This window comes from Drosophila busckii, chromosome X (assembly GCF_011750605.1).
Source record: "Drosophila busckii strain San Diego stock center, stock number 13000-0081.31 chromosome X, ASM1175060v1, whole genome shotgun sequence".
NCBI classification, from domain to species: Eukaryota; Metazoa; Arthropoda; class Insecta; order Diptera; family Drosophilidae; genus Drosophila; species Drosophila busckii.
Window position 1 is genome coordinate 21385571 of NC_046608.1, and position 72089 is coordinate 21457659.

At 35.5% G+C, this 72089-nt stretch overlaps 3 protein-coding genes across 3 annotated transcripts; 2 read left to right on the top strand and 1 right to left on the bottom strand.

Moving 5' to 3' along the window:
• Window positions 1–24742: 24742 nt before the first annotated feature.
• LOC108605088 (ADP-ribosylation factor-like protein 13B) lies at window positions 24743–28683 on the bottom strand. The gene is made up of 4 exons (XM_033294525.1): window positions 28627–28683; window positions 25036–25587; window positions 24897–24983; window positions 24743–24842 (listed from the first exon to the last, which is right to left on the bottom strand). Exons 1-4 carry the CDS (start codon window positions 28681–28683, stop codon window positions 24753–24755), a joined length of 786 nt encoding a protein of 261 aa, XP_033150416.1. The 3' UTR covers window positions 24743–24752.
• A 5343-nt stretch (window positions 28684–34026) lies between these two features.
• LOC108605087 lies at window positions 34027–40087 on the top strand. Its single transcript, XM_017994654.2, has 3 exons — window positions 34027–34226; window positions 34279–34679; window positions 35384–40087. The coding sequence occupies exons 1-3, from the start codon at window positions 34115–34117 to the stop codon at window positions 39938–39940; spliced, it is 5070 nt and encodes a 1689-aa protein (XP_017850143.2). The 5' UTR covers window positions 34027–34114; the 3' UTR covers window positions 39941–40087.
• Window positions 40088–45846: 5759 nt separating this feature from the next.
• Window positions 45847–46485, top strand: LOC108606161. The gene is made up of 2 exons (XM_017996013.1): window positions 45847–46108; window positions 46179–46485. The coding sequence occupies exons 1-2, from the start codon at window positions 45995–45997 to the stop codon at window positions 46386–46388; spliced, it is 324 nt and encodes a 107-aa protein (XP_017851502.1). The 5' UTR covers window positions 45847–45994; the 3' UTR covers window positions 46389–46485.
• Window positions 46486–72089: the final 25604 nt, after the last annotated feature.

The following is a 72089-nucleotide window of genomic DNA, read 5'->3' on the forward strand; positions in this document are numbered from 1 at the left end:
AAAATATATATATAAACAATGTAAGCGCTCAGAAAATTTATAAAAAATATCAATACATTTTATATAATTAAATTGCATTTTTTGTATATAAATTAAAGCACAAAATTATATAAATTTATAAACAAATTTTAATTGAAAAAGCACGCAGAAAATTTATTAAAAAAAATTTGTATACATAAGCTACTTCTAAGCTAAATTAAATTGCATTTTTTGTTTATAAATTAAAGCACAACATTAAATAATATATTATAGTAAACAAATTTTAGTTGAAAAAGTGCTCAGAAAATATTTTAAAAAAAATCAAAACATTTTATATTTGTAAGCTAAATTAAATTGCATTCTTTGTTTATTAATTTATAAAACACAAAACTAAAAAATGTATTTATAAACAATGTTTAGTTAAAAGAGCACGCAGCAAATTTATAAAAAATTTCTATACAAATATTTTAAGCAAAATTAAATTGCATTTTTGGTATATAAATTAAAGCACAAAACAAAATAAGAATTCAAGTTAACATATAGCATAAAATCATCAAAATATTAATTTAATACATAATTTAATGTGCTAATTCATTTAATTTGCTTATACTTCAGCTTTGGCAAATCAAGTATATATTTTATTTATTTATTTTTAATTGTAACTTGAGGACTTCAGGCTGCTATTAAATCAAGAATATATAACTAACAAGTTGAGCAAATGTGCAGACTTGCAATAAGCTAAAACTAACTTGCAAGCTAATTTAATAGATTAAGCAATAAATGTAGCTTAAAATAAAATAGAAATCTTAAACTACATGCAGACGAATTTAAATAGAAAGTCACTCAAAAACTACAGTGAGACCTAACTAAACATATTCACATTCAATAGAATTAGTATAGAACTTGTGGCTTAATTAGTAGCGCATTTGCTTAGTCGTTGTGACTTGGCTGCTGCCTAAACGGACGGGACTGGCAAAATGTTGCTCATTTGTTGGTTTTTTTTTTTCTTGTGCATTGTTGTTGTTGTTGCTGTGTGCTTTGTATTTTCTTTTTTGTTAGTGCCTGTTGTGGCAGCAACGATTGCTGCGGTTGCGGGGCAGGGGTGGCAACACACACATAAGGGGTGCAATGTTTTGTCAGTGTATGCAGCCGCGCTGATGCTCTGAATGCTGTGGTCAGTGCGCAGTCAAACCCAAGCCCCCAACACGATTGGAACCAACCAACAGCGCATATGTATGTGTCTCTATCTATGTGTGTGTGTGCAAAAATATGGAAACATTTGGCACTAATTGCATGTGCTCAGCAGCAGCAGCGGCAGCAGAACAAGTGAAAGAGGCGACAGTTATGACAGCAGCGCCGCAGCCGCTCGCAGCACAAAGCACAAAAGAAATTGCGCAAAAATTGTTGTAACAAAAGAAGAATGCACACACACATAGACACACACACACACACACGCATACGTAGTGTATAGCGTTGTTAAAAGGGACAATTGCAGGACATCATAAACGTTGGCGAAAAACATGGCATAAGGCATAAGACACACACACACGCACATGAACACATGTGTGTGTGTGTAGCAACTTGAAAAGTCAAGCAAAGGACAACGTTATGACTGAAGCAGTCAAATCCTGTTGCTCCTGCTGCTGCTGCTGTTGCTGCCTCTGCTCTTTTCTAATAGTTGCCACAGACACCGCACAAAACGCACATAAAACGACACTGAGAGCTTAACAACAACAACAACAACAGCAGCAGCAGCAGCAGCTGTAGCAACAACAGCAACAATGTTGCCAATGATAATACAAAGGGAAGCCCGCGACATATGTATACGACCATATCTTTATACATTCGACTACAAGCATGGGCTTATTACGTTTTTCAATAAAAGCCACACACACACACTCGCACACACACGTATATTACGTATACGCATATTGTTACTCGCCTGTCTCTCTCACTCTTGCCCAGTTGAAGTTTTGTTAAATTGGCTGCCATTGCATACAAAGGGCCATTGGCTGTCTGCTCAATTGAAGCTTATTAGCTACTACTACTACTACTACTACTACTATTATTGCTTTATAAGCTGCCAACAATAAGTTTAATGAGTTGAAATCTACCTTTGTTTAATGCTTTGTAGACTGCATTAAGCTATTCAATTAATTTTCAAACTAAAACCAGCAAATTAAACAACACAATAGCAGGCAGAATATAATATAAATATTATAATAATATTAGCTTTTTGTTTAGTTTAGCAGCAACAAATTCAATAGCAACAAAATCCTAACAGTTTTTAGTTACAGCTTGTCACAAATATTAAACAATAACTAAGCCATGTTTATACAACAATTGCAAGCGCAAGAATATTTTGCAAAAATTTGTTATTAATAATATGCATTGTTTGCTATATATAATTAAAATCCAACTTGATTGCAGTTAGCACTTAAATTGAGCATTTCGTAGATTTGTTGCTGCAACAAGTTAAATTAATAAACAAATGACTGCAGTTTATAAAAGAAATGCAACAATGCATTGAAAGAGTTTGTCTTTGATTTATACGTTAATTAATTGTTATTAATTTTTATAATTATTTTTTTTTATAATTTTTTGTATTTTTTGTTATTAAATTTACAATTTTTATGAATTATATGCGTATTTTATTAAATATGTAATGGGTGCTATGGGCGTAACCACGCCTATTTTGCTAAAATTAGTTTTATTTTATTGTTTTAAGCTTGCAGTTTAAATTATAGACCAGAAAGACACGCATAACTATTTTTGTGGACCACTGTGCAATGTTTAAATTTAGTAGCTCGTATAATAAATTATATAAATATGTTCTGAATCAAACTTTAGCTATTATCTATTGTAAACCTTCGCTCTTCTGTTTATAAAAACGTACGATTAATTTTAAGCTATATAAATGTAGTGAATCAAACTTTAGCTATTATCTAAACAGTTATAGAAACGTATAAATATAATAAATACTTATATTATATTGCCATAGCTCGTATATTTGATTATAATTATAATAAAATAATTTTCACTTTCAGCAAATGTTGCGCTAATTTAAGCAAAAAATAATTTTGTTAACTATTTCGTAGATTTCAGCAGCAATAATAATAAATAAATAAGCTTCAATGATTTGTTAACTATTTTGTGGATTTCAGAGCAGCAATATTAATTATAAGCTATAATAACTACAATAATAAATATAATGCTATAATAATTTGTTGACTATTTCTTAGATTTCAGCTACAATAATATTTAGAAGCTATAATAATTTGTAAACTATTTCTTAGAGAAATCTAACATCTAAATCTAAATCTGAAAAGCAGCAATAATAAATATAATGCTATAATAATTTGTTGGCTATTTTATTAGTTTCAGCTACAATAATAATTTGCTAACACTTCAAGCTAAGGCTAAAGCCCAAAGCCTGCCTTGATTGCTCTCTCGCCTTAGTCTGCAGTTGATTGATAAATGTTGTGAATGTGAACAAACAAATAACAAACAAAAATTGTTGTCAAATAATTTTGCATAGCTTTTAGTGAGTTTCGAGTGAGTTGTTGCCTTTGTAATTTATATTTATTTTTTTAATTAAAACTTGACAGCATAACTTTTTTTTTTTTCCAGATTTTCGTTTGCATTTGGCAGCTTAGTTTTATTTCAAGCTTGAGCGATTTTATGGCAACGCCACCAAAGTGTTGCAACATATGTGGACAGGTGGCAATTTGAATGCAGACTGTACGGGTTGTAACTGCTAATGTTGCCGTTGCCGTTGCAGTACGTTAAATTTGATTGGCTGACAGGCACTTTGAGCGTTGAGAACGTATCCGAAACTAAACTGGGAGCAACTTTGCACAAATGGCCGTAAAGTTGACAAAAAAAAACGAAGATTTAGGCGCTAAAATTTATTGAAGAGCAAACTCATTTGACTATAACTTATGATTGGATTATCGGTTTAGTATGGCATTTGACAGCAGACACTAAGCGCTATCGCAGTGGTGTGTGTGTGTGTGTGATAAGACATATGGCTATGCGCCTATATGCAGACTATAGTTGCACACACAGACGCTTTAGTCTGTCTTGCTGTCTGTGTATGGTGGAAGTCATAAATGCGCCGCAGACAAGCGGAAAGACACATCCAAAAGATGCTGGCTGCCAGTTGACTACGACTATCAGCACTGCCGGCTGCTGCTGCTGCGCTGCTGCTGCTCTGCTGCTCTTTTTGGCTCACTGTCTGGCTAGGGCAGACTGAGCTGAAGCTTCTGCTGCTGGTCTGGATTCGGGGCTCGTTTGGTTGCTTCATTTGGCTGGCGGCATGCAAACAGCCAGTCAGCCAGCCAACGCGATTGCTTTATGTCTATTTCGCTCTCGCTCACTTTAAATATATATACATGTATATGTGCATGTGTGTGTTAGCCTGTTAGGGTCTGTTTTATTGCGCCATAAACACGCACTTAAGCACACAGTGCTACACATACTATTTATATACAGCAGCCAGTCTCAGTTCTCAGTTCTCAGTTCTCAGTTCCATACGCAGCTTTTAGAAATGTGCAGTCGAGCGTAAAATTTTGATTTTTCACACACACACATAGATACAAATCATAGCTTGCATACAATTAGCTTTAATATTTTAGCGCGTTTCTTTTTTTTTTTGGCTTAACGTAACATCGTTACGTAACGTAAGCGCACACAATGCAACTGGCTCTTAATTTATGTCTGTGCACATAACTTTACAATTATGTTGCCTAATAAATTGTTCAACTTTTAGTTTATATCGAAAAAAGTGTAAAACTAAAAGCATTTAATTCGATTTAAAGTCTTGTAATTTAGCTTTAATGCTAAGCTACTATAATAAGTATTGGACGAGATTAGATTAGCATAAGCATCTACAAAAATAATTTATTTTAATTTGATTGAAAACTCTTAATAGTTTCAATAACAATAATAATAGAGTAATAACATTTTGAGAACATTTTATATATACAGAAATATTAATAAAAGTTTAGCAGACTCAATAATTTATGATGTGTTAGATTAGATTAGCATCTGCAGATATATATTTTTTTTAATTTGATTAAAAACTATTTTGAGCAACAGTTTCTATAGAGTAATAATATTTTGAGAATATTTTGTATATTCAGAAATATTATTAAAATTTCAACAGACTCAATAAAATTATGAGCTTTCTATAAAAAGAAGAATTAGATTAGAATAAGAATCTGCAGAAATTATTAATTTAAATTTGATTGAAAACTTAATAGTTTCAATATCAATAATAATAGAGTAATAATATATTGTATATTCAGAAATATTATTAAAAATTCAACAGACTCAATAATTTATGATGTGTTAGATTAGATTAGAATAGGAATCTCCAGAAATAATTTATATTAATTTGATTGAAAACTATTTTAAGCGACATTTTCTATATATTAATAGTTTTAATATTTTCTATATTTTGAGAATATTATGTTCAGAAATATTATTAAAAGTTCAGCAGACTCAATAATTTATGAGCTAAGCTAAGCTAGAATAGTATAAAAATAAGAATTGTATTAGATTAGCATAAGAATCTGCAGCAATAATTTATTTTAATTTGATTGAAAACTATTTTAAAAGTTCAGCAGACTCAATAATTTATGATTATATAAAAATAGATAAAATTATAAAAAGAATCTGCAGCAATAATTTATTTTAGTTTGATTGAAAACTATTTTGAGCAACAGTTTCGAGTAAATTTCATTAATAGCTGCAATAACAAATCAATTCAATTATTAAAAGTTCAGCAGACTTAATAATTAAGTAAATATTTATAATAATAGAATATAATACTTGCAATTATTATTGCAATGCTGGCTAAAAACGCACATTATACGTTTTTAATTCATTCACTTAAGTTGCTTTGGCTACATTATAAAGCTTAAGATTTAATGCTAAGCTTACTGCTCACTAGCGTAGATAACTTAATGTCATAATGTATAACATTTATATAGCCAATTAATAGTAATGCTTTATTAGAAGAGCTAAGTTTTGTTTACGCTTTTCAATTCCCAAGTCTTGGCTACCCCCAAGGTTTGCTATTCATTTTTTGTAGCATACTTATCAGCGCGTATATATTCAACAAGTTTGCCCCCAGCCCCAATGTCTAAGCAAAACAAGCAAACAATTTTTTTGTTTGTAGCGCTAATCAAGTGTGTGCGTGTCTGTGCGTGTGTGTGTGTGTGTGTGTGGCAAATCGATTTTTAACGTTTTGTTTCAATAAGCACGCTTTGCTTTTTGGGCAATTTGCAGCAGCAGCAGCGGCGACGACGACGACGCCGCCTTGTCAGTTATTGGTTATCTTTAGCGCTAGTCACACACACACACACAGTCACACACACACATACATGAGTATAAAAGTTATGTAATATCCTTGCTGTTAGCCTTACAAGCGGCTGTTAACTTAACAGTTACAGCTACTGAGCATTAACAGTCTCTCTCTTCTACACTCGCTCTTTGCATTTTATGCTCTCTTTGGCTCTCTTTGCTGTAAGCCACTTGCTTGTATAACAGTTTATTACTTATTTTATTTTATTATTATTATTTTATTTTTTTTATTTTTATGCAATTTTACTTGTTTGCTTTTTAAACTCTGTTTAATATATTTTGATTTTCTAGCTTTTTGCATTTGCTATTTTGCTTTTTCTGCTTTATCCTTTTGCTTGCTTGTTAGCCAAGTCGCAAACCATTTATAAGAGTTGCCAGCCATAAATCACATTGGCATTTGATTAGCGTCACTTCGCTGTAACTTTACAATCAATTTCAATTTACAGTGCCCAAGCAACTGCCATTGCCTGCGCTCTTTTACATTTTGCGCCTGCGCACAGCTAAAAACTGTTAACTGGACATGCAAAGAGAGTTTTATGGCAAGTCCTAGCTGCATAAAGTAACTGGCTAAATATTACTGTTAAATGGCAAAGCAATAATAAATAATCTAAAAAAAAAGTGAGCTCCCTTTTGAAATTTCTTATTAAAATTTAATAGCAAATAATTCATATTTAAAATTCAGACAGCATATTATTAAATATGTTGTTTTATATTAAAAATAAATAAACAATATTTTTATACTTACAGTTTTGTTTATTTAGCTGCCATTTTTAGTAATTTATCGCCAACTGCAAAAAAAGAGTAAAGCAAAAATTAGAAATAAAATATTTAAATAAAAATAAAGTGCTAAATTTAAGCAGCACAAAATATTCTTTTTAATTTATTCAAATTTTAGTTGCTATTGCTTAAAGATTTAGCTTACATATTTAATTCATTGACTAAAAACTCAATGGCAATTTTTATAAAATCAAGCAATAAAAATATGAGCGAAATAAACAATTTTTTATTATTTGCATATAAAGAAAATTTAAATAATATTTATAAAATATACATTGCCCTGTAAATAAAAAAATATGTATATTGTAGGCAATAAGATATGTAAATAATAGTAGGAAATGTAAACAAAATTTAAATAATTAAAAAATAAAATACAATGCCGTATAAATAAAAAAATATTTAATAAATATGAAAATTGTATTTAAATACTTTAAAAAAAAATACATTGCTTACAAATAAAAAAAAATCACATTGTAAATTATACAATGAAGCAATATTTAAATACTTTTTAAAAAAATATAATGCCCTATAAATAAAAAAATATGTTAGTTGTAATTATAATGAAATGTAAGCAATAAAAATGTGAACAAAATTTAAAAAATTAAAAAAAATATATATATATTTATAGGAAATGTAAATAATAATTTCTTATTAATAATTTCTTATTATTATTTACATTTCCTATAAATATATATTTATATTTATATATATATATGTAAGCAAAATTTAAATAATTTTTATAAAAAATACAAGGCTTTGCAAATAAAAAAAAATTGTATACTGTATATTATATTATATAAAATTTGTATATTGTATGCATATAAACGATCTTGAGCGCGCTTGTGGCATGGCTGAGGCTGCGACTGAGACTGAGTCTCTGGGAACTGCTTGCGGTTGCTAGTTACGTGCCCATTAAGTTGGGATCTCAGTGGTTGGTGCTGCTCGCTGCTCAGTGCGTTTGTAATTTGTATGCCAAATGGTATAGAAAATGAAATTATGAAGCACAGAGACGTGGATTCAATTACAAGGCGGCGCACACACTTTGGACAACACTGCAAGGGGCCAAAGACTGTGCGGGAGGGAAGGGGGCTGGAGTTGGAGTTGGCGCCAGTGCAATGGGCTTGGGTTATCTAAGCGCTAACTTATGCAACAAATACAAATGCATAAATTGCTCTTGCGATTTACATAACTGCAGAGAGTGTGCATGTGTGTGTGTGTGTGTGACATTTGCTTACGAAATGAACAGCATTATCGAGATACAAAGCACACACACACAGACAGACACACATACAGACACGCATATTTATATGTATAAAGCAGCACTTAACGGCAAGTTCTGCTGTTTGGTTAATTAGTCGTGCACACACATACACCTGTTATGTGTGTGTGTGTGTATGTGTGTGTGTCTCTGTGTGGTTGGCACTCGCTTTGTCTCGTAACATAATTGGCCTGTATACAATTGTAATTATAAACCACTAATAAGATTCGAACACGAAACGATTTTCAAACAGCCATCAACTCCTGTGTTGACCCCCCCCCCTCACACACACACACCCCCCACAAACTCTTAACCACAGCTAAAATGACCCCCCCCCAATACGTTGGCTTGGATTGTTTCGCATCGTCACATCAACAAGTTAATTTTGCATTTGTGTTTGCATGCATATGTGCAATTCTCTCTCTCTCGCTCTCTCTCTCTCTCTCTCTCTCTATGTGATTTCGAGTTACTGTTGCTGCTGCTGCTGCTGCATTTAATGCGATTAAAATGGCAAAGAGCAGCGATTCAACGTTGATAATTACAGCATAAACAGCTCTATTTGCCTCAAAAGCGCCATAACTTAAGCAGAGCTAAGTACATTGCATAAGTTCCTTGCTACCTGCATCAATATTTCAATGGCTTCACACACACACACACACTTGTAATTAACATTTATTGGTAAGTCAACTTGCTAATTAAAAGCAGCGTCCCCAGCTCAAGCTCAAGCTCAAAGTTTTGATTTAGTCTAAGGCTTCAATGGAAGCAGCACAACGCGCTCTAGCTGAATAATAATTGTAGCTTGGCCAACATTTTTGCCATATAAACTGTTGGCTCTGACTGTATGAACGCCAAGATTTTGGTAACCTGCAGCGTTAGCAACATTTAAACTTTGCTATGTTAAGCGTCTGCAGCTGTCGCTTGTCATTAATACAATACAATTCATAGCTAAATTTCTTCATGATAAGAGTCTGATAAACAAACTATAATTAAAACATGAACATCTGTAAATAATAAACATAGAACTACTACCTGATACTATAGCCCAACCAATATTATATAAGATTACTAGAAACAGCATGTCAACACATCTTATAAGAAAATGTTAGCTTAGCCCCGTAGTATAGCTGAAATAATCTGGCTCCGATTACAATTTTATATTGTTTATATATTATTATAAGCAAAATCTCATTGCTAATCACTGTCAAAGTTGCAGTTTTGTTATTTAGTTGCTACTGCTTAACGCTTAATATTTAATTTGACTACTGGATTAAGTCATAAGCTAATTATATTATAGTTCAAAATATTGCTAGCACTAAATAAATAAAATATACAAAAAAAATAAAAATATATAAAATTTCGTATGCAGAATATTATGACAAAAAATTATTATTAATTTTTTTACTTTTAGTTTTGACGATTGCACTAAATAAATAAAATATGCAAAAAAAAAAAATATATATATATATATATAATATTTCGTATACAGCATATTATGACAAGCTGTTGTAGCTTAGTATAAAAATTTTTTTTTTCTTTTAGTTTTGACTATTTTTTGTTATAGAAAATCAATGTTTTTTATATTATATATGATATATAATTTTTTGCGCATGTACTGGGTCGCATAATGTCGTTGCAGCCTAACTCTGAGATTTTTTTTTTGAGATTTATTAACACTAAATAACTTGATGTTTGTATAATTGATATTAATAAATATAAATTAATTTTTATTAAGATTTATTAACACTAAATAACGTGATGTTTGTATAAATTGTAATTGATAAATATAAAAACCATTCAAAATCATTTGCTTTGCTTTTACTTTTTAAATATTTAGTTTCAAATAAGCTGCATGAGTCATAAATAAATTCATAAAACAAATGCTCTTTGGCTCTACATTGATTGTGAGCAGATTTGATTTAAATATCTGTATCCAATATTAAGTCACTTTGCTTATGCTAGCGCAAGTGCAAGCTCTGATCAGTTAATGCATAGAAAGCTGCACAGCGTGGATTGTGTTGATAGTCGCCAATGCGCTGCATTTGGCAAAAACGCATAAAAAACAAGAGAGAGAGAGAGAGAGAGGGCGAGAGCGAGTTGAAGCAATGCAGAAGACAACGTAAAATGTAAATTGACAAGTGACCAGCAGCGGCAGCAGCTCAGTCCGACGACGACGACGACGCTGACGACAAACCACCAAGAAAAACGCATTCATATGTGAAATGGAAAAAATTATAATCCAAATAAGAGAATGCAAACGTAGGACAAGCCAGCGCACAGATAACGTTGACTGGGGGCCACGGACATGGACACGGTCCATACGCCGTACGCGGCGGCGGCGACGACTAAAAGGAAAATCAATGACGAATATGTGTTGATAGCCAAGTCGCCGTCGCCGTCGCCGTCGCTGGCCAGCTGCTGGCAATGGAAATTGGCACTGGGATTGCTATTGGCCAAAACTGACGCTCATGTCTGGCTTGGGCTACTTTTGTAACAATTTCTGTAGCACTTCTTTTTTTTTTTGGAAAATTTCTTAAAATTCAATAAATATTTATGAGTTGATAATGCCACACACACACGCACACACACACACATACGTATAGTACGTAGTGCAAAGTCGTCTGCTTGGCTGAATTAAATAGATTACGGTATGCGAAAGTTGATGCTGCTACGACTAAAGCCAAGTTAGTGCAACAGCAAGAGAGAGAGCGACAGAGAGAGCAACAAATAAGCTTGCTTGTAAACGTGTATAGATGGATTTACTAAAGTTATTATGTGTGTGTGTGTGTGTACTCAAAGTAAAACATACACTCAACTCAAGTAATGCGCATAATTCATATTTATTTGTAGCACATTTCTTGATAATCAGGTGAAGGACACACGCTAAGTTTATAAGCAAACACACACACACACATGCACACTCATGCACTTGATAGTTGGTTGCACAAACACTTCAAATGCAGCTGCTGCTTGCTTTGGCCAGCAGCTGATCAATAAAATATAATAAATTACAAAAAAAAATAATAATAAAAATATAAATACACATGCATATGCTTAATTAATATAAACAAAAATAATTATAGCAATAATAGTCTTTAATATTAATATAAAATGCCATTAAAATATAGTAAAAATATTTATAAATTACAAAAAAATAATAATAGAGTTATAAAAATAATAATGATAAAATGCATATAAAATTTATAATTAATATAAACATATTAGCTTAACAAAAATAATTATACTAATAATAAAATGTCATTAAAATGTATTAAATGTATTAAAAAATAATAAAAGAGTACTAAAAGTCAAAATAAAAAATATATTATAATTATTAAAAATGTTATTTTAAATTAAAATAATATTAGTACACAAAGTATAATTAAAGTAATAATACCTAATATATAGTCCAAAATATTTTTAAATTACATTAAATAATAATAAGTATAATATTATAAAATAGTAATAATATAAATTACTATATATTTCATTCAGATATAGTCAAAATATTTATAATAAAATTACTTACGCATTTATATTTTGCTCAACAACTTTAAATCCCCAGAGCCAACACTAAAAATAAACAATAAAATAAAAGTACATTAGTTGGCTATAGCTTTATATATATAGAAAATGCGTAAACTTGCATAGAATATTAATATTGATATTGATACAATGTTAGCATTTTTTTTTAATGACAAAAGCCAAAGCAGCGACAGAGCAGCGCAGTGAAAAAAAAAAACAAAGCAGGAAATTCATCAAACGAATTATTAGAAAAGTTTTCTAGTAATGCCAAAGACGTTTTCACACAACTATGAGGCGGCAACGCCAAGCTGCATAGACATAGACATAGACATAGACATAGACATATATATATATATATATATAAGGTGGAGCACGTCAAACGCGACGAAATAGATGAACAAACTTTGGCAAACAACAAACAAGCTAACAAACAAACAAACAAACAGGCTGACGTTGAAGAGTTGTGGCTGACTGGAGTGGAGGGGAGTGGAGTGGAGTGAACTAGCGTCGAGTGGTGTGTATTGAGAGCTAGCTTAAGGTGACTGCGTGCAAGCGAGACAGCGAACAAGCGAACTTATTTATAAAAACGAGCGACGTAATGAAATTCTGTGCATATTCTAAGGCACGCACACACACACACACATACGCTTGACTATTTGTGCATAACTGTAAGCTCGTTTTTGTACAATTGTCTTGGCTCTTGTAGCAAACCAGTATTGGTGAATAGTTTGTCCGTAGCAAAGAAAAAACGAAGCTATAGCGCGTACGTGATGTTCATATTTTCATAGATTCAATAATTTATAAATTTTATGCTCACACACACACACACACGTGCTCGCTGTCTGTCTGTGATTTGGCAGCCTTGCTATATATATGTATATATATCTATATAGTGTTGCCGTGTCGACAAGTTTTATTGAGATTCCTTTGAGCAGCACCTAGACTCGTTGCTGCTGCTGCCCCTTTTTTTGTTCTTTTTGTTGCACGCAGCAGCTGCTGCTCAACTTTGCTTGCCCCCAGGCCAATGACTTTTGGCCATCAATGCCAAAGAAAATCTCAGACTTATGATGTGCATGTGTGTGTGTGTGTGTAACATGTGAATTAAGCTCTTCAGCCATTAAGTAAAATTTTGCTGGCTGCAGCAAAAAAGTATGCTACGTATTTTTCATTTAAAAACGCGTTCCCTGCTAATTTAGTTAATAATTTTATGCTTGGCTTGCAAGCAGCTGCAAAAAAATTTATATATATATATATACGTTAACTGCACAGTGGTGTGCGTCGACACTTTCAGTTTTTTAACTCAATTTTTCTATAAAAACAGCACACAAAACTTTCTTTTGCTATTTTGTTGTTGTTGTTGTTTTGTATTTTTGTTTTAGCTTTTTTTTGGCTAGTGCTTTTGTTTATATTTGTTTTGTTGCTATGTGTTGTTAACTTAATTTCGCTTGCTGGCGCTTGTTCGCAGCTTGCAGCTTGTTGCTAAAAGCATTTCATTGTTGTCCAACTCTTTTTGCTGTGTGTGTGTGAGTTGCAAGTGTGTGGGCGTGGCAGCAACAAGCCGAGCCGAGCAACGGCATTTTACACGCACTGTAAGATTTCACTTACAGTCCACACACACATTTTGGCTGTCTGCGTGTGTGTGTGTGTGTGTGTGTCCTGGTTAGCCTTGGCTGCAGCTTCACAAAGCGTCTACTAAATGCAGTTAGTGTCAAATTTGCACGAGTTGCAGCTACACACACACACACACACATGCACACAAATATGAGCAAAGGCATCTAAGAAATTTAACAACATTTTAGTTTAAGGCGCAAAGCAAATTGCATAAGCTACAAAGCTTTTCATATGGTTCTAAGCAATGTTTTCTATTTTCAAGCATAAATATTAACTTTACATTAAATATTATAAAATTCATATTAGTTTTCATTCAACACAATTTCTAACTTTTATTGGCATAACTATTTTTTTAATATTATTTCTATTGTTTTTTTAACTGTTCCAAGTTCTAATATTTCTTTTTTTTTGTTTAAAGTTTGTAATAATAAACTTTGTAATAATAAAACTTGCCTGTAAAACTTTTGGCTATTTATTTATTTTCATATTTAAAGTTATTGAATTTAAGGCTGGAATCAACTTGGAATTGTAGCAAGAGCTTGAAGTCTACCGCATTTACTTTTTTTCTAAGATTAAAAATATATTTATTTAAATTTATTTAAAATAGTGAACTGTGTTTTATGGATTATTTAATAAATTTATAATCAAAATCTCAATGCATTACTTATGTAAATAATAAATTAATAGTTTTTATAAACAAAATCTCAATGCATTTTTAAATAAAAAATAAGTTAATAATTTTTATAACCAAAATCTCAATGCATTACTTAGATAAATAAATAAAAAATCGTTTTTTAATGCAAATAAAATACAAAAATTTAAGTATTTTACTATTTTTTGAGCTTATACTTTTTTAAATTAAGGCAAAAATATTTATTTTTAATTTGTATATATTTTAATTAAAATTGTTAGGTTAGTACAGCAGCTTGCCTCACATTTTTTCTAGCTTGTTGCCTATTAATGTCAATAAAAAAGAAACACACACACACACATTAGCATAACTAGAATGCAATTATATTTTGGCTTGTCAGACTTGGTCACTAATCACTCTCTATTGGTATAACAGGCTATTGCCGCCGCCGCCGCCGCCGCCGCTGGCTGCGTCATAATAAAAATAATGATGTGTTATAAAAGCGTAGGAAAAAAAAGTATAGCATAGAATAAAATAAAATATGAGGCAGCTAGCTTCAAACTTCAAACGTACATATAGACGCTGCTGGTTGTTGTTGTTGTTGTTGTTGCTGTTGTTATTGTTGTCATAAATCTTTCATTGATTGCAAACGAAGACATCGAAGACAACATTGACAACGACCAAAGCCTGAGCCGCTTGTGGCGCTGCAGCGGGCAGCGTATTGTAATGTAGTGAGGGGGGTGGGGTGTGTGACTACTTCACTGTTTTACTCGACTGCTACCCTTATGGGCAAGTCAATGTGCCCCCAAAAGAGCAGCGCGACAAAAGCTGAAATAGATATAAATATATCAGTTGTTGTCGTCGCGTTAGCAACGCTGTTGCTTATGACTGCCCTAACAAGTGTAGAGCATATGCAATTTGTTGTGCTTTTGGTTAGTAGTTGGAAAATTGAGCAACACTCTAGTAATTTGTTTATGGCAGCAGCAGTTTAAACAGCAAAGCAGTTTGTAGCTCAAGCAATTGTAACGATAACTAAATATTTGCATTAAAATAAATATTACACATTTTTTTTAAAGGAAAATTATTTTTACAAAAATTTGCAAATAAATAATACTCAACATTTTTTATTACTTAACTGAAATATTTGTTCAATCACATAAAAAAATACAATAAAATTTTATTTATTTAAATAACTGTTAAAACTTAAGCTTCAGCTAAGGCAGCCTTAGCTACTGTGTCTTTCGGCTACTTAAATGAAACTAAATAGTTAATTTATATAGAAAAACAGCCTAAAGGCCTCAGCTACATTATTGTTATTATTACATAAATTCTAAATAATCGTGTAATGTTGAAAAGCAATTTTGAAATATAGCAAAAGCTTTAATAATTACAGCGAGTTTTATTTTGAGCGAAAATTTATAAAAATCATAAATAATCATTATTATTGATTTTTTTTTCTCAAAAATTACTCAAAATTAATTATTATTGTTGAGGAAAATTATAAGAAAAAATATATAATCAGTATAACGTAAGTTTTTAAATGAAACTTAATCATTACGCTCCCTGAATTTTTTTCTTAATCAAGCAATCAAAACCAAATCAAAGAACGCTTAAGATTTTTTCTTGGTGTCAAAGTTATAAGCTATACTCAGTTTATTTTAAGCAAAAAAAATTATATACTAATTTTTAAAGAAAAACAACGTTACTTTGCTTACTTAAAGATTATTAAAGTTTGCACAATAAAAATTTTAAATATTTTGCAACACTTTGAAATTAATTTAGCTATTTCAATATTAAACAAAAACTCAAGCAGTGTTAATCGCAACTTTGTTTTGAGAGCATTGCAAATGCTTCTTGTTGTCTATTGTATAAATCAATGCATATATGCCGTTATGCAGGCACACACACACAAACACACATACACAGCATATACATCTTATTTATTTATTTTGTTGCTCGCTACGTTCTTTCTTTTATTTTTATTTTTACTTTATTTTTTGTGTGTTCGTTCGTTTATCTTGTTTATCATGGATTTCATTATGGCTGTGGTTGCGTGTCTTTTGCTTTTGCGGTGGCTTATGTCGCCATTCGATTTTGAAAATGTAAATCTCTTGTGCTCATCGCAGTTGTTCTTGTTGCTCTCGTTGGCTGGTGGCGTTGGTAGCGTTGGTAGCGTCGTTTGTCAACATGTCGGCTGCGCTGATTGGTGATTTCGATCTGAATTATTAAGTTGCTTTTAATGCGTTTGCTTTTGGGTTTGTGCGGCGCCTTCGCCTTTCGCACGTTGTTCGATTTCGCTGGCTCACTCACTTTTTATGTGTGTCTGTGTGTGTGTGTGTGTGGCATACTTTTCGGCGCCCACGCCACGCCAATAAGCAGAACAAACTACAATGTTAGTAGCAAGTGGATCACTTGGCTTCGCCTTCGTTTCGTAATTGGTTCTCTGCATTATTTAGTAACTTTTGACGTGGATGCAAAGTATTTTTGGATTGCCTTCGTGTTAAGCCCAAAGCCTGAGCTCTCTACACAACGTTAAGCTCTGTGTCAAATGCAACAACAGCAGCAGCATCAGCAGCAGCAGCAGCAGTCAAGACAAAGCTTAAATTATGCTTAGCACATCAGGCGAAAGTCCGTGTGTACTACTAACGAAAGTTTGCTTTGAAATGCAGATTTTTCAAATATCAATGCATATATACATATACACGCATACGCTTTTAGATTCAGATAGCTCCTATATATGTAATACGTTGCAGTTTGTTAGGCGCTTCTTGTTTTTTGCATACACTTGCGACAATTAATAGCAAGCAAGGGTATATTATACTATAGGAACATTTTGACTTTTTCTAAGCAATTCACAATTAATTATTAAAAAATTGTAAAACACTGTACTGTTATTGGGCACAATATATAAATTTTTGTAAATTTTTCAAGCATTTGTGCTGTCTAAGTAAAATAATTAATTACTTGCTGCTAAGTCTTTAATATTAAAATAGCATAATTAATATGCTTAAATTTATTTTTAGCATAAATATGAATTTTTAAAATTTTCTAAGCCACTTTCGAATGTATACAATTAGAATTTTGAATTTTTCATTATTCCTGCATGTTTAATACACTTTGCCAATCAAGCGCTTGCATAAAGTGTATATTGTAGTTGTGCAGCGCTTGTAAATTTAGCTAGAGCCGCAACAAAGCTGCAGCTTAACTTTTAACAAAGTGTATGCTATAGCTGGTTAACGCTTACATTTGACACTATCACTTGATATACTTTTTTCTTTTTTGTGTACAAACACTAATCAAATTTCACTCACTATGCCTGATTCATTCAAATTTTGCCTGCTTGATTTTGTATGCAAAAAAATAATAAGAAAAAAAATGTAAATAAAGCAACACAGAGAGACAGAGAGAGAGAAAAATAACAGGAAGCAAGCTTTATGTGTCCAATGTTCGTTACACTAAGTGTGTGTTGGTGTGTGTGTGTGTGTGTGTCGAGAGGGTGTCTGTGTCCTTTCAATGCCCGCTGTGTTGACTTCATAAATATGCCAAACGGACTCTATGAAAATACTCGACAGGCCTTAGCTCTATGGCTGGCAGCAAAAGCGCCGTTAGTTGAACATAAACTAAGCGAGTAAATTGAGACACGACGGACACGTGAGTTTGATAGATTGAAGTATATATGGGTAGCGTACACAGAGAGAGTGTGAGAGAGAGAGAGAGAGAGAGAGCTAGTTGCCTTCATCTACTGTTGGCATGTGCTTACTTGAGTTTTTGTTTGCTTGTGTGCGTATTTCATTAACGTCGCCTTTGAAAATCCATTCATTTATCAAAAGCAAACTTCAAACACGCACTACGTATGTCTGTGTCTGTGTGTGTGCGCACAGATACAACTTAGCTAGCGCATATGTGTGCGTGTGTTAGTCGTAAAACCGTTGCGGCCAAAAGGGATCAATGAAGTATGCCTAAGAATCTGTCATTTATGACATATGACATACTTTACGAGTCCCTGGCACAGACTCCAGAAATTTGGATTGCCGCGTCGACGCGCGTCGAGCGATAATAAAGATAAGCTATGCGCGCCCCGCACCCCCACCCGAATTGCAATTGAAAGTTTTGCCTGCCAGGCTCAAAGCTTAAGCAGCTCACATTAGTTATACTAGTCTGGCTGACTAACTCTTAAAATCTGCACGTAAATCTTTGAGCTATGCGATGTGTTGGATTGCCAATATATATATATATATATAATATATATAGCAATGTTTACTAAACTAGCAAAAATTTCTTTTAAAAAAAATTTAAAAAAATATTTAATTAATGTGCATGGCTTATAAATAATGCAATTAACTTTAATGTAAGTTAATGAAATTAGTCATTTGTTTTAATATAAATATGCAAAAGTTATTAAAAACATTTTAATTAAAGTAAATTAGATTCATTTAATTATTTATATAACATTTTAACTGCTTATTTATATTTATATGTAAAATATTCAAATTAAATTAAGCCTAATTATATAATTTTCATAGCCTTATATATATTTGTTGCAAGCTCATGAAACTTAATGAATTTAATTAATTTTCTTAGCGCTTAATTTGCGAATATATTGAAATTAAATAAAACTTAATGCAGTATATTAAATTTATTTAATTACATGCCATAGTGCATTAGTTAAAAATTCCCTTATTAATTTTTGCTATTTATTGTTAAAAGCTGCACATATTGCAAAATTTTGTATTGCAGTAATTTCAATTCAACAACTTTAATTGAATTAGAGCGAGTTGTGAATATTTTTATAGCCTTTAGCGCATTATTAACATATGCATGTTTTTTTAATTTAATTACAGCTAGCAAAGTAAAAATTGCTTTAATTGTTGCTGCGGAAAATAAGTTGCTAATATTTATTGCAAGTTCAAAATCAAAGAAAGTGCACACAGCTTGATTTAATTATTTGCCAAAGTGCAGTAAATATTTGTAATTACTTCAAACAGCAGCCAGGCATATGGCATTTAATTTAATTACGACGGTAATTGAATCAAAGTGTAAAATGCCTTGAAAAACTTAAATTGCATTTGTGCTTAATTAAGTTAAATTAAAATATTTGTAAAGCTGCACAAATTTAAATTGCAACAAAATACTAACAATAAATATATAAATTGTAATTAACTTGAGGCGTAAATTTGCATGCGCTGGGAACTGGCAGAGGCCGTGCCACATGTGGCTGCGGCCCACACTACGGCTGCGCATTATGAATTGAGCTGAGGCGCAACGTTGATTGCAATTGCAAACTACTGAAGCATTTAATATTTTGAGTGCATTTTCGCGTAATGCGGCAAACAACAATCCATGGTCAACAATTAAAACAAGACAAAAAACAAAGCTAATTCGAGAAATGCAGGCGAAAAGCGAAAGTCATACATACAAATATATATATATATAGAAACACAAGTTTGGCCGGCCGGAAAGTTAATAAAACGCCCTGCAGGCGATAAACAATTTGCGAAACGAGCCAAGACCTGTGTGCGTGTGTGTGTGTGTGTGTGTGACGCGTCAGATTGGGTTGCCCGGGTGGCGCCCAAGGCGTCAGGAGCTACGGCTCAACGGGCTGCGAACTTGAAATTCTAATTGGCATTTTATGCCGGACCATGCCCACAACACAATCCAAAAGAGAAGACTACGCCAGGGCTGGAGCTGGAGCTGGGACTGAGTCTGGGGTGTTGTGTGGTGAGAACGTAAAACAGACACATGGCCATGGCCATGGCCGTTCTCTTCGTACGGGAACAGGTGTGAAATCGTTGACGAATTCTCACGAATACGTTTAATCCGCTTTCTGATTTTTGCAGTCGCTGGACACAATGCTGTCCAGTGTGCGCAAGAGTGGGTGGCAGCAGCCCCAACAGACAGAGCTCTGTAGCTCACTCGCAGTTTGCATTTTGCGTTTGGCCATATCATGTTGGATTAAAAGCGCGACGTCGTGGCCGCCGCCACCATCATCAGCAGCAGCAGCAGCAACATCATCGCACTGTTTGGCCGTTCGTTGTAAATTAATTTCGTGTACATGCCCAGCAGCCCTTTGCAAGTTTGTTGCCGCCAAACGCCGCCACATGAAACCTCATGGTTGATGCTGCATGTGCCCCATGTGCATATCGAGTTACCTGTCCAACTGTTTTTTTGCCCCAACTCTTATATTTTTGTTCTTTTATTTTTGGTATTTTTCGTTGGCCATTTTGCTGGCTGCCTGCCTGCCTGACCAACGACCGCAAATGTTAAAGTGGCATGACTTACCTCAACTTCAACGCTCGCTCGCTCGCTCTCTCACTCTCTCGCTCTCGCTCTCGGTCTCTCTGTGGGTTTCAGTTGTTTTTAGATCCGCTGGAAATTATACAAAAACAGTAGATCCTTTTAGCATAACACGATTGTTGTCTAAATTGAAATTAAAACCCTACTTTTTGCTACACTTTGGCACCACAATATGCCAAAGGGTATGCGCGGCTTATAAAATAAATAATTTATAAACAAAATCTTATTATATTTAAATTCAGCATTTGAGTTTAATTATTCAAAAAAATTGCTAGTAATGGTTTTGGAACCTAAATAGACCCCAAACTATTTTTCATTGCTCATTATAATTCAGAATTGTTATGCAAGGCTCTGAACTCTGTATCAGAATTATTCTGATTTTGCTATAATAATAATTTGAATTCATCAAAGCATTATTTCAGCTTAAAATCATTTGATTTTTTTTAATATTAGTTTTATGCACCTCAAAGTGTATTTCTCAGTGAGGAGTGCATGTGACTTTTCGCCTTGTCTCGCTTGTTTGCCTTTGGTTTATTGTGTTGTGCGCTCAAAAGTTCTACAAATCATTTTAATTGTGTTTTGCATGCTCGTTGTCATAGCATCGTTAAATCTATATGCTATGTGTATAGTATTAGTTGCTTAGACACTCTAACTATGTGGTGTGATGGCCCTAGGGACAGTTGCAAACCGAGTAGAATTCAAATTAATGCGGTTTGTTTGTGTGCACAGCGACTGTCGAGAGCTTAATGGGAATTGACTTGAGCAGGCAAAGAGCAATGCTTTGAACTTCAATTTTATGTTTGCGTTACGCAATTAAAACTAAGTTACTTAATATTTAAGCATAAGCTATAAGCTACATAAATAAATAAATTATTATAGCACCAAAGCTACAGATTTAACATTCAATCAAAGCTGCTAGCAAAATAATTAACACGCTAACAAAAGCTGCTTAATATAAAACTCAAACCGCTGCGCTGAGCGCTCAAAAACGAAATACTTGAAGCACAGTTAGTTGCGCCAACTGCGCAGCTGACGTCGCGCTGTGTGCAGCTGACTGCGCTGAGCGCTTCGTACCAACTGCGCAGCTAACATTTCGCTGCGCTGAGCCAAAACGTAGTCGAAGGCAAGCAATGAAGAAGAAAACATAACTGTACACAGCGCAAGCGAAGCTGAGCTCACAACGCATTTGTGTTGACCTTGATTTCGTTTGCATGCGTTTTGAATTTTTTCAAGGCCAACACAAGCAGAACAGTGGGCAGCAAATTGTTTTAATAGCAATAACAACAATTTAAACTAACCTGCTTATAAAGCATATGCAACGGGGCTCCATGCTCCAGTCTTTCCTTTTGTTATATTTACTTTTTATTATTAACAGTTATTTATTTATATTAACAATTAAATTGCGCTCACTATGTTAATTTTTAATAATTGCACGAAAAATTAAGCCACACCCACTGTCACTTGCGCATGCATAAAAAGGCAAAAAATAAATGCGCAATAGAATTGGCGCACAAGAAGAAGAATAAGCGGGCCACAGGAGCGCTAGCGCTGCCGCGCCTACACAAATTCTTTCTCACTCGCACTTGCATACGAAAAAATCTAATTGCGTCGTAATTACGCACACAAAAACAATAAAGCAAGAGTCAAACTGACCAGAGGAGCGCTAGCGCTCCCGCGCTCCACGCTAACTTTTTTTCTATGCTGCCGCCAAATTTTTTTTCACTTCACTGCCACTTTACTATTTCACTCACTTATTTTATAGCTTATTGATGTTGATTAACACTTAAAACACTTACACTTTACTTGAATTTCACTTTAACACACTTTGTTTAGTATTATTTACTAATTTTAATCACTGCAACTTGCGCACTTCAAACGCTTTACGTGCGCCTGCGTTGCTTACCCGAACCGAACTGAAAAATTGAGAGCGCGACAATAAGAGAGCGTGGGAGCCTAGCGGTGCCAAGTGTAATAAGCGCTTATAGCGAGAGATTAAGTAAGCTTGAGAGCGTGAGAGCCTAGCGGTGAATATCAAAGTGCAATAAGCGCTTGCAGCGGCAGATTGAGAAAGTTTGAGAGCGTGAGAGCCTAGCAGGTTAATAAAAAAAAATGGTTGCCTACGTAGCTGCTTGCTAAGTGTGCTAATCATTTGTAGCGAAAGAATAAGAAAGCGCGAGAGCGAGAGCGTGAGCCTAGCGGTGAATATCGAATGTTAAGTGTGATCAGCGCTCGTAGCGACAGATTGAGAAAGCTTGAGAGCGTGAGAGCCTAGCTGGTGTATATCACATGAATACATTACGAAGCTGCGTGCTAAGTGTAAAGAGCGTTTGTAGCGAGAGATTAAGAAGGCGCGAGAGCGTCAGAGCTTGACATATAAAATGATTAAATTACGAAGCTGCTTGCTATGTGTAACAAGTGTTTGTAGATTAAATATAAAATATGTATTACTAAGTTAATAAAAACATTTATAGATGTGTAATGCAATTTTTTTCATTTTTAAAGCATTACTACTACCAAAAAGTTGAATAAATATTATAGTAAAAATATAATTATTAAATTTGGCTTATTTGGCGGTCAAACGCAAAATATATAATATATAAAACATAATATATAAATATAGCTGCTATGCTTGGCTAGGCTGCTGCCTTAACTTGATATCCTGGGCTACTTTATGTCGCTCTTCCGCTTGTCAACTTGAAGCCGACACCCATAATGGTCTAAACAATTTTTAACAACACATAAAAGTTGCCAGTTGTTGTGTATTCCTTTTTTTTATTTACTTGAGCTGCGCGCATAATCATAAAAACCACGCCAAACTATATAAACATGCATAAATGCCGATTAAATCTTTATTTTCCGCCTTAACGCACGCAGGATATTTTGTTACGCAAAGGGGAGTGAGAGAGCGAGAGAGTGTTGACAGACATGTGACAGGAGCAAAAGGAGCGTGTGCCTGCAACCTGATGATTTAATAACTGGTGAAACTGATTAGGAGGGTGCGATACCAAAAGGGGTTGCAATATTAAAATCTTGTTGTCCTTTCTTTTTTGCTTTTTGCGCTGCAAGCAAATTTGTAAATGCTTTTCGGGGATTTTTGCCTTTTGGCGAAAAACTAACCACCTAGGCTAGCCGGCTAGCGAATTGTTGTGTGTGTGTGTGTGTGTGCAACGTGTGTGTGATTGATGACAACTCGAATAAGCGATGATTGATGCTTATTTTACACTTTTCGCTACAACACACGGCGACACATGTTTATTTATGTGTGTGTGTGTGTGTGTGTTTTTTTTTGTGGCCCACTGTATATCGGGTTTATTTTGAGCACACGTTCCAAGCGTCTCCAGACGCCACAACAACAACAATAACAATGGCAGCGGCGGCGTCAACGAGCCGCAATCATCAATGTCACTAGCGTTAGCACCGTGGGCATCAAAGCAACAGTGGGTGTTGCCTGTGTATTGGTAATTGTTTGCCTGTGTGTGTGTGTGTGTGTGTGTGTGTGTGTGTGTGTGTGTGTGATGTGCTTGTGGTTTACTTATTGCTATGCTGCAATACATCATCGAGTGCTGGCAGCTTTTGGTTTCGAATCTGCCAGCGAGCTTGTTTGCTCTACAACAAAAAAACACATACATACACACATGCATATGCATACGTGTGTGTGTGTGTGTGGTAACTGCAGTTTGTTGACACCTTTATAATGTCAGCACTGTTTGATATTCAACATTGATTAAAGCTCAATGATTAGCTTAACTTGTTGCCCAGAATATTACAGCTTAACTTTAAAAGTGATTTGCTGTTATTTGTAAATAATAATAAAATAGATAAAAAGTGTAAGTAAAACAATTTTTTTTTGCCTTTACAAAGCAGCAAACAGTAGCACATTTTTGAACTTTCAACGCTTCTGCTTCAAAATAATTTTAACTAAATTATAATAAATGTCGCTTGCCTATTTACTTAATGTATATTAGAGTAAATTGTTAGCTTTGTTTAAAAAGTGTATATAAAACTTATATAATATAATTTAAATACGCTGTACATACTTGTATTTTGTTTATAAAGTTAGAAACTAAAGCTGAGCATATTTTTCAACTTATTGCTTACAATAAAAACAAAATAAAATTTACGAGCGCAACTAAACTTGCAGCCTTTATATATAAAACTCAGTTTGTCAGTTTGCTATATAGTTTATATTTCAAAAAAAAAAAAAAAAAAGGGTTGACCAGCTTAAGGCTAAAAGTTGTTTGATTGCGGCAACAAGATTTTTTCCTTTGGCACGGTGGAGCAGACGACGGTGTGGAGCAGAAACTTTTGAATTTAGCGCACAACAAAAATGACAGAGGGCGCTGTACAGGGACGTGGCTGCGGCAAGTTGCTGCTGGCTGCTGCTTGCGGCATCGGCCAAAGCTGTAAAGCAAAAATTTCAGTTGCATGAAATATGAAAAATAAATAGAATCAAACCTTGCGATGCGCGCGATGGAATCGCTGGCGATGCACCTGCGCCAGTTTGCTGCTGCTGAGCAAAGTGCGTTTGCGTTGCTGCCAGGACTAGGAATAAGAATTAGCTTAGTAACTTGCAACTTGCTGGTCGAGGACTTACCATTAGATTCAGATCGTATTTGATGCGCTGCGCTAGCGCGGGCGCTTGAGCTTGCAGCAGGCGCAGCAGCCACTGCATGCCCGCGCGCAGCTGCGCCGGCTGCAACATGTGGCACAAATGCAGCGGACAGTTGCTGCCACGCGCCAGCTGCTCCAAATTGAATGCATGCTCTATATCGTACAGCTGCACGCTCTCGCTGTCGCGACTTGCCACCAGCAGCACTGGCTTGCCACGCAGCGCCGCATGCTGCAGACAGCGCTGCAGCAGCTCAAAGCTGCGACGCAGCTGCTCATAGCTGCCGCCAATGTCGTAGCAATAGATGAGCGCATGACTGCTGGCATAGTAATGCGGCCATAGCCGCTGCATTTCCGCGCTGCCACCCACCTCGGTGATGCTAGCCACTGCCGCAAACTCGGACTGCTGCTGCTGCTGCTGCAGCTGATAGCAGCGCACGCCATTTGTGGCAGAACGATCATCGTCCGCTCGCTGCCTGCCGCTCAGCAAATGTCCCAGCTGCGTTTTACCGCTGCCTGCAACGCCCAGCAGCAGCAGCTTGAATCGTTGTTGTTGTTCCAGTTGCTCCTCTGCTGCTGCTGCTGGACAACAACAGCAGCAGCAGCCTGGCTGCTTACCACACAGCAGTCCCATTTAATTCATTTTAAATTCACTTTGTTTTCCTTTTTTTTTTGCGTTTCACTTGAATTTTCAATTTGTTTGTTTACACGCCGGTGTTGTCAGCTGATTTGACCAACGGTTGTCACTAGCAACTAATTTCTGTGTTGGCTCCATTTCTGTTGCCACGGCTACGCAAACGTTTTGCAACACTGCACACACTCGCGATTCAAATTAACAGTTACAACTACTTTTATTTAATAAACTAAGCAAGCAATTTTTAAATTTCTTTTCAATTAAATAATTCTCATGCTTGTGCTTAGTATTTGAAAGCATTCTAACTTTAATAAATAATTAAATTTGTATATAAAAAAGAAATAGGCGTAACTAAAATTCAATTTCAGTTGTGCTCTTGAATTTGATTAAAATGAAAACATTATCATATTGTTTTAACATTTTATACAGTAATCAATTTCAATCATATTCAATTATTGGTCAACTAGTCTCAACATTGCTGTTAACAGTTATGTTCGAAAAAGCAGCGACCGCTGTCCCAACATGTTGTCTCAAGCTGACGCTAGTGGGCGCTTTGTCTCAAATGTAATAGCGCAAGCAAATTTCCTTTTAAATTTCCCTGCTATTAAAATTACCACTGTTTTGGTTTACCAAACAACAAACAACAACAACATAAGCCTTAATAAATCAATATATAAATAAATAATAATTATTATAAATAAAATAATATAGAAATCAAATTGTATATATATAAATGCATGTACATTAGCTCGGGCCAATTTGTTTACTAGACAAATTCCATTATATTATTTTATATTAAATTTCACAAAAGTAGCTTTGGCTTTGATAAAAAAAAACTCTATCAGCTCTCCAGCTATTAATCTCTTTCTTTTTCTCTGCACAGCGTCATGGAAAATGCGTAAAAGGGTCTTTTAAACTACTTATGGTAAATCCGATTCCTGTTTGACTTGCGTATATATTTTTTTATTTGTCCGTGGATCTGCTTGTACAATAGTTAAGGATTTTAAATCGTAATAGGACTCTATCTCTTCTAGCTTAAAAGAGAGAGAGTGGGAGAGTGGGAGAGAGAGAGACAGGGAGAGAGGGAGAGAAGGAGAGAGAGACGCCTAAATGATTACTCAGAGATAGCCAATTGAGAAATAAAGGCAGACAGTATTACCTTTTAAGAACACTAACACTAATACACATAGATCTTCACTTCGATCTGAACACATCGAGGGCTGATCCCAGGCTGAGCTCGCTCCAAGCAGTGGGCCGCCTTTTATACCTGACGGACCTCACACACTCCCACGCCCACACCCACGCCCACTTTCTCACTGGCCTTCACCGCTGCACATAAATCGAAGCAAAAAAATAGTGGGCCATGCCGAAAGCAATCAGAAGTTATAGGCAAAATAAGATTTTTAATGTACTATAAGTTACAAAAAATCAAAAGAGCATGTCTGACTTTCTGATTTGTATTACTTTGAGGAGTTGAAGCCAATATATTAGTACATAACTGATTAAACAGTGAATAACTTACTCAGTGTCGCGCGAATCTATATTTCCAAACCGAATGCGTCTGAGCTCCCCATTATTGGTGGCGGTTTCTCCAGTAGCTGAGCACTCCTGAAACATAAATAACACGCCTTTAATATGCAAACAATCAATATAATTGTTACTAGTATAAAAAACCAACAGCTATGGGTCAAATAATATAAATCGTATTTAAGCGCTATCTCTCACTGTAAGATAGATTAAATGGGCATTAACGCTTTTCTACAGTATTTTGGATGAACATTTCCGCCAAATTGGGTCCATATAAATTAAAATAAGTCGCGAACGAACTTCTGCAGGTGACAGACGTGTTTCGAGTGCTGAAATGGAAATTTCGAAATATAAACTTACAAGAAATTTCTGATTATACAGAACATAACTTACTCAGTGATACGCGAATCTATATTTCCCAACCAAATGCGTCTGAGTTCTCCATTGTTGGTGGTGGTATCTACAGCAGAACTCCTAGCGCTGCCGGCAGTGGCGTCAGCTGAGCTTCCCTAAAAGATAAATAACGCCACATTAATATACATAGAATAAATGTTATTGACTTAACAGGCAAAAAGGAATTTTAAAATTAAAACTTAATATCTAATCATAAGTTTATAAATTATTATTACATAAATAAATGTATTTGTTTCTTTCAGACTGATTGATAATAGACACAGATTTAACATTTAATCAAAGCTGTTATGAAATAATTTTTCAAATACTGTTGCTTAACAAATAACTAAAGCTGCTAAGTATAAAACTCAGACCGCTGCGCTGAGCGCTCAAAAAAGAAATACATGAAGCACAGTTAGTTGCGCCAACTGCGCAGATGACTGCGTTGAGCGCTCAAAAAAGAAATACATGAAGCGCCAACTGCGCAGCTGACGTTTCGCTGCGCTGAGACAGGCGAAGGCGTAGGCGAAGGGCAATCAATAAGAAGCTGAGCTCACAACACATTTGTGTTGACCTTGATTTCGTTTGCTTGCGCTTATCATTTTCATTTTCGTTTCGTTTTCAAGGGCAACGCAAGCAGAACAGTGGAAAATAAACGTGCACATGGGCAGCAAATTGTTTTAATAGCAATAACAAATATTTTAAACAAACCTGCTTATAAAGCACATGCGACGTGGCTCCAGTCTTTCCTTTTCTTATATTTACTTTTTATTAATAACAACTATTTATTTTTATAAACAATTAAATTGCACTCACTTACTAAACCACACCCACTGTTACTTGCGCATGCATAAAAAAGCAAAAAATAAATGCGCAATAGAATTGGCGCACAAGAAGAATAAAGCGGCCACAGATCGCAAGCGCTGCCGCGCCTACACACAAATTCTTCATTGCACACGAAAAAAAATCTAAATTGCGTCGTAATCACGTGCGACACAAAAACAAGTAAGCAAATAAACTGACCACAGGAGCGCTAGCGCCCCGCGCCCACACAACTTTTTTTCTATGCACAGCCGCCATCTTTTTTCACTGCACTTCACTTTTCACTCACTTATTTTGTAGCTTATTGCTTTGATTACACTCAAAACACTTACACTTTAACTTAATTTCACTTTACACAACTTGTTAGTATCATTACTCAATTTTAATCAAACGCAACTTGCCGCCACTTAAACGCGTACGTGCGCCTGCGTTGCTTACCCGAACCGAACTGAAAAATTGAGAGCGCCAGAGTAAGAGAGCGTGAGATCCTAGCAGATGAATATCAAATGGTGCACAAAGCGCTTGCAGCGAGAGATTAAAGAAGCTTGAGAGCGTAAGAGCCTAGCGGTGAATATCAAATGCAATTTCATTACGAAGCTGCCTGTATGTGAGTAATATAATATGCTTGTATGTGTGTAATAAGCCGCTTGTATGTGAGTTTACGTTTACTATATTAAGAATATACCAAATGCAGCTTATAACTTTTGTTTAAAGTGTTAGAATCATTGCACTATTATTTTTTTTTTTGGGAGGCTTAAAATATAGCATTTTATTTAAATATTTGCTAAGTTAATAAAAGCAAGTTAATAATTACTACTATCTTTTTATAATGTTGATAGATAGATTTGAGAGAGAGAAAAAAAAGGCAGAATAATAAATAACAGTAGAAGTTAAGTAGGATTGAGAGAGTTAAAAATAGGATTGAGAGACTGTCTAAAATAAATAGAAGCAACTAGATATATAGGAGAGACAGCAACAGCGAGAAATTGTGAAGATAAATTTTGAAAATGCAGAGAGATAACAAAAAAGAGAGAGAGATGGAGAGTCTAAAAGTGAGTGTAAAAAGAGAGAGAGAGAGAGAGAGAGAGAGCGCTCTGTGTATCTGAACGGAAATAATGCTAATAAAGAGAGATAGAGAGAGTTTTATAAAAGAGAGAGAGAGAAATAAAGACAGAGAGTATTACCTTTTAAGAACACTAACACTAATGCACTTCGATCTGAACACGTCGAGGGCTGATCGCAGACTGAGCTCGCGCCAAGCAGTGGGCCGCCTTTTATACCTGACGGACCTCACACACTCCCACGCCCACTTTCTCACTCTCGCTCGCATATAAATCGAAGCAAATACTATTTAACGCTCAGTTAATGAATTACAAGTTGAGAAATCAATTAAAATGCTTTAGAAATAAATATTTTTTTTGAATTAGTAAATGTGACTATTGAATAATATTGAATGAAGGTTGTGAGCATAATAAATTAAATTAATAAAACGAATTTTGATTTAATTAATAGTTGATATAGTCAGTGTAATATATAATGAGTTTTGAGAGCGTAATAAATTAAATAAAAAAAAACGAATAAATAGTTGACCAGGCCGAAAGCAAATACAACAAATTATGAGCAGATAACAAAAAGTAATATCTGCTCTTTGTCAATGTTTTGGTATAAAGAAAACAAAAAAAATGTGTGAATTATTACAATTTCTATTACGATTGCTACTCAACGTAAATTTTTTTTATTATGTATAGGCTGCTTAGACTGTCGTTGATGCTCGAATTCATTTTTTTATACTCATCTGCGCTAATCGTTGTGTTGGCAAATGTTTGAGCAGTGCTAAGTTTGTAAAGCGCTTTTTGTATTATGGCCGTGCATTATGCCGTTATGACCAAAGCCGCTGAGGTACTGGGCCCACACACACACACACACATATATATAGAAAAAGCGCATGTTATGCTTGAGAGAGCTGAGGCTATACAAAATTGAAAAGTAAGCAAGCTAAACGTTCCCCGAACTTTGTCGCCTTTTGTGTCCGAGCGTCTATGGCCTGCAGGCAAGTCCTTTGTACTAGCAGCAGCATCCAGAGCCCCCAAACACACAGCATATGAATATCTTGTTGGCAAAGTCTTCTTCAGCATTAGTTTGACTGTCGTCGAGCTGTAGCTGTAGCTGTAGCTGTAGCTGTGTCTGGGACGCTGTCGTTCATTTTAATATGCGCATTAATGCAGCGCGCAAGTAGCAAGAAGCAGAAGCAGCAGCCAGGCAGGCAACGCGAAAAGTGTCAGCTTGGGAGTCAGTTTTGCAAATGGCATGAACTTGGCGTTGCTGGAGCTGAGCGCAAGGTGCAGAAATGAAGTATATGCAAATATCTGTTGGCTGCCAGAGCAGTTGATTGCCTGCACACACACACACACACACACACACATGTTTCAAATATTCCATTTGTAGCCCTACACTACGTAAAGTACAAACATATGCAATGCATAAATGTACAAAGTCGTTAAAAGGGGCGCCTGTGGGTGGGGCTGGGGGGTTGGCTTGCAGGTCAGCTGCAGCTAGTTGGCCATGCTAGGCAATTAGTGAACAAGCTCGCTTTAATTTAAGCGCAGCTTTAACTCAAGATCGTTTTAATTTCATAGCAATATTAAAAGATATTTCTGCAAACTTTTATTATGCATTTAAAATTATAACTAAACATATTTTATTTTATTTTTTTTTTAAAATTGCAATTTAAAATTGTTGCTGCTGCAATCAAAATTAAAAATCGCCTTCGTCTGTATTTCCCCCAACAAAGAATTATAATTGAGCATGTTTTTCTTCTTATGCACAACAACATTTCGCAGCAAAAATTGATTTAACACATTGGAAGTTAAAGGAAAACAACAAACAATTATCACTGCTGGGGATTCGCTCGTGTATTGTTTTTCAGCTGCAGCAGCAGCAGCAGCAGCTCAAGTTAAATGAAGCAACAGCGCTTAATTGTTTGCTTGCTGCAGAGGGCGTAGTATATACTACCACATATATAGTAGCTATGTACACAGCAAAAAAAAAATTGGTTATAAACAATACGTAGTGTTGGCAGCATAAATTTATAGCTGAATTTGCTTAAGCAAGCTTATGAAATGTTTGACTTTAACAACTGCCCACAAATGTAGGCTTTAAAAAAATTTAAATTTCCCAATTAGAATTTCCAGTATTGTATACAAATTATTGATTGACTACTGTGCCTTAATTCATTATTGAATAAATAAAAAATATATTAAAATTGTGCAATTTAGTTACTTGTTTACTATTGCGCCATTATATTTAAAAACTGCAGTTTGGAGCAAATGAAATAATCATTTTTTCAATTAATAATCGCTCGGTTTCAATTAATCATATGATGCAATAATCGATTAATGCATATTTTTTTCCATGACTAATTGGAATTCGTTCAAACTTAATTCGATTTTTGAAATGCCAAATATTTCTAAATTCAGTAGCGCATATTTTTAAGTTCAATTTAATGTTAAATTTTGCAGTTAGGCAGAATAAATTCAAGATTTTTTATGCTTTTCAATGTTTATACTTTTAGATTTCATATTTCGCATTATTATTATTCGTATTTAAAAACAATGCTTGATCAGTTATTACTTAGTGTTTTTTTATTTGTATGAAAATTAATGCTGCATTTTTCTTTATTATTTAGTGATATTTTTTTTAACTCATCTATTGCTGCTGCAGCTTTTTTTCAGTGTGTGAATGCTTAGCCAAACTACGACAAGCTAATGAACTTTTTTTTATTTATATAAATATTTGAATTTATGAAGCTAATGCCAATACTTTTTCTATTATTCAGTGCTATATTTTTTTATATCGCTGCTTTTCTAGCAGTGTATAAATAAGAGCTTATATGCATGTATGAATGCTTATTGTCAGCAGTATTTTAAGTCTGGCCTCAATACAACAACAACAACAACAACAACAAGCAACAGCAGTGAAAGCGGCAGCGGCTTCATTCGATTATTTGTGCGCTGCAGCATCATTTCGTTTGCTTTCCGCTTGTTTTCCTTTATCCAAATATCTGACAGTGGCTGCCGCTAGGCAATGCCCAGAGTCAGCGAGATGCGACGACTGCTGCTCTTTGACTACTATGAAAACTGCCACACGGGCTATGCCACATTTCCTTTTTGCGTAGTCGACACACACACACACACACACACTCAGTCTGTCTGTGTGTGTGGTCGCACTTGTCGAGTCGTTCAACGTAGAAAGTTTTAGCGCGCTCGCGCTTAGCACTGGGCGCGCCAGCTTGCCTCGGATTTCATTTCCGGCATGTTGCGGTTACGTTAAGTAACGGAGATTGCATCGCTAATGATGCAATTGTGTTTGGCGGAAATGAAAGCGGTTTCGTGTGACGACTTGCGCGCCGACCAGCACACACACACACACACATAGACACATATGCACCTGTGTGTGTGCCAAGATTGCTTTTGCAGCCAATGAAGTTTGAAGAAACGTGTAAATTAAAAAGAAAACGAGAAAATTAAAAACTATGCAGCTGCTAATTGCAGCCATGCCAAAGCCACTCACCACTCATCTATGTTGCCTTAATGAGCTTTACATAATTGAGTATTGAGAATTGGTTTGGATTGCAGGCCTGCCTGCCTGCCTGCCTGGCTGCTTGACATATATTTCTGCTTTAGTCATTTCAATTTATAAGCTGCTTGAACTTAAACTAATTCGTAGCTGAGGTTAGCCAACGAGCTAAGCTTTAGCATATATACTAAGCATAATTACTTATGCTGTATTTGAACTTAATGCAAATAAAATAAATAAAATATCGAGCGCATTCAACGGAATTATTGTTAGTATTTTCCTAATGCAGTCAAGACTGTGCTGTATAGAAGAACAATCAACCATAAAAACATGCAAAAATTATAGAATTATATATAAATTGTAGAGCAGGCAGCTATATAATTATTTAAATATGTTTTTTAGCAGTTTTTTTGTATAACAGAAATCAGAAATTGAAAGCTTAAGTAAGAAATATTTCTTAAAAAATTCTTTAGCCTGTGAGCTCTTAAGTAAAATCGTAGCAAGCGTGAAAATTATATAAATAAAATATTCTATTTTATTGTACGCAATATTTAGCTTAAAGGAAAAAGCTCAAAATTTAGAAATTATTTGCCTAGCGAGAGTAAAGTGAAAGCTAAAGAGCAAGCTCAGTCTGCTAAGGCTTAGAAAATTTAATATAAATTAAAATAACTTAACATAAAATTTGTTTGCACATTGTAAATAAAAGCAAAGAAAAAATATAAAAACAATATGAAATATTTTACATTGCTTAATAGCAATTTAGCACTGTTACTTATGCAATGCAAGCTGCATTTAAGCTTACATTGCGTATGCGTAATTTAATTTGCGTATATTGCGTATACGTAAATTATGTGGGTGGAGAACTTAAGCTTATATTGCGTATGCGTAATTTAATTGCAAAGTCTTGTTAGCAAATATGCCAAACACACACACACACACACACACGCCCACACACACATGTGCGTAAGCAGCTGTCCTTAGCAGGCTTTGCTGCTTACGTTTATTAAAACACACACACACACACACACATTTTACACTTTTGTACACGTAACAAGTCAACAACAGAGATTTTCAGAAAGTTTCATATTCAGGCTAAAATATCAGAACGAGCAGCATGCAGAAGACGCCGAACACACATGAGGAGCAAACGCGTCACTGCGATCCACAGCAGTTCGAGCAGCAGCAGGAGCAATGGCGCAGTCCGCTCATGTTTCGCGATATGACATGTGCGTTAATTGTAACTTAACTTAAACTAAACTAACTAGCACAACTTTTTAGATGAAACCGATGCAGCGCACATGGAGCGTTTTCGCCAGCCTCAGCCGCTGCGCAGCGGCTACGGCGGACTGCACAACCTAAGCAATCTACCCGAAGAGTATTTGGCCGATATGTCGGCGCCAGCGTTCGATATGTCCACGCAACAGCAACAACTGCCAGACATGTCACTGGGCGGCGAATGCTTGGATAACATTACACCGCCGCATTTGAGCGAGACGACAACCGAATCACCACTGGGTGGCAACGAGGCCAGCAGCTATGTGGATAGCGTCTATCGCAAGATTATGGAGCGCTTCGATAGTTTGCGTGCGCGCATTGCACGTGGCGACAAAATATTGCCCTCGGAGGCTTCCTATAATGAATGTGCAACAGCAAATAATGATATTAACGATTGCCAAAAGGTAAGGCACAGTGCTGAGAGCAAGTATGTGCACCACACTAAGCAAACTATAAATAAGCGTAGTTAGTCTCAAGCTTTTTATAATATTTTTCGCTTTACTTTTTACATTTTGACAGTGAAATTATTTATTTCACTTTTAATTAATTTTTAAATTTAATTTATCAAATTTACGAGACATTATTTGTTAGTCTCTTTGATTTGATAATTTAAGAATAATATTTTTTTAATTGTTTAGCCAACATATTTGTTGCCATGTTATTTTAAAACTTTAACTCCAAGCTAAATAATTTATAATGAACAAAAATAAATATTTTTTTAGACAAATTATAAATTAAAAATTTAACTTTAATTTTAAATTTAATTTAACTTTAACTCCAAGTTCAAAAATGTATAATGCACTAAAATAATTAATTTAAATATTTTTTTAAGTCAAATTATAATTTAAGTAATATTTTTTTAAAATAAAATAATTATTTTAAATATTTTTTGAGTGCAAGAATATAAAAAACTATTTTTGAGCAATGCATTCAAATAAATTTGACTACTTTTGGTATAAAATATTTAATTTAAAGTTTAAAATACTTTTTTTTGTAGTGTTAGAAATTAATTTGAGTCACTGAATGTAATAAAGCATACAATGCCAATATAAAAATTAATTTCCTTATCAAAATACTGAGCACTGAGCTAACTTTTCGCTAACCACAGGACAATGGCGTGTTGACTACACTACGTCAGGTATTAACGCATCGGGATCAGTGCGGCAATGTGACCAGCCATGTGGAGGAGACCAGCACATGCGAACGCCTCGGCGATGTGCAGCCACCGAGTTATATAAACGCAAGCGATTTGGGCGTGCAGTTCTTAAGCGCACCAACGCCGGCACGTCAAATGAACTTTTCGGAGAATCTAGCAAATATAACAATGCCATCGTATCATGGTGAATCAATGCCCACATATATGAATAGTGAATATTTAAGCGACATAAGTTCGCCAACCTTTGTTAGCGACTCAGGGGCACAGCGACGCGGCAATGGTAATGTAACCTATATGAGCTGCTTAGCTGATGAAAGCTCGCCACAGTATATGCAAGAAATGAGCAGACAAATGCAAAGCGAATGTCTGGACGACATAACAGCGCCAACATTTGGACGCAGCTTATCGCGTCGCGGCAGAAGCAACAACAACAACAACAACAGCAGCAGTAATCGCCGCAATCAGCAATCGACATTTCCCAGCGAGATGCTGGATAATGTGAGCGCTCCAGCTGCGTTTAACAAAAGTCAATCGCGTGCTGAAAACAGCAGCAGCAGCAGCAAACGCCAGCAGCAGCAGCGCATGCAGAAATCAGCAGCAGTCAATGAACAAAGTCGCTCGCGAACACGTTCGCCCAAGCGTAATATACGCGCAGCAGCAGCTAATTGCCCTAACGATGCCAACTACAGTGAACTCAGCAATCGACAGCAACGCACGCAGCTGCAGCTGCCCAGCGAGTGTTTGGATAATGTGACGCCCCCTTACAATGAAAGCTCAACAGGCGCTGCAACGCCCAAGCGCAACAATCGCTCAAACAGATCGCCGCCTTATCAGCAGCAGCAACAAAATTTGAGCGACATTAGTGCGCCCGCCTGGGCCAGCTCATATAGCAATCGCAGCAGAAGCAGACAGCAGCCATGTCGAACACAGCCCAGTGAATTTCTAGACGAGATTAGCATGCCCTCATATGGCGCATACTCCACTCAGCAGCAGAGCGTTAACTACGGCAGACCACAACAAGTCTATACGGCTGAAAATATTTGCGACGTTAGTGCGCCTGAATTTAATGCAAGTGAACCCAGAGCAATGTTTATGAGTCAGTATATCGATGACATAAGCATGCCCAGCTATGGGCAACACATGGGTTCATTTGGTGCAGCCAGAAGAGAACACAGCATGCCCAGTGGCTGTTTGGAGGATGAGACCATGCCCTCATTTGGAGGAGTATCCGGAGCGTCCCGAAGACAGCAAAGCATGCCCAGTGAATTTCTGCAGGATGTTAGCATGCCCTCATATGTAGGTGTCTCCAATGCATCCCGAAGACAGCAAACCATGCCCAGTCAATGCTTGGAAGATCTAAGTATGCCCACGTTTGGAGGTGTCTCTGGTGCAACAAGAAGACAGCCATCTATGCCTAGTAGGTGCTTAGAAAATGAAACCATGCCCTCATTTGGAGGAGTATCCGGTGCATCCAGAAGGCAACAAACTATACCTAGTGGTTACTTAGAAAATGAGACCATGCCCTCATTTGGAGGAGTATCCGGTGCATCCAGAAGGCAACAAACTATGCCTAGTGGTTACTTAGAAAATGAGACCATGCCCTCATTTGGAGGAGTATCCGGTGCATCCAGAAGGCAACAAACTATGCCTAGTGGTTACTTAGAAAATGAGACCATGCCCTCATTTGGAGGAGTATCCGGTGCATCCAGAAGGCAACAAACTATGCCTAGTGGTTACTTAGAAAATGAGACCATGCCCTCATTTGGAGCTGTTTCCGGTGCATCTAGAAGACAACAAACCATGCCCAGTGGATGTTTGGATAATGAGACCATGCCCTCATTTGGAGGAGTATCCGGTGCTTCTAGAAGACAACAAACCATGCCAAGTGGATGTTTGGAGAATGAGAGCATGCCCTCATTTGGAGGTGTCTCCGGAGCGTCCCGAAGACAACAAACCATGCCAAGTGGATGTTTGGAGGATGAGACCATGCCTTCATTTGGAGGAGTATCCGGTGCTTCTAGAAGACAACAAACCATGCCAAGTGGATGTTTGGAGGATGAGACCATGCCCTCATTTGGAGGAGTATCCGGTGCTTCTAGAAGACAACAAACCATGCCAAGTGGATGTTTAGAGGATGAGACCATGCCCTCATTTGGAGGGGTTTCCGGTGCATCCAGAAGACAACAAACTATGCCAAGTGGATGTTTGGAGGATGAGACCATGCCCTCATTTGGAGGGGTTTCCGGTGCATCCAGAAGACAACAAACTATGCCAAGTGGATGTTTGGAGGATGAGACCATGCCCTCATTTGGAGGGGTTTCCGGTGCATCCAGAAGACAACAAACTATGCCAAGTGGAAATTTGGAGGATGAGACCATGCCCTCATTTGGAGGAGTATCCGGTGCTTCTAGAAGACAACAAACCATGCCAAGTGGATGTTTGGAGGATGAGACCATGCCCTCATTTGGAGGAGTATCCGGTGCTTCTAGAAGACAACAAACCATGCCAAGTGGATGTTTGGAGGATGAGACCATGCCCTCATTTGGAGGAGTATCCGGTGCTTCTAGAAGACAACAAACCATGCCAAGTGGATGTTTGGAGGATGAGACCATGCCCTCATTTGGAGGGGTTTCCGGTGCATCCAGAAGACAACAAACTATGCCAAGTGGATGTTTGGAGGATGAGACCATGCCCTCATTTGGAGGGGTTTCCGGTGCATCCAGAAGACAACAGACTATGCCTAGTGGATGTTTGGAGAATGAAAGCATGCCCTCATTTGGAGGGGTTTCCGGTGCATCCAGAAGACAACAAACTATGCCTAGTGGATGTTTGGAGAATGAAAGCATGCCCTCATTTGGAGGTGTTTCAGGTGCATCCAGAAGACAACAAACTATGCCCAGTGGATGCTTGGAGGATGAGACCATGCCCTCATTTGGAGGAGTATCCGGTGCCTCCAGAAGACAACGAACCATGCCCAGCGAGTGCTTGGAGGATGTAAGTGCACCCTCTTTTGGCCGCAGTATATCTCATGGTCGACAGAGGGCACAACAAATGAATACGGGTAAAAATCTATGCGATGTGAGCGCTCCCAGCTTTGCTAATGATACGACGCGTAGTCTTGGCCACCAGCCCACATATCCCAGTAGAAGAAGTGTATCCCATCAAAGGGGCGCACCCACACAAAGATGTTTCGATCCCGCAGTGCAGACCAGCGAGTGCTTGGAGAACATAACAATGCCGAGCTTTGGATATGATGATATAAGTTCGCCGGACTTTCATTCAACGACGGCGTATCGACATGGCGAGTGCGCGCCGGATGCACGCCGCGTGCGCAGTCTACCCTGCGTGCCCAGTCAGCAGCAGCTGGGGGATATAACGCCGCCCATGTATATGGCCGAGGCAAGCAGCCGCGGCATGCAGCAGCGTCGTGCCTACGATGTAAGCTATCCCAATGAAATGCTGAGCAATATAACAGCGCCGACATTTAACGCGAGCGACTGTGAGCAGCAGCAGCAGCAGCCCAGCAGACGTCGCTCGCAGAGCTTGCCCTGCGCGGAGGGTGAGGGACAGGGGCAGCAGTTTTATAATATAATATCGCATACGCCGCAGGAACAAATGCGCTGCCTGCCAGCTGAGCCACTGGAGGGCGGCAGTCCAATGCGCGACTATAATATACGCACGGAGGAATGCGAGCAGCTGGAGGACATCAGCATGCCCATGATGGCCAGCACTGGCTATGAGCCGCATAGAAATTCCTTTGATTTTGCCACAAATGTCGCCGACATTAGCGAGCCCAGTGGTTTGGCCCAAGCGGGCCTAACCTCCACCACAGTGGAGGGCATTACGACTAGCGAGCAGACTGTCTCTAAAGTGTGCAAGGAGCTGGATGCCAACAACAATGTGCAGCAGGAGGAGCTAACCATCAAGCAAACGGTGTCGCGTGTGCAGACAACCACCAACGAGGGGGGTCAGCTTAATAGCCGGCGTGAGCCCAAGCTGGAGGCCACACAGCAGCAGCAAATTAATGACATTTCCATGCCTGCCTATGACACCAACATCAGCAACAGCAGCAGCAACAGCAACAAGTCAAACCAGCAGCAGCAGCAACTTTCAAATGTTACGCCGCCCAGCTTTGCGCCCTCGTTTGAAAGCAGCGACCAGCAGCCCAGTCCAGGCAAAGCAACAGCGCAATCAAGTCGCAGTTTTCATGGCTTCGACTCCATGGAGAATTATGCGCCCTTCGAGGAACAGGTAAAGCCGCCGATCAAGCGTGCAGCAGCCAATACGAGCAGCAGCAGCAAAACTCGCACCCAGACCAGCAAACAAACAACGAAGCGCACTCAGAATCGCAGCAAAACGACGCCAGCCGCTGGTCATGTCTCTGATGAGCAACAAACTGCTGCGTCGCGTTCCAATGCCAAGCAGGACTGTCAGCCCACTTCATCGCCAGCTGGCACGCCCTGTGGGCGTCCAAATTGCAGCTCACGCAATTGCAATCATCGCTGTTAGTTGCCGCTGAGCTGTGTGAGAGATTAGCCTGAATGGAAAATTCTGAGGCAGCCAACAATAAATCAAAAGTGTATTTTATGCAAAGTGCATTTTTCATTTGTAGTCAGTCTATAGCTTAAGCTTTGCTGCAAGCTACAAAATAAGTTTACTAGCATAAAAATAGCAATTGCTATTGTTCAGTTATAAGCGTTCATACATACAAACTAAACTAAAGCTTTGGCTACCAACTACAAAGCTAAATGCTATAAAATTAGACAAGCTTTACTAACTATATTTAAAAGTAATTATTATAGCAGCCACAAAAGCTCATAAAATATCTCAAAGTATACCTATTATAATTTGAATAATTGCACATCATACAACAAATATAGTTATATATACTAAAGCTGTGTTAATAACATAAAATATTGTCAATTTTATGCTAGGCTAACAACAAACTAAATACCATAAATAAAACCTTATTTAATGCTTATTATTTTATACAGCAAATAGCTTCAAAAAAAAAAAACCTAAAATTTTTATAATTAGTCAACTAGATATATTTTCTAGTTTTTGGTACATTAGTGTCAGAAAAATTTTATATTTTAGAGTTTAAAATATAAATGTCAATGCTAACTAGATTTGTTTTTTTTTTTTCAATAATATTAATAAAGAATATTACTCACCTGAGCTTAAAGGCAATTTTGGTTTCATCTGCAAAGAAAAAAAATTAAAATACATTTTAATAGAGCTAAATATTTGATTAAGCTATAAATACAAGTATTCGAAATATTGAATATTTTTTAAAAATTAATTTAAACAGATTTTTCAACATTTGCATATTTTTAAATCAGACAAAGGTTAGAGTACAGTTTAATAGACTTAAATATTTGATTAAGCTATAAATATAAGTATTCGAAAAATTAAATATTTTTTTAAAATTAATTTAGACAGAACTTTCGACATTTGCATATTTTTATATCAGACAAAAGATTAATATATTTGTATATTTTAGAATTTGATCAGCAGTCATTAGCCTAAGCTAATCAGTCTACAATAAACAGCATATGGCAGCTAACAAAATGTTACTTGGCAACATAAAAAGCATAAGCAACAATTTGTATTAGCCAACAATAGCAGGCAGGGCTTATAGCACTTGGCTGAAAATCAGCCCTAAGCTTGGGGGTGTTATATTGAGATAAATGCTGCGACAAGCTGTGACAGCTTAAAGTGGGTTGGGTGGGATTGGGGGTGTCTTACATTGAGGGAATTGAACAAATGCAAAAATTATGCTCAGCAGCGAGCTGTGAGCCGAGGAACTAATAAAATTGAAAACAAATAAGTTGAGACAACAGGAAGCGCCAGCGGAAGCGACTAACAGTGTTTAGCTTTTGACGTTGCCCTGTACAGTGAGGCATATGGGGCTTGTAATGCGGCAACAAAAGTAAATATATATAATGCGGGATATAGAAAAAGTTGTGCACTGTTTACTGCAAAGAGTTGAGCGTGAGCTATTTAAAAACAATTTATATTTAGCAAGTGCGACGCCTAGAGGCAACTGCCAGTCAGCCAGCCAGGCAGTCAGCCAAGCTGAGCTCTGAGCTGGGGCGTTAACATGCCCACTTGGAATTGCCTGCATACCTGTGTGTGTGTGTGTGTGCGCTTGAATGAAAACAGCAAAAGGAAAATAATAATAAAAATTGCTAAAGAAAGCTAAAGAAAAAAAATTTATATATGGAACGTCGCAGTCGCTTGGACGTCTGTCTGTCTTTCTGTCAGGCAGTCAGTCAGTCAGTCAGTCAGGTATGCAAAACATGAAGTGCAGATGCTTCAGATTGGTTTTCCAATTACTCAACATTTCAATGCAAATAACACACACACACACACATACACGCACGTATATTGGGAACGTATGTGCTGCTGAGTAAAGACGCTGGTGACGCTGACGGTAATGGTTAACGCTAACGTTGAGGAATTTAAAAGCCAAATGGCTTTTCACATATGCGTACGTGTGTGTGTGTGTGTGTGCTTCGATTTTTATTTTGTTTTTTGCCTTTTAGCCAAAGATAAAATTTCAATCACGTTGCTTAGGCTTTTATATACATAAGCCAAGGCGTTTATGTACAAATTTTAAAGTTAAATTCACCATCAGTGTGTGAAAAAATAACAATGGCTTCATATTTGAAAAACAGTACAGTACAGTGGGTCTTATAAGTTAGGCTAATAAGATTTGGCATAGAGTTCATAATCAGGCTGATAGGCTGAGTCAATATAGCTACGTTTGTCTAACAGTCCATTTGAGTATATATATAAATAGTTAATGAAGGAATCTATGCAAATAATTCATATTAAATCTTAAGCTTGTGAGTTCTCGAGCAGCAATGCCTGAAGCCTATAGCTATTGAGGTTTTAGCTCTTTTGTTTTATAACATTTATAAAATATTCTTTATCAATTAAATAATTAATTCATTAAGCCATGAATAGCAATTTTTTTTTAAATTTTTAAGCACAATTAATTAATAAACAGCGCTAAACATAAATTGTATGTTGAAATTATATGTCCTTGCTTAGGATATATCGAATTTATATTAGAATTAAGTATTTGCTGCTATTTGTCAAATTTTTTTTTACTTTATAAGAAGCGCTATACATAAATTGAATTGAATTATATATATATATTGAATTTATTTTAGAATTAAGTGGCTCAATTTAAAATTTTGTCAATTTACTAGATTGAACTAAAAGCTTTCAGTCATAGGCGTTTAAATTGGTAAAACTGCTTCTTGTTTTAAATTTTATCTACTATTTTATATATATAAATATTGTATGTATCTGTATATATTAAATTTATATTAGAATTAAGAATTTGCTGCATGGCTTCAATTCAAAATTTTCTCAAATTTACTGATTTAAACTAAAAGCTTTCAGTCATAGCAACGCTATAAGGCGTTTTAATTGGTACTGCTGCTTAATTTTAAATATTAATTTATATATATAATTGTTTATATATTCATTGTATAGCTTTTTGCTTATAAGCCCAACTGCTGAGTCTCTCATAGTTGCTGTTTTTTTTAATTGAAAAGTTATTTGGTCTCTCTTGGCTAATTGCAAAATTGCGCTGCAAATTGTTAACATTTTGAACAGATGCTCTTGAAAATTACTAAACAATTTATGAGCTTACAGTTGCATACAAATAAACAAGATACTTGTTGGCCAAGTGTCTGATGTGCAACATCAACAATTAGCGTGCAAAGTTTACAAGTGGGCCAAGGCCTTTAACAATTTAACAAGTTAGATCAATGAGTGTGTGTGTGTGTGTGTATTAAATGCAAGCGCAGCCAATAAAAGTTTTAAATTACAATTTATACACACTCTAACACATGCTTATATATATATATATATATATATATATGTGTATATGTACATGTTATGCTTGCTTTTTGGTCTCTGTGTGTTGTTTTCAAATTCAAGTGGCAGTTTAAATGGCTTCAGCCTCCATTGCTGCATCCGGCATTCCATAAGCCATAGCGCTCTCGCTTTCATTGCCGCCGCCGCCGCCGCTTGCCACGCCTCCTGCCTCTTGTTGTATGCCAACGCTGCTGCTCTCGTTGCATTAGGAAACTTGACGTGACGCTGTGAGCGATTTATTGTTTTTGTGTAGAGAGCGTAAAATGGAACAAATTTTACACAAACACATACAAAACTCGGAGCTGGAGCAGCAGCGACTGTTTGCCTGGCACGCCCAAGCGAATGCGGCTGCATACTTTTAGGTTACACTGTTTTTGTTGTTGTTGTTGTTGTTGTTGTTGGAGCAGCAGCATTGCCCCCTAGGCTGAGGCGCGTCTGCATACACATTCGCGTCCACATCCGCGTCCGTGTCCGCGGTTGGCTACCATGCCGGGTCCGGGTCTAGGCAGTTAATTGTAATGCTGCAAAAATGCTGTCAAAGTTATGCGAGTGCGAAAATGTCCACGAGTCCACATGCCTACCTCATGCTCCTGCTCCTGCTGCTGCCCACCAGCCTGCCTACCCAGCCAGACGTGTTGCTGGGGTGGAGTAGCCACTTGACAGTGCGCCCGCTTTGCCCGTTCCTGACCGACCGACCGAGTGTGCAGTGTGCCGGTTCCCACAGCTTTGGCCAACATTGAGTGCTTGTTTCAAAATGCAATTTTTTTGCGTCAATTTTTGTTGCTTTTTTTACGCCTGGCGCGCCAGCGTTTGCTTTAAAACACAAAAAATGCACTACATGAACTTTAGTAAGTTGTTTTAGCGCGAAAATTATAACTTACGCGGGCTTTCTACTGGAATGATACTCAATCGCATCGATAACCAGCTATCGAACACGTTATTGCAGGTTGGCTAATTCGAAAACAATAAAGTCGTGCAGCAGCGCATTAAAGTTATTATGCTATGTTTAATAATAAATGTACTTGTGCCAAAATTATTTAAAATTTGTATTTGATGGAATGATACTCAATGCTAGCTGAACGATAACAGCTATCGAACGCGAACTATCATGTCCTGCTTAACAGTTGGCTGCGCTTAACTTTGGCTTACTATATTTAAAAACAACAAAAATTACAACAAAAGCATAACTAAATGAGTTATAAACAACGTTTGCTTATTTACTGATCAATTATTTAGTTCATAGCCAAATGGCGTGGCAGTTAAGTTCAAATTTTTCAAGCCTTGCTGCCAGCCCTTAAAAGTCGTTTGCGCATTATACTGATTATATGTAAATATATATATTTAATAACAACTATATGTTATTTCGCATGTTGCAAATGATTAATAACAATATAATACATTTATTTATTTATTGATCCTTAATGCTAGTGCATCGATAAAAGCTATCGACAGCCGTTGGCTGTGCCAACAACAATAGAACTTAATGCAACAAAAGTTGAATTGGGGTTATTAAATATATATAAACACGTGCGTGCGCTAAACACGTGAGCAATAGCCATGTCAGTTGGCTATAAAAGTTATGCACTTGATATTTAACTGGCCATAAAATTGAGCAAGTTTGTCTCCGGGCCGCCACCTTTTGAAGTTGCTCATTTCGGGTTCGGTAAGCAACGCAAGCGCACGCGACTACGTACGAGTATTTTAAATAATTAAATTTAAATAAAGTGCATTAATTTAAGTGAAATAATAAGCATAAATAATTGGCAAAGTGTTAAAAAGTGAAATTATATTGTGCTTTTTTTTTTCTGTGTTAATTTATGCCGATTAAATGCTGCGAAAAAATTTGCAAATTCAAAATGGCGGCCCTTTAGCGGTTGGAGCGCTAGCGCTCCTGTGGCCAACTACTTGTTGTTTTTGCTTGACGCGCGTATTTTTTACTAAAGCGCTTGCGTTTGCTCGCGATCGTAAATCGAATGAATATATATTTAATATATATTCTGTGCGTGTGAGTGAAATAATTGTTTTTTTTTTTGCTAGGGTTTGTGTTATATATTTAGCAAAGTGTGCAATGCATTCTTTGTGCAGATTAAGGTGAGTGCCAATCATTTTAATATATATTCGTATACAATATAACAATTTTACATCAATTTGCTGCGAAACGCAAAACAAAAGCAAACAAGTACACTTGTCCTTGTTTGCGCCATGTACCGTTAGTTCGTTTTTCATTCTTCCAGATGTTTCTCTTTCGTTGCGTGCTATAGTAATTAGCTTTAGTAAGCGAGCTGCTGCTCACGCTTAATTGCTGCTGATCAAGTTTAGCGTTTGATTTCAAACAGCTTTTGTCGACAAGCTTTTGCTCACTCTTAATTGCTGCTGATCAAGTTTGGCGTTTGTTGTTGTTGATCAAGTTAACAGCTGCTTGCTTGGTTTGAAACCCGAGTAGGTCCTTTCATAAGTGTCAACTGACTAGAGAAGTTTTACGCTTTGAACAATTCGCATAAAATAAAATACAAAAAAGATTTAAGTTACATTTTCAAACAATTCTCAGCGCTGCACAGTCAGTTTGGTTTGTTTAAGAATTGGAAATTACGAAATAAAAACAAAAACGCTCAACATATTAAGCAAAGTGAAGTGAACACACACACAGATAATTAAATAGAGAGTAGGATGGCCAGTATTACGTTCAAGGGTCGTCCAACGGTTGTGCTACGCACCTATCAAGTGCTACGCATTGGGAATAATCTAAATGACAAGCAGTTGGATTTCTGTCTGGATGATAAAGTATATATATATCCACACGCTTTGTTTTAACCATATTGTGCTATATATATGCAGTTTTTGCTCAGTGTAGTCTGTGGATAAGCTGCATGCAACATTGACGCGCAGCGAGCGTGGCCTCTTTTTGGTCAACGAGAGCAGCCATGGCAGCGTAAGTGTGAATGGCGAACGCTTCAGTGGCCCCATATTGATTACCTATCGAGATGCTATCAATGGCATTGTCAGCTTGCGTTTTGGACGCACCGAGGCCACGCTGCTCGTATCGGGCAGCTTGGGTGCCTAAGACTGAAAAGCGAATTTGGTTACCACATGTATTTCGACAGATTGGAAATTGCTGCAAAACCACCAACAACAAATTTATATGTTACACTCTACTACGAAAAATGCAATTAAAAATATATGTTTAAATTATTTTGACAACTATTGTGTGTGTGTGTGTGTGTGTGTGTGTGCGCTAAGCTGAAAGTTTTAGCCGACAGTCGACAAGTTTATTTTTATTATATGCAGCTTGGGCGGGGCGGGAAGGAAATTATTACTTACATCAAAGATTTGCATATAGGCTAACAAGAGGCGTGGCTGCGATTTAAAGTAAATTTTCGTCCTCAAACGCAAACCGAGCATAAAAGACAGATAGACAGCCCAAGCGCTAAGCTAAGAGTGAGAGAGAGAGAGAGCGAGAGCGAGCTAGCAATACTTTTGCTTGGTGTGCGGCACAAACCAAAGTAAAGTAAAAGAATTCAAAGTGAAAACTTTGCCTTCAATGAAATGAAATAAAATTGCATTACAACGGGACACACACACATACAGCGCACTTCAAGGGCGTCGCCCCAGTGTAAAGCCAACTTGGCTGAAGATTTGTAGGCGTCGCGGGGGGCTGGCGGGGCAACTGAAGTTAGAATGCGACGTGTGCTGCAAAACTTTCGCTATTCGCCCTCGTTTTGCCAGTGATGGGTGATGGCAATGCTGCTGCCTGGCTTAAGCCAAAGTCAATGAACGGCTCACACACACACACACACACACAGACACATACACAGCTATGCATATAAATTTGTTTAACCCGCACACATGTGTCGAAAGTTTTTTAACCCAATTTCCGCAATTAAGTTTATATCATTCAACCACACACAGACACGAACACACACACACACGCATACACACACACACATGCAATGCAATTGTAGGTGTTAAATTCAAACGCGTCTGTGACGCTGCCCAAAATCTGCTGCTACCATTTAGAGCTGAGTAGTTATCGATAGTTTTTTACTAACAAAAGCAGTTATTAAACATCAATTAGTTTCGTTTGTTTGCCATTATATTAAAGTATGTATAACAATTGTATAAAATTGCAAAAATATTAAAATTATGTGAAAAAGTTCAAATTAATGCTATGCCTTTTATATATAGTATATATATATCTTGCTGATCGTGCTGAAATTTCTATGCTATTGCTAACTATCGACTAGCTTTACATCTCTAGCTTTAACTGCTGCCTGCGTTGGAGCTTGAGCGTGGGCGTTGACAACGACATGTTAACTTTAGACGACCTGCAACTTTAGTTGGACTCCTGGCTCTGTTGCATGCTTCAGCTGACTGATGTTCATGTTGCTGGGGCAGCAACCTAATCTAATGACTTACTAAGCTCGCACTGTCAAACTGCAAAACGTTTGCATTGTGCACAAATATATACAGAAGAAGAAGAAGAAGCAGCAGCAGCAGACAAGTCCAAGCTTAAGTTATATGCGGGCAGATTTAATTGGTTAAAAATCAAATGCAACTTATAAATATTTTTAAATATGATTTTTAGTTCAGTCAAATTTGCTACACTTTGCCGTTATCTGTTTTTCAATTTGGTTCTTATAACATTTTAATTGCTACGAACTTTTATTAAATGAAGAAGAAAATAGTAGCAAGTTCATTAAAAATTATTAAGCACAATTATTTTCAAATTCTTGGCCAAATTTATAGCAAAATTTATACAATTTTTATAAAAAAACGAAAGTTTAGAGCTTAATTATATTTTTCATTATTTTACACATGCAAATAAAACAAAAGTAAAAAAGGTTGAAAATGCTAAATATGCTAAAAAGCTATAACAATATGTAACTTATTGAAATAAAATATATAATATAAAAATTAAATCGCACAAAATAAAAATGTTCAAGTCGCCAGTTGAGATCGATCTGTAGCCATTTGTTATATAGTTAAAAGTTTTTATATATTTTTTTATATTTTAAAACAAGCTATAGACAATGACTACACTCTGGCTTGCATTAAATCTATGCTTTTGTTTGTTATTTGTAAACAAGGACACACACGGCCTAAAACAGCTGGCATGCATGTCTATGTGTGTGTGTGTGTGTGTGTGTGTGCGGCGCGGCTTTTATGTTAGTGGAAAAAAATAATTCTAACAGCAACTCAAACAAACAAACAAACAGGCAAACAAACAGAGCAGAGCAGCTAACATGAAAAGAGGCACACACACACACACACACATATGTATATATAGTTGCCTACATATGTATTTACAACAAGAGCAATCAAGTTCTATGCACTGTTAGTGCAAATCTTGAATACCCTACACTGAATTTATTTTTATATAAAATAATAAAATAATAATAATATAAAATTAGTAATTTAGCATTTATTAAAGCTGCATTTACATACTTAAATATTTTTTAAATGAGTTGTACGCATACAGTGCGTATACTTAATATTATCTATGCCTAAGCGCTTTTTAAAATTTAGACTTTTAATTGAAAAATATTTATTTTATATGGCAGCTATATACAACAAAAGTTACAGCTTCATGCGCGCTATCTCTCTTTCACTTTCTATTGCTGTCTCTCTTACACTTGCTGCAGCATTTTTGATGTTTGCGCTGTGCCGCCAACTTTGGCAAACAGAAAAACTTGTGCCCAAAAAGACACCTGAGCATGTTTTTTCGCCAAGACGACGACGACGACGACACACACACACACACATAGACACGTGAAGCAGCCATTGGCAATTTCTCTCAGCGAGTTACTTTTACCTTTAGCTGTATGTGGCATGTGGCATGTGGATGCTGTGGCTGCTGCTGCCATTTTTCTGCGTCTGTCTAAAGATCGATCACGTGTTTTGAAAAGCGCTGACAGCAGATTTTACTCCTTTAGAGCAGCTCGAACTTCTCCCCACGCTCCACGCGCTTTTTACTTTGTTTGCATATTTTTCACTCAAATATATTTATAGCAAAAATTTTACGTATGTGTGTGCGTGTGTGTGTGTGTGCTTACATTCAATCATTTTATACACGTGTCTGTGCTAGTGACAGTTTATCTGACGATTTGACCCACACACACAAGCAAAAGCAGCGATGTGGCAAGCTACGAAAGTTGCATAAACACACACACACACATGTGGCACACACATTTATCAACATTTGATTAGCAAATGCAAAAGTGCAGAAATTTTTATGTGCATAAGCAATTTTATTTATTTGTTATACACTGCGTATGCGCAATTTTTAGCATTTATATGCGCTTTGTAGACTAAGATTTAATTAAAATAAGTATTTAAAATTAAGTTTACTTTTATATTTAGTAAGCCTGCCAATTGCATTTTATTTATTTTGTACTTTAAGTTAAGCATATGGCAAATGCTATAGCCTAAAGTGCTGCTGCTGCTGCTTCTTCTTAACCTACTGAAGTGTTAATTTAAATTCCTCACACTACAATTTTCAACACCCAACCATGACCTAAAGTGTGTGAAAATGCCAAAAATGTCGTGCGCTATTGCTGCTGCTTCTTTTGCTGAAGTACAAGCCAGTGCAGAAAAAAAAAGCAATAAAAATAGAAAATAAAATTATTGCAATTTTGTGACTTTGCTACGTGCAACACATACACATATATATACACATGTGTGTGTGTGTGTTGAGCATTCATAAAGTTGACTTACGCTCAAGTAAACAGCAAAAGTGTGAAATGATTTCATCTTGATGATGATTTGGCTGCTCTCTACTATGATTTGGCTGCTGCTTGCTTCTCTCTCTGTGTGTGTGCTCAATTATACAAGTTAATATGGCAAATATAAGTTTGCAAGCCATGTGCCTTTTGCCTTACAGTTTAAGTTAGCGTGCGGTTTCGTAGCTCTCGCTCTCTCTCGAGTATTTTTCGTCTATTGCAACCGCAACCCCAAGTAAACCGCAAAAGCAACGCAGCCATCATTTAATAGTTTAAATGCTGCACTATATATATATATCAAATATGTTAGCAAAGAATGTGCGCCAAATAATTCTGACATATGCCAGCATTTATTTTTATTTGTATATTTATTTAATTGGAGCATTTCGCTAAATAATTTTAATAACTTTTTCCATAAAAATTCATTTAAATTTAATAGCAAAGCAAACTTCATAATTTATTAATTAAGCTATTTTTTTAATTTTATTATATATTTATTTAAATAAGGCAATTAATTTATTAAGCAGCAATAATCTAGGCAATTTTTAAACTAATTTATGCTAGCAAAACTCTTATAAATTTAAGAAATTTAAGTGCGAATTTAGGTAGCGTTGTGGCTTAGAGCGTGGATCAGTGGGTATTAGCTAAGCAGAGCTCTTGGGCTCTCAGCATCAGTCGCAGTGATTAGCACTGGCAAAAGCAAAAGGCAAAGAGCAAAGCATAATATGAAAATAAAAGCTATGTGTGTGTGTGTGTGTGTGTGTGTGTGCCCCAAAAGCATTCACACGTTCCAGGCAAGTCCCAGACAGCCAAATAAAAAAAAAAAAGAAAACCATGCAGTGCTTTTTAGATAAGATCAAGTATGCGCCCTGTGTGTTGGCGGCAAGTTGCGCCTGTTGTCTACACTTGTTGAGCGGCGCAAACTAACACACACACACACACACATACATACACAAGTTGAGAGCGTGCTAAAAAGTTTGCCCATAATTGACGACATGCTAAATTTCTTAGTGTGTGTGTGTGTGTGTGTGTGTGTTGGGCTGCTGATGAAGTACAAATATTTTACGTCATTAATTAGCGTGCGCTACGTAGCGTTTGAAACTATTACGTAATATGATAACAGCCAAGCAACAATGCCCACCCCCCCTCCAACTCAACACTCAGCCTCAGTTATTATATAAGAAATTTTTAATGATGTGCAACACCCAAGCGAGCAGCAGACGCAGCCAACGTAGGTGGCATGCTACCGAAACAATGGACTAAGCCCACGGACTTTTGCTTTTTGCCGTTGCCGCCGTCGCGTAATTTTTTTGAATTTTTTATCTTTTTGTTTGTCTGTGCAGAAATTAAATTAAAGGCAAATGGCAAGCAGCCATAGATAAGTTGTCATTAGACACAAACAGACAAACGCACGCATGCATATACGTCGGATAATGAGAATTGAAATCGCAATAAAGTGCGAGCAAAACAAGCAAAAGAACTAAACAAGCTAAATAAATGTTTAGTAGCGAACAGAGAGAGAGAGAGAGAGAGAGAGCGAGAGCGCGCGAAAAAGTGAAAGTGTTGCCCCCAAAAAACTAAAGCCAAGCAGCCATAGAGTGTGTGTGTGTGTGTGTGTGTTGCGTATTCATGGCGCATATTGTGGCAAGCATAACGATAGCAACAACTTTTGCTTTGTTGTCTATATAACTTTAGTGGAAATTTAAAAATTGCATTGCACAGCTCGTAAATTTTATATAAACGACTGATTAATTAACTTAAGCGAAATTGCAGCTAAGTAATTTAATTAGATATGCTACAAGATGAAGCACAAATAATTTAAAATTAGTTTATTTTTAAAGATTTTTAAATAATTTGAATTTGAATTTTAGGCAAATTTGAAACGTTTTTGAAACAATTAAATTACTTAAATGACTGAAGTAAATTAATTTATTATTCTAGCCTTTTTTTTCATATTCTCAAATACAATAAACAATATTTTGTTGCGATTATTTGTAAGTCATTTTTAATTATTTATTGGCGCATATTCAATATATTTTTTGAATATAATAAAAAAAATAATTTAAATTCTCAATTAATAACGAATTCACTTATCATCATTAAATAATTAAAATATTAAATAATTTTTAATAAATTATTAACGCAGCTAATTAACACCTATTTATTCACAATTAATTCCCACATATTCTTTATTGATTACTTACTTAGTTTAGTTGCTAACTAAGCAACTATTAGTAAATAATTAATTTATGCAAACAGTAATTCTTAATTAATTATTATTAGTGCAACTATTTATTTACAATTAATTTCCAAATTTATCGTACTTCATTCTTTGTAATCAATAAATTATTCAGTTCAGTTGCTAACTAAGCAATGAATACTATTAGTAAATAATTAATTTATGCAAACAGTTTTTTAATTAATAACTAGAGCCTCATATTATTCAGTTCAGTTGCTAACTAATTTAATTTATGCAATTAGTAATTCTTTTTAATTACTAGTGCCAACTATTTGATCACAATTAATTTCCAAATTTTTCGTAAATCATTCTTTGTAATTATTTGGTAATTCCTCATAAATTATTCAGCTTAATGCATACTATAAGTAAATAATGAAATTATGCAATCAGTAATTCTTAATTAATTATTAGAGACAACTATTTGTACACAATTAATTCCTAAAGTTTTCATTCTTTGCAATTATTAAGTAAATGCTCATAAATTATTCAGTTCAGTTGCTATGAATACTATTAGTAAATAATTAATTTAACAGCAATGCGTGTGTGTGTGTGTGTGTGTGAAAGCAAAGCGTGGAATAGATGACAGCTGCTGTTTACCGTTGCACTGTTTACTGTTTACCGTTTAGTAGTAGCTCTGACTGCTAGAGACACCAAAAGAGACTTATTAGCATTAGTAGCGTATTATGTGCATTCAAACAAGTACAGCTTAGTGTCTCGCTCTCTCTCTCTCTCTCTCTCTCTCGCTCTCTTTCACTCACTCACTCAGCGCTCTTGTTTGCATCTTCAAGCGTCTTAAGCGCACACAAACGAACAGACAGCCAGGCAGACAGACGTACATGCTTGCCACATGGCGTTGCATGCCACATTTTGTTGCAAGCTGCACATTTGACATCTTGATTATGGCAAAACGTCGCGCTAATCAAGCTGCTGCTTCAGTCCATTTCAGTTGCAAATGCTACTGAATTATTGCCATGGGCGGCGGTGCGACGTGGCGTGTGATGTTGCCACAAATTGAACTGCATTGTTTGGCAGCAGTAGCAGCAGCACCTTTTACTAATTAGCTTGCATTTAGTTTCGCTCTCTCTCTATTTTGCGCTCTCTCTTTTGCTCTTTTGACTGCATAATCAGCTTTGCCCCTGACATTAGCAGCTGCTCAGTTATTAAAAAAGTGTAAAAATAAAAAAGTGTCATTCAGAATTTAGCCGGAAATTACTTTCTTTTTTACAAACCAACCCACTTGGAGCGGGTTTTAACATTTTTTCCGGACTTGCTACTATTTTGAAGCTTTTGCTCAGCTTCATCTTTGCTTTTGTTGCAGCCCTGCGCTGCATATAACAAAAGGCATCCTTATTAGAGTGTTCCTTTATTTTAATGCCACACATTTCACACCAAGCTTGAGGCTTGAGGCATTGTCTGTGTGGCATATGCGCTGCTGCGCCTCTTTTCATTTCAGTTCGAGTTCTGCTGCTTCTTTTTTTTTGCTAAGCAGCAGCAGTCAGTGCTGTGGCTGAGGCTGAGAGGGGGCGCGCTATTGTCTTAGCTCGATGGCCTCACTAGCTTCAGTTGCTCTCCACAGCTGAATGGGCAATCGTTCGACGCGCTTTGTTGCCGCCTCGCTGACTTGCATGTGCTTTTTGAATTTAGTTGTGCCACACCCCCCACCCCCCCCAGCCACCAACTAACGCTATCAGTCACAATTTTTCATTATTCGAACGCCTAGGTACTACAAATAACGGTAACAGTCGTTGCCTGCCTGTGTGGGTGGCTGGGTCAGGTGCAGTCTTTTCTCTTAAGCAAACATTGACGCCCAGACGGCGACGACGACGGCAACGTGTCAATGCCTCAGCAATTTGCTTTCGCGATTTAAAACAACTGACGGCAGTCAGTCTGTCACCAAGATCGCTTTATAAATTACTAACTTTTTAATTGATTTTTATATTTATGTGCAAATTGCATAAATATTGCTTAGCTAGGGCTTGATTGCCTTTTGGCGCTTTACAACACTGCAAACAAAGCAATTTAATTAAAAAAATATATAAATAATTGCATGCCATTGATTTAATAATAAAAATTGCGCTGCAACTTAATTGAATTTCTAAGCTTTTCAATATATAAATGCAAGTTGATTAGTTTGCCATGGGCGTAGCTAGTTTACAATTTAGAGGCGCTACTAGTTGCACATAAAAGTGACTAAATAATTAATTTGAAGCGCAAGTTATCGAAACTAAATTAATTCGCTTGGCTTAAACTTGCCATGAGCGTAGTAAACCAATAATAAAAGCTACTAAAATAGTTAGTATAATAACTATAGTTAGTTAAAGCTGTAGCTCTAGCTCTTGCATTCTATATAAATTTACTATGATGGCCATGGGCGTAGCTTAGAGCGTAGAACTCGGTACACAGTTAACATTAAAAGTGTCAAGGCCCAAGCTATTGAATCTACATCGAATTGCTATGATTAAGTCGCCATGGGCGTAGCTATAATTTAGTTAAGGGGGCTGACAACTCACAGTTAACATAAAATCGACTAAATTAAAATCTGACGTCACACAATTAATTCTAAATAATTTTTATTTTACGATATAAGCGTAGTCTAGCATAAATTATGCTCTCTCTCTCTCTCTTCTCTCTTGCTATCTCGCTCTCTCAGCTTGCTTAGCTGATCAAGTGGCCGGCCACACGCCTTTGAGTAAACTATAAGAGTCTCAAAATTTATATAAAGTGCCTGCCTTGTTATAAATGAATAAATAAACAACTGTTGCTATTATGTGAGGCGTCAGTTTTGGCAGTGAGTGGGTGGTTAGTTGGTTGGTTGGTTGCATCATCAAGTGTCCGCTTGTGATCAGAGATTTGAGGTGGACAAGAGAGTTCGACAAGTGGACGACGCCGCCGCCGGACGTGGGCACTTTGAACGGCAAATTAAACAGAGCGCTAGCCCATGAACTTACACTCATTTAAGTGGTGCCGGCTGGGGTGGGGTGGGGTTGGGGTGTTGGCCAAGCAAAGAAAATTGACAAGACGAGAGACGAGACGGAGACGCAGACGGAGACGGAGACGACCGAAGCTGGCGGACAGGACATCAACTAATTGAAATTGCGCGCCAATTTTGTGGCTTGTTGTGCATTCCGTTAACGCGATGCGTCTCGGCTTCCAAATTTGCGCCACGGGTCATGCGCGTCGCCAACCCCAACCCCTACACCACCCCCTTTATGGCTCCAAAGGCGTAAACGTAAACAGCTGTCGTTTGATTTCGTCGTGCGTGCTCGTGTTTGCCCAACGCTCGTCGCATTGTCGTTGGTCGTGTTCGGGGGCTCATCTTCGGGCTGCGTGTTTCTTAAATTCGCGTGGCAAACGCAAGTTGCATGCAGTCAACGTCGGTATTTGCAACGGGCAACACGTGTGTGTGTCTCGCGCGCTTCTCCCGTGTTCTGTGTGTGGCACATTTCGCTGTGTCTGCCTCATTGACCCAATGCGAAGCGTCGCAACTATCGATAGCGTCTCCCAAAAAAGAAAAAAAAAATTAAGCGCGATACATTTTTGAGCACGATCCGCGTCTCGCTCTCACTGTCTCTCTGTCTATTATGCAAATTCTTAATTGTTGTTGTCATTTTTTTTCGTGTGCCTGTCTGTAAATTTTTTTTTTACACATTCTGAGTTTTACTTTTGGTTTGCGAATTCTCTCAAAGTCCAATGCAAATGTTAATGTTTAATGTACAAGTGTCAAGTGTGTGTTTAAACAAAAGAAACAACACAAAACAAAACAATTTGTGCCACAAGCCAAAAATTTAGACAAATATTAGTTGATTAACTTGAGAGCGGCGCGCAACAAAACTAAAGGTGAGCGTTAATAAATATTTGAAAATATGCAAAAAAAAATATATTAAAACTTGAAAAATTGGTTGCTAAATTTGCAAGAATTATTTAGTTAAATGCGCTTAAAAAAAAAAACAAAATAAAGACAAATAAAACAATAAGAAAAATTAGTATCAAATTTATAATAATTAAAACACAATTTAATTATTTACATGCATTTAAGTTAATGATATTACTTTAATTGATTGCATTGCGTATATTTATTTTTAATTAATTAAATTTGCAATATTTACTTTACTTAAAATAATAAAATAAGTGAGCAAATTATAAAACAAAATTAGAAAAATTAGTGTCAAATAATTATAATTAAAACACAATTTAATTATTTAATTTAATGATATGACTTTAATTTATAGCATTGCGTAGCTTAAAAAAAGAGTAAATTTTAATTAATAATTTTTAGTTAAATTTGCAATATTTACTTTACATTGTGCCGCTTAACTTAAAAAAAATAATTCAGAAAATTATAAAACAATATTAGAGAAATTAGTGCCACATATTTATAAAAAATAATTACTTTTCATTGTGAAGATTAAAAAACAAAATTGTAGTAATTAGTGCTAAATTATAATAATAATTTATGCAATTTAATTTATTCAATGATATTACTTTAATTTATGCATAATATATGCCACTTATGATATTTATTTATTTTAAGCAAGCAGCATGCATCACAATTTATCAATCAATTTAGTTGTAAACATTTGAAGCGAGAGATTTTATATTTAAATGTGTGCAAATTGTGCTTAACTAAACTCAATTATTTGTTTATGCTCAATAATTTTAAAGCATTGGCTGCAACACTTGCTACTTAGCTTGGATTATGTGCAATCTGCTTAAGAAATTGACCGATTTGCTCGATTTGCTGTTGGCTACATTACGCACTATTATAAATTGTTGTTGTCAATGTGGCAAGCGAGCTGTGGTTGGGGGTGGGGGCTGCTGGCTGCTTTGTAATTGAGGCAGGCACATGCCACTTTTGCTGCTGCTGTGGCATTAAACGAGTTCAACTTATCCCCAATGCGTTGCATGAACGAAATCGAAAATGTTGCACAATATTCGACCCATGGGTCTAATTCGATTTTGAAAACTAAAGCCAAGGCCCCCAAAGTAGCGACGAAGGCAAAATGCATTAAATTAACAAGCGCATAAATTTATGTATAATGTTGAGTGTTCCGTCGGTCGGGTCGATAATGAATGCATTTTATTTTAATTTAATTAAAAATGCGCTTATTTATGCACTTCAAGTTACAATAGCACACACATGGCGTATACGCAATGCAGCTAAACTCATTGCTATTTGCCATTGTTGTTTAAAAATTTATTAAATTATTATTTATAATTAAGGCAAATCAACAAATAATAAAATGCAGCGTCACACACGCAACATTTGCCTATTTGCCAAATAAACATAATTGCAACATTTTGTGAGTAATTAAAGTGCAGCAAAATCAACTTGCCACACAGTGTGGCGCACACACACACACAGGCTACTAAAACAACAAATAATATAATAAATAAATATTGAATCAATGCACACAAACACACGCACGCACACTAATACAAATGCATAGAGAGCTTGTGGCTCAAGTTAACAAGAAGAAGAAGAAGAAGAAGATAGGTAAATGGTCAGGCAATCACGCTTATCTCTCTGACAAGGCTGCTGAGCATTGCTCAACTTAAGGCTAAGCAGGATAAGCTACAATTTTCCCTTTTGCTCTTTTTCGCTATCTCTCTGTCTCTCTCTCTCTCTCTCTCTCTGTGCTGCTCTTACGCTTTAAGTGCATTAGCAAGCTTGAGTCGCTTGTCGCTTACACTCAAAATTGTTTACTTTGGAAATTGATGTGTGCAACACACACAAACAAACAAACAAACAGGCAAAGCATAAGATCAAGTATTTTGTACTAATAGCAATAGTAGTAGTATTATTAAAATGGTAGTAGTAGCTGCTTGAAATAGTAGTAGCACATAAATCGTAAAGATACATCTCTAATTTAGTGTAAAGTTTGATAATTCATTTTTATTAATTTTTTATATAATTTTAAAAATCTTTGATTTATTAATAGCAATAGTAGTAGTATTATTATTAAAATAGTAGTAGTAGCTGCTTGAAATAGTAGTAGTAGGCAATAGTAGTAGCACATAAATCGGTAATTTAGTGTAAACTGCAATAATTAATTTTTATTAATTTTTAAATAATTTTTAAAATCTTAGATTTATGAATTACTGCCTAAAATTAATCAAGGCTAATTAAAAAAAATTAAGAAACAACTAAAACAAATCAAATTCATTATTGCTTATTAATTTTTACTATAGAACTTATAATAAAAATACTAAACTAAAAAAAAAAAATCAAATTCATTATTGCTTAATTAATTCATTTTTACTAATGATAGTACTGAATATATTTTAATGTATGCAATTTCTTATAATATTTATTGAACAGCAAAAATGTATAAAACTAATCAGAGACTGAGAGAATAATAATTCACAATATTAAATTACAAACTAAATAAATAATTGTCTAATATTTCTAATTGGCTTGCACTTCAATTATATTAGCTACGATTTATTAATTTAAATATTTGATTTGCAAAAGATTGAATTCCAATGAAAAAGTAAGTTGTCTACTTTCACTTGATTGCTGCTGCAGAGAGCCCAGAAGGCGTGAAAATGACACACAAGACGAGTCAATAGCTTAAGCAATTGATAGACAGACATACAAAGTTGCAAGCATATTTTGTTGCAAATTTGAAAATTAAACTAAAATATTTATGACAGCTATTGGAATTGTTTTGGGCAAAAAGTAAATAGACAGAAGAAGAAACGAGCTAAGAGCAATGCTGATATGCAATACAGTGTGGCAAAAAAGTATTGACAGACAGCAATTTATAAATTACGCTTAATATATATAAAATAAATTACAAACGTTTGAGTTAATAATATTTAATATTTTAAATATAAATAAAATAAATTGCAAACGTTTGAGTTATATAAATCGAAATTTGTATGTTAATTTTAAATTCAAAAATTATATTTAATGCAATTAGTTAATGCTTGTAGCTGGGCCCAGCTTTAACATTTTACAAAGCACAAAGTATGCAAATCATTTTGTGTTTTTTTATAGCTAAAATTCCGTTACAACACTATGAGCAAAAATGTAGCAATACTCACTGTATGTCTAAAAATGTGTTTGCAACACTTGCAGCACACACAAAACACTTGTTTATATGCCTGTCTGTGTGTGTGTGTGTGCAAATCCCTTTGATTATCCCTGTGCATTTACAAACGAAGCAGCAAAGTCCGCTCGCTTTAGTTTTGCAATAAAATTGAACAACAAATATGCAATTCCAATAACAACAAGCAACAGTATCAACAACAAAAACAACAAAAGCAGCAGCAGCAGCAGCTAAAATAAGCAAACAGACTGCTGCTGCACACACAAGTGAAAACGCAAGCTGTGCACAACTAAAAAAAAATGCAGTTTTTTACGTAAATGGCACAAAAACTAAATAATGCAGGCACACACACACATACAGTACACCTTGTGTGCAGGCAGCTGTAAAATAAAGGCATTAAAAACGTTATGTAAATGTAATTGTTGTTATTTGTTATATATAGAAATTTATAAAGCAAATAAACTAGTAATATAACAATTGAAATAATTAATAAACGCATAAGTGCCATAGCATACTTTTCAGCGCATGCTTGTGGTTTATTAAGAAAATAAACGCATATAAAACAAATTAAATAATTAAGCAACGAAAAGCAAAGAAAACTTTTGCACTTTTTTCTCATGCATAAGCATACTTAGCATAGCATACTTTTCAGCGCTTACTCACACATGTCTCCGATCGCTGCGCTGTCTGTATTTAAAAGTAACTGCATTCTTTGCATAACTTTCATTCTTGTAGCCGCTGCTCTCTCTCACTCTCTCTCTCTCTCTCTCTCAGCAGCAGCAGCATAGCTTGCGTTTGAAATACTCATTAATCATAAATACATTCTTGCAGTGACTTTAATGCCCAAGCACGCTGAGACTGGCACTGGCACTCGCTACAGTAAACATTCGCTATAAGCAAGCATTTGCATTGCATTTTCATAACCAAAATCTATGGCAGTCAAGCTTTGGTTAAAATTCATAGTACGCTAAAATAATTAATTCACTAAATTAAAAACAAATCAAGATTTTTCTTCAGAAAAAAATTTTGTATAGTCCTGCGTTAAATCTAATAATTATATAAAATATTTAGTTAATTTTTAATGCTAAAAAATATTACAAATCAGCTCTGTTACAATATAAATAATTAATAATCGCAATTTTCATATTTAGTTTTGCATTAAATGTGAAAAATTTTGACCTTAATAAAATAGATTTCATTGCAATATAATTAAATAAATTTATTTGCACTTTTTAACAAATAAAAAAAATTAATTATACATATTTTTAATTCTAATAATTTTTTATAATTAAAAATAAAATAAAATAAAACTACATTTATAAACATAGTTAACTGCTGCTTAGTTGCACATTTTGCATGTTTACTGTACCACAAACTGCTGCTGTGTTTGCATTGAAAACTTTTTCATTTGTTGTACTTGCAACTTTATAACAAAGTTCGAGTGGCCTTTGCCAATTGCATTGACATCTTCTCTGGCACACAAGCGGCGGCGGGAGTGGCGTTGCAAGTCTCGTCGTCGTCGTCGTCGTACATGCAACGTAAATTGTTGTAAACATTTTCACTACAAATTGTTTACCTGCCTATGAGAGAGAATCATGCTACAAAATGTAGCAGGCTCGTAATATGAAATGTAGTTGCTTGTTCTGCTGCTTGTTGTTGTTGTTTTTGCTGCGTTTTTATCAGGCAACCGAACTGCCAACAAAACTGTTATGTAAATATTGTAAAATTTTGCTTGAATTTCGAAATCAAATTAGCAGCGCAGGCTAAGGCAAGCCGCTGGCCAAAAAGCCTTAAAGAGGCTTAAGCTTAATATGCTTACATGTTTCTGTGTGTGTGTGTGTGCAGCTGATTGCTGCTTGATTGAGCTGCATGTTAAATGCGAAAATTTAGTAAGCGAATTTATATTATGCGTATTTTTGATGGCAACTAAGTTAAGCTCAACAGTTAACTGTAATTGATTGACGTGTGTAAATGTTTTATGTGCTTTGTTGCAAGCAACACAGCGTGGCACGTAGCTCAAACGTTTTTAATTGTGTCACGTGCTGTGGTTTGTGGACTTGAGGCAGGCGCTCGTTTAATAACTTAATTGTTAGCTACACTCTTAGCGGCATTTAAATTGAATTTAATTAATTAATTAATTAAAAACAATTAGCTTGGCAAGCATTGAGCATAAAATAAAATCGAGCAGCTGTAGAAACGCTCAAACTTTGTTAGAAATATTTTTAAATACAAATAATTGTTGAGCATTAAAAATATTTAGAAAATTTGCGTAAAAAATTCAAAAATTGTATTTCTTAATTTTACATTTTACATCGTTGGAAATATTTTTAAATACAAATAATTGTTGAGCATTAAAAATATTTAGAATTTTAATTTAATTTTACATCGCTTAAACTTTTAGTTGGAAATATTTTTAAATACAAATAATTGTGGAGCATTTAAAATATTTAAAAAATTCGCCTTATTAATTAAAAATTTAAAAAATTTATTTGTTAAGTGTTCACTCTCAATATTTTTAATTGGAATTTCGAGCACACAGAAACTTGTTGACGGCTGTTAATAAATTTCTGGCAGCAAACAATTTTTTGTTTTTTTCTTTTGTGCTTTTCGATTGAATGTGCAACATTCAGATTTTTCATTTAGATGTTTGCTCTGGTGACTTAGCAACTCATCGGGGGCGCTGTCAGCTTATACCGTAACAAGCGTATGGCAGTCGGTCAACCAGTTGTTGGGGCGCCACGTCGATGACTTTTACGTAAAAATTCACGTAGCCCGTAGTCTCGCAGTAGCTGGTAGACGCCACCGGAGAATACATCGATGTGCAACGTGTTTTTCCGGTTTAATACCTTGCTCAACTGAATACGAATGAAAATAGCGAAATACATGTGCAAAAACAGCAACAACAAAAAAAAATGAAAAGCAACAACAACAAGAGCAAAAAGCAAACAGAAAACATCATGAATCCAAAGCGAACGCCCCCCAAGTCCACCCCACACACACACACACACACACTGCTTTCAATTCAAGCCTACACCTCTGTGTATATGTGTGTGTGTGTGTGTGTGTGTTGCAGTTGAGCACGCGCCGCTTTACGCTGCGGGCGTGACGTTCGCTTCAGCCAAAGCACAGGTAACTGTATCTCACACTCCCCCCCCCCCAGCACAGTCCGCCCCATCCCACCCCACGCTACGCCTCAAGCTAAAGCTCTCGAACTCTCGCGCCCAGGTGCAAAAGACAGGCCAGCAACAAATAAAAACAACCCAAAAACCTAAAGAAGAACAAAAAATGTTGGCAGAGCTGGCAAAACTGTGGCGCCGCCAACGGCTTCTCGCTAACATTTAGCAAATTTCAACAATTTTCTTTTCGCTTTGCGCGCACAACAAACAACGAAAAAAATACCAAAAAAAAAAAAAACAAAAATTGCCCCGCTGCTGTTTCTAAATCCAAAATTGAATGAAAACTTCAACAGCTCTCGCTCGCTCGCTTTGACTTTAAAGCCATAAGCAGCTCATATTGGCTTTTAGTTTATTGATACGCCTGAGACAAAGTCAAGTAGAGAAAGAGAGATAGAGAGAGAGAGAGAGCAATAAGCAAGGCATTGGCTTCAATTCAAATTTATCGATAACTGCTTGGGATTGAGCAGAGCGTAGAATGAAGTTGCAAGTAAAATGAAGTAATAATTGATTAATTGGATTTATGGATGAATAGACAAATTAATACATAGATGAATAGATAGATGGATAGATAGATGAATCGATAGATGGATAGATATATGAATAGATAGATGGATAGATAGATGGATGGATGGATAGATGAATAGATAGGTGAATAGATAGATGGATGGATTGGATTTATACTTAAATAGATGGATATATAGATTAATTAATATTTGATAGATAGATGAATAGATAAGTAGACAGATAGATAGATGAATAGATAGATTGGATTTATAGTTAAATAGATGAATATACAGATTAATAAATAGATAGATGGATAGTTAGATAGATTGAATTTATACTTAAATAGATTAATAGATACATATATGAATATATAGGTAGACAGGTGGATAGTTAGATAGATGAATCGATAGATGAACGGATAGATAGATGGATGGATAGATGAATAGACAGATGACAGATAGATGAATAGATAGATGGACTGAATTTATTAAATAGATGAATATATAGATTAATAAATTGATAGATAGATAGATAGATATTTGAATAGATATTTAGATGAATAGATAAATATATAGATGAATGGATAGATCGACAGATAGATGGTTGGATGGATAGATAGATAATTAGTTAATTATATAGAAAATTGAATTTACTGGATGAGCTTAAGACAATTATTTTCTCTCTCAATGTTTTATTTATGATTGTTGCTAAGTTTAATTAATATTTTATGAAGGTGATATAATTAAACTTGTAATTGGATGGGATATATAGTTAAATATATGAATAGAATATACAGAATGAATAGATAGATAAATAGTTAGATAGCTTTCGATTATATATATATTTTTTATTGAGAAATGCAAATTTTTAATCAATATTAATTTTTAATTGTGCTAAGCTTAATGAATATTTTTAATTAATATAAAACTGTAATAATTTATTGTCTTCGTATCTTAAAATCTAAACGCAGGCAGCTGTCATTAGCTCGCTTAATTGTCTGCCTATAGTAATTAATAAAATTAGTTTGATGCCAGATACACTTTCGATCGAATGTGTGTGTGTGTGCGTGTGTGTGTTAACGTTAATTTATATATTGATATATAATGGTCATGGCTACAATTTGCACACAACAACAAAAACTGTAATTTTACTTGCTGTTTATTTCTTTTGTTTATCATTAATTTGAGCTTATGCAGCCTCCCCCGCCCCCTGCAGCCCACTCCTCGCTCAAGCTCAAGCCGTCAACGCCCTTTGCCATTTGGACTGTGTGCCGGCTTTTGTTGCTGTTTGTACAATCCAGTCACGCCCCCACATTGCTGCCTGGCTTTTCTTTTATTTTCTTTGTTATATTATTTTTATTTTCTTTTTTTTTTTTGTTTGCCTCTGTGCTCTGTTCTTAGTTTTTCTTCTTATTTCTGTTACGTGTTATATACAATTCTATTTGTGTTTGTTGCTATTGTTTTGTTTGCCATTATGCAGACCTGTTAGTGTGTCAGTGTGTGAGTGAGAATGAGAGCCACTTGTTGTTGTTGTAGCTGTTCTTGTTACAGTTCTATGTGTGAAAAGTCGCGTGCTACAAAAAAAATCGCTAACATTTTTCGGTTATTTCCGTTTGCGTTTATGTTTTACTTCAATTCGCTTTAAGCGGCCTCAACACATCCGACCAAAACCAAAACCGAACCACCCACACACACACACACACACGCATACGCATACGCATACTTTGATCAACGCGTCGTATACGCAACGCCTTCTTTTACTTTTACGCTGTTGCTTTTTAGTTGCTGCCGTTGTGGGCTTTCATTATTTGCACTATCACGTAACGCCAAATGAAGTCGTAAAATCCACACACACACACATACACACACGCACTTGGCTTACTAATTCATTTTAAGTGTATGTGTGTGCGTGTGCGTGTGTGAGAGAGATAGAGCATAACATTCAATGGCTTTAGCAATGAAAACAAATTGTTAAAGTTATATTAGAGGAATTACAAGTACGTTTGATTTAGCGTCTATTAGCAAAGAGAGAGAGAGAGAGAGAGAGAGCGAAAGCTAAATAATTGAATTCATTATTTTTATATATCTATACTATTTATTATATTAAATATAATTTAAACATATAATATATAAAAAACGAATATCAACAAATTAACTTAATTAATATATATATATATATAAACTTTTTAAAATTATTAAATATTAATTTATAAGTGAAAATTTTAGCATTAATTAATAATATCTTATATTTAATATATAAAATTATTTATTAATATTAGTTTTGAAAAATCATGATATCGATATTAATTAATTATAATTATATATTATATGCACTACAATCTATTTATTTTAAATATTAGAAAAGCGCATTACTTAAAGTACAAAGCAATGTTTTAGGTTTGCAATCTGAATTTATTGCGCACTAAAATTAAATATTTTGCACTTTTACACATTTCATAATACGATTACAATCTTCGATGCTTTTGAAATGTAGCCAAATTATTTGGGAATTAGTTTGAATAAGGCGTCTGAGTTAGAAAGGGGGTAAGGAACGAAGCAGAGAGAGAGCGCGCGGCGGATTAACAAGTTAAGCAGTAAATTCTACAACGGGTCAGCAGAGCGAAGGCGCGTACCGGTGGAGCAACATGAATGGAGAAGGTGTCGAGGGGGGGGGGTTAGGTGGGGGTGGGTGGTCGCCTAAGTGGTTTTCTCATTTGCCAGCGACGCGCATAAATCAAGCATTAAAGTAAACAAACAAAAGCGAACAGGACAGCACAGCAAAGCAAACAAACAAACAAACGTAGCGCAGTCAAAATTAAATTTTAACAAAAACAATAACAAACTAATTTTTAAGGCTATTTTGGAAGATGTTGCCACAGCGCAAATAATAAAAAAAATTGGTAACTTGGTAATGAGTACGTGTTGGCTTGAAAATTAATTAAAAAACCACATAAATTATATGCTAGAGCTGTGGGTGGGGGGCGTGGCAACGCCCTTAAAGTGCCTACAAGCCAATTAACATGCATTTAATCAGCCGTAAGAAGTGGTGTAGCCTCAAAATGCTGCAAGGACATGCCCAACAAATCCGCCTTGCGGTTACAGCTTACGAGTCAGAGCAAGAAAGAGACAGAGAGAGAGAGAGACGCGTTTGCGGCATTACGCGCAATTAACGCGCCTCAAGTCAATTCCAATATGCGCGTCTTAGCCGTAGCCCCAAATAGGGAAATGTAAAAGGAATTTAAATGAAGAAAATGCATGCAATGAATGCAAAACTGTAAAACGATATTGAGTAAATAATGCAAATAGAAGTTTGTAATAAAAGCGATTTAGAAAAAACTTCAAGAAATAAGAGTTTATAATTTAATACATTTTTTATATAAATAATTTATAATTTAAATATTTTATGGCATGAAATAGTTATATAATGCAGTGAGTGCAAAACTGTAAAGTAAATAATACAAATAAGATTGGCGATAAGCAAAGAATAATTTTAATTCCCAAATTATAAATTAATTTAAAGCAGTTTATTTACAATAATATTTAAAGATTTATTAATTGCATAAAAAGCTATTTTTTGCCTTTTGATTATAGCACAAAATTTTAAAAATAGATAAAATTACAATGAGAATTTTTTTTTAAATATGTTTAATGCATTTTTTTAAATTTATATTGATTTTATATTAATTTCTAACAAAAGCAAACGAAACAGCTGAAATTTTACTCAAGTCACAGCCACTTGGCTAAGCTCTGTTGGCTTCTTCTTCTCTTACTGTTAATGCTACTGTTTTATTTATAAGTAATATTATTTTTGGTCATCTAAGTGAATGAGCCTGAGAGCGAAAGGTGCATTAACTAAATGTGTGGCGGCTAAAATATCGTAACAGATAATGTGCGTGTGCGTGTGCGTGTGTGTGTGAGGTAAGCTCTCAGGATTGTATTTGTAGCTCACAATGTTAATAATAATAATGATGATGATCATGGTCATGGTCATGATAATGTTTGGCTGGGTTGGATTAGCAGGCATTGGCCTAAAAATAGTTTGCAGAAACATAAGCAAGCGGCTCTCAACTATTGATTTGCAAAAGTTTTTGACAACTTTGAAGCTGGAAGGGATAATAAAGGATACAGTTGGCCAAAAAGGATTGGCATGGGGTTGGGGGATTGGCGTTAGTGTCACCGCATTGGCTATTAACAACAGTTTGCGTAAATGACGCTGCAATAAAGCATAAAAGGGAAACATTAAAAGATACATGGCCAGAGCGAAATGAGCACACACACACCCACACAGACAGACAAGCAGTGCATGTGTGTGTAACAGTGTTGCCAGCTTAGCTTTTTTCAGGCTAGATTTGAAAATGAAAACAGAACTTTAATTATTTTGCAGTTTACATTTGAGCATAATTTTGAGTTGCTAAATTCTAAATAAAAATTTCGAAAATTCTACGAAATGAAAACTAAATTAGCTTTAAAATTTTGCTTATAGCTAAAAGTTTCTAAAAAAAAATTAATGCATAATTTTAATGAGCCTGAAGGCCTTTGTTGCTCTGGTATACTAATGGTACCATAGATTAATTTCTAGCTACAATTAAAAATAAATAAATAAATAAATAATTTTATAAACTTTCTTCATATGAGATCGCGCATTTATTTTCTAATCAAGGGCCTCAGTTGCTCTGATATATAATTAATTCTAAGTTACAATTAAAATAAATAAATAAATAATTTAATAATCAAGCGATATATAGAATTAATTCTATAGAATTAATATAAATAATAAAATAATAAATATAAATATCAATAATAAATAAATAATTTTCTAATCAAGTGATATATAGAATTAGTTCTTTGGAAATATTAATTACATAGAATTAATTCTATATATCGCTTGATTAGAATTAATTAATTCTATACAAATAATTTTATATATCCCTTGAATAATAAATTATTTATTTATTTATTTTAAATGTAACTTAGAATAAAATAAATAAATAATTTACTAAACAAGCGAAATGTAAAATCAAATAAAACTCTAAGTAATGCAAAATTTTAAAAATTAAATACAAACTTAATTAGTTCATATGTTTGGCAGTAAAGTTAAGAGCTTAAGTACACAGATTTTAGCTTTTATATGGTAACTCAACACTGATGTGTGTGTGTGTGTGTGTGTGTGTGTGTGTGTGTGTGTTGTATACAAAGTGTTTGGTTTTGGTAGCAGCACTGACCGTCTGGCTGGCTGGCAATGTCTTATGCACAGATTTATTATGTGGCCATAAATAAATTACAGGGTCAACACACAGAGAGTGAGAGAGAGAGAGAGAGAGAGCGAGAAAGAGACAGAGCGCAGTGCGTAGTGCAAAGTCAAACGCACGAAATCTCTACCAAAAAAAGAAGGAAGGTGAGTGCTGAGTGAGTGGGTGGGGGTGGGTGGTTGGTAGACTCTCATATAGAGTGCACCCTCTTAGGATTCTCTGTAGCTAAAAGGGTCGAAGGCGAAGGCAACGCAATCGTTTGACCATTTCACAAATGCATGAAATTGCTTAACGATCTAATTAGTGTGGCTGGCGGCTTGGGTGATATAAGTAGCTAATTACGTTTACCGTTACACGCTAACGCACAGTGAAAGTGAAAAGTGAAAGCGAAACCAAAAACCATTGAAACTGTTTATAGCCTGGCCAGGACTTGGGCTACAGTAATTAGCAATATAAAGTTGCAAGTTGTTTATATATTGAAAATTCATTATGAGGCTTGAAAAGCAGAGCAAAAGTTTTTTGTTTTTGCTTTAAATGAAAACTAAAATTATTTACAATTTATATATAATTATTAAATAATTATAAACTTATTTTCTTTTAATTTCTATCAAATGTTAGCAAATGTTTTTGGCTTTAAATTAATAATAACCGAATTTTTAAATAAGCTAAATATAAAAATTTTGGTTTTATATTTTAAATTTTTTAATATATTATCAAATGATATTAACTAATTTTTTTAATTGACTTTGCTGACAGTACAACATAAATTAACACTTAACCTTTTAAATTATGCACATAGCTTAGCTATAAATAAATGTTTTTTTTATTTGAAAATGTCCATTTTAATTAATGTACAATTTTTCATTTGCCCAGCGTCCAGTTTGAGTTTATAAGCCTAATTGAAAGCCTATGTATGTGTGTGTGTGTGTGTGCCAATAACAAAAGTTTGCACTGCTTGTTGTATTGTTGCCCAAGCAGTGCAAAGCAGTTCGTTTCACTGTTTCGATCGCTAACAAAGTTGCGTGAGTGCCAAAATATAAATAAATTAAATTGTTGCAAAAGTAACTTGGCATGTGTTGCATACGAAACACAAAAGTTGATTTGTTGCACGTGCCCCACATAGATTCAATTATCATTAGAGACGCAACTACCGCAAATCGCTTCAAGCTTCAACCGCCATTAAATTTCGTCTCTGAGAATTTTCTTATTTGACACACAATTCATAATTGTGTTTAGCTTTGCTTGGCACGTCAACTAATTAAGTCAATTTATCATTAACCTGCCACCCACAAACAGCCCCCAAACTCCAGCCCCTCACTCCCCCAACTGAGTTCAAACTGTTTGCTGTCGTCGTCGGCGTCGTCATCTTGAATGGCTGGTCGTTAAATTTATTGCGCATACGCCCCGTATGGCAAGCTACACGTAACTTCAGCCAAAGCCACGACGACGACGTCGACGACGCTGCTTTAAATGTTAAATGCGCAAATTACGCAGCACGTGACGCACTTCACACGAATGTGACTTCAAACAGTGACTGCAACTTCAAATCGTGAGTTTAACTGTGACTCCGTACAGTGACTAAGTGGGCGGTGTGGGCGTGTCCAGCGTGTCAAAGCCACTGCCAGCTGACAGCCTTGGCAGCCAATCTCTTGCCACTGACGGCAAACAAATGCTCTGATATTTATTGCCCAACCAACTTGGCCTCGCCTCGCCTCGCCTTTGCCAAGTGGCCCAAATGTCCTGTCCGCTCGTCCGTCTGCTGTCCGGCCCATTAACCTGGCGCGGCCCACTGTCAAGCCAGAGCGAAGTGCAAAAACTCACTTCACTTCCAATTTACCATAACTCAAAGTAATCATTTAAGCGGCGAGCAAAAATTAATGGCAATTGTTATGAAACATACAGAGAGAGAGAGAGAGAGCAGCAGCAGCAGGGCCATAAGTCTTTAAATACTCTGCTGAGCAGCTTAAGTGCTTAAGCAGCAAGATAGAGAGAGAGAGAGAGAGAGAGCTAGAGTGTGAGTGAGTGAGAGCTACTATAATTCCACTCAAAAGTGGCAGCTTTTAAAATTCTATAAATTATTAACACACAACAAATTTATTAAAAGCAGCTACATTAAACGCTTATTTATTAAAATATATATGTTTGAACTGCTTTTGTTTAAAATAAAAAAAAATTATTTATATTTTTTATATAGAAAATTTATTTATATTTTTATATTAGAAAATTGTCATTACAGCATTTTAAACACATTTTATTTGACATTTTTTCTAATATAAAAATATAATAAATTGCTCATTAAAATCATTTATTTTTATTTAACAGGGCGAAAAAATGTTCAAATTACAGCATTTTTTACATTTATTTTAACATTTTTTCTTAGACATTGATTTTGTTTACTTAAGTTAATAAAAATGCTTAATTTGATTTTTTTGCTTTTTATCTTTTTTTTTATAAATAAATTTTTAGTTCATAAAAAATATATTTTTTTTTTATATATTTCACAAATAATTAATTATTGTTAAAGCAAAATCATTATTTTTCTCATTTTGTTAATAAAAATGCTAATTTGGCTGATTAATTTTTTCCATTTTTCCTTTTTTTTTTATTGCATTCAAATTATTGCACAATTGCAAACATTTTAAAATATTTTAAGCTTTATTACAACGAATTTTAATTTTAAATGTTGCACCTAAGAAAGATTTGTTTAATACAATTTTTTATAGCCTAATATGAACTGGAAAAATTAATAAAAATTCCGTAGAACTTTTGTAAATTGAAAGTTAACATTTTTAAATTAAATTATTTACAAATTATATATAATTATTACATAATTATAAACTAATTATTCTCTTTTGTATTTTTAGGTAAGCCAAGTGTCCATTTATTTAACTTATTGGTAAGTTTTATAAAAATAAATGAAAATTGCAATAAATGTGGCCAAAGTGACAGCATAATGAGTAATGAGCGAATGTATGAATTAATTATTTATTTAATGACAAGCAGCGACTTTTAATAAAATCAAAATATATATGAAACTTTTGGTTAGTTTCATCTTGAGGAATTAACTGTGCCACACACACACAGAGTGAAAATGAAGCTGCAACATGATTGTGTTTAATTGAAAATATTGAGTGCATTGAGTGCTGCTGGGGTTGGGTGGGGGGTTATGCATTTGAGGCCGGAATCATCATTTGACATTTGGTTGGGATTATTGACAAAATGCGCAGCAGCAGCAGCAGCAGCCAGTGGCATTAATTGAAATGTTGCAGTTGCAGCGGCAACAAATGTGACAAATGAAAAATTATTTTCATGAATTAGTCAACACTGGAGCTGGAACTGGCAGACAGCAGCAGTCAACAAAAAAAAAAAAAAAAACTAAATGAAATTGACAGCGAACTGTAGCGCGCTCACTTTTGTTTTTATGCCAATTTTTATGCATTTTTTTTTTTTGTGTTTTGGCCATTGGCAACAAATTTATGCAATGGTTCAATTCGAATTGTGATTTTGGCAAGCGCTTGCGTTTTAAATAATTTCTTTGCTGCTGCTTTGTTCGATTTGGTGACAAGCAAATATTAATTTGAATATGAACTTTATTTTTTTGAGACATTAATTGCATTGCCAAGTGCCCAATACCAGCCCAACAAACGTTAAAGAGCAAGTTGCAGTTTTTTTTTTATCCAAATAGTTGTTGGGCGGGCTAAATAAACCAATAGGGGGGTGGGGGCGAGCATTTAAAATTGCAATGCAAGCGAAAAGTTTAAAGCAAACAATTTTACTGTTGTACGTAGCGTAACCGTTACGCTTTGCTACGCTTACTACGGTCTTGG

Bases quoted from the DNA above. Each gene is read 5' to 3' on its own strand.
- LOC108605088 (XM_033294525.1), bottom strand. From the start codon at position 28,683: ATGGCGGCTGTGCATAGAAAAAAAGTTGTGTGGGCGCGGGGCGCTAGC. The intron at 25,588-28,626 runs GTCAGTTTATTT...CAACGATTCAAG, and splicing joins GGGGCGCTAGCGCTCCTGTG to CTGCTGCTGCTGGGCGTTGC. The intron at 24,984-25,035 runs GTAAGTCCTCGA...TCTTATTCCTAG, and splicing joins AATACGATCTGAATCTAATG to TCCTGGCAGCAACGCAAACG.
- LOC108605087 (XM_017994654.2), top strand. From the start codon at position 34,115: ATGCAGAAGACGCCGAACACACATGAGGAGCAAACGCGTCACTGCGAT. The intron at 34,227-34,278 runs GTGCGTTAATTG...ACAACTTTTTAG, and splicing joins CATGTTTCGCGATATGACAT to ATGAAACCGATGCAGCGCAC. The intron at 34,680-35,383 runs GTAAGGCACAGT...CGCTAACCACAG, and splicing joins ATATTAACGATTGCCAAAAG to GACAATGGCGTGTTGACTAC.
- LOC108606161 (XM_017996013.1), top strand. From the start codon at position 45,995: ATGGCCAGTATTACGTTCAAGGGTCGTCCAACGGTTGTGCTACGCACC. The intron at 46,109-46,178 runs GTATATATATAT...TGCTCAGTGTAG, and splicing joins ATTTCTGTCTGGATGATAAA to TCTGTGGATAAGCTGCATGC.